This window comes from Marmota marmota, unplaced genomic scaffold (assembly GCF_001458135.2).
Source record: "Marmota marmota marmota unplaced genomic scaffold, marMar, whole genome shotgun sequence".
Lineage (NCBI taxonomy): Eukaryota > Metazoa > Chordata > Mammalia > Rodentia > Sciuridae > Marmota > Marmota marmota.
In genome coordinates, this window is record NW_025999900.1 from 38,255,156 (window position 1) to 38,317,878 (window position 62,723).

General features: G+C 36.7%; 1 protein-coding gene across 2 annotated transcripts; it reads right to left on the reverse strand.

Moving 5' to 3' along the window:
- Positions 1-9,987: 9,987 nt before the first annotated feature.
- On the reverse strand, positions 9,988-33,009 carry Med6 (mediator complex subunit 6). Of its 2 annotated transcripts, none has more exons than XM_015493471.2 (8): positions 32,882-33,009; positions 26,157-26,316; positions 24,782-24,873; positions 22,832-22,914; positions 22,134-22,242; positions 19,235-19,350; positions 11,127-11,154; positions 9,988-10,398 (listed from the first exon to the last, which is right to left on the reverse strand). In XM_015493471.2, the coding sequence occupies exons 1-8, from the start codon at positions 32,901-32,903 to the stop codon at positions 10,268-10,270; spliced, it is 741 nt and encodes a 246-aa protein (XP_015348957.1). In that variant the 5' UTR covers positions 32,904-33,009; the 3' UTR covers positions 9,988-10,267. The 2 variants fall into 2 exon arrangements, with proteins under 2 accessions (XP_015348957.1, XP_048654844.1); XM_048798887.1 differs by lacking the exon at positions 32,882-33,009 and adding an exon at positions 32,833-32,857.
- Between the last annotated feature and the right edge of the window lie 29,714 nt (positions 33,010-62,723).

Below are 62,723 nucleotides of genomic sequence, written 5' to 3' on the forward strand. Positions count from 1 at the left end.
CTTTTTTTTTTTTTTTTTTGAACATGTCTACCCAAAATATACAAAGAACTTTTGGCGCTCTAAAAGAAAAAAGATGAAGCAACTGAAAAAAAAAAAATATGTGCAGAAGACTTGAACACCTGTCACAAAAATGGATATCCTAATGGCTATTACATAAATCATATAAAAAGATTCTCAACATCAATAATTACCAGAAAATATAAATTGCAACCTCAATAAGAAACCACAAATCACCCATGGAGATTACTAAATTTTCTCTGACAGTATAGTCAACATTGCTGTGGTTATATGTAACTCTTATACTTTTGCTAGTTGAAGCATAAACTAGTATAAAACTTTGAAAAACATTTTGATATCATCAGCTAAAGTTTAATAAATGTATGCTTATGGTCCTACAATTTCAATTAAAAAATAAAATGAGCACATGTAAAATACATTTGTTTCCTACAGATATTGTTATGGTTTGGATGTGAGGTGTCCCCCAAAAGCTCATGTGTGAGACAATGCAAGGTTTAGAGGAGAAATGAGTGGGTTATGAGAGTCTTGACCCAATCGTGAATTAATCCTCCCATGGGATTAACTAAGTGAAGGTAGGCAGTGTGTGGCTAGAAGAGGTGGATCCCTTTTGGATATAGATTTTGTATCTGGCCAGTGAAGTCTTTCTCTGCTTCTGATCATCATGTGAGCTGCTTCCCTCTGCCACACTCTTCTGTCATGAAGTTCTGCCTCACCTGGAGGCCCAGGGAATGGAGACGTCTGAAACCTTGAGTCCCCAAATAAATTTTTTCTCCTCTAAAGTTGATTTTGTCAGGTCTTTTAGTCACAGCAGTGAAAAAGTTGACTTAAACAACTCCATACCATAACATAACAAAGTACAACGAACTGGGTGATTGCCTTAAAAACAACAAGTTTGTCATCTCAAAGTTTTGGAGGCAGGAAGTTCAAACTTAAGGTGTCAGTGGGCCAGGCTTCTTCTGAAACCTGTAGGAGAATCCTTCTTTGCTTTTTTAGCTTTTGGTGATTTGCAAGCAATCTTAGGCATTTCTTGGCTAGTAGATGTATAATTCCAATATTCCATCTACTCATGGCAACCTCCTTTTGGCTCTTCACAAGGCGTTCTTTTCATAAAGGCAACAGTAATATCAGATTAGGAGCCTACCATAACTCTAGCATTACCTCTTCTTAACATGTAAGATTTGCAACAATCATACTTCCAAATAAAGCCATATTCTGAGATACTGGGAGTTAGGAATTTTACATCATCATGGAGTATACAATTCAGTCCATAACATACACCAAAAAGTATATACAATTTTCATGAGTTAAGAATATTCTTGTATGTCATGTTAGAAGTTCATAAAAGAGACTATTCATAAAAGCAATTTTAGTAACAGCCATAGCTAAACAGTTCAAATATAAATCATCATCAGATTCTAAAAGTTATATTTAAGCAATGGATTATTTCACAGATATTAAACAACTACAATATGGAACAATTCTGTTGAACTTCACAAGCATACTGTTGAACCAAAGCCATACATGAAATGCACATGCTGATTCCATTTACATTAAATACAAAATAGACAATCAAAACATTTACTTGCATTGCATGGTTACAAAGGAAAACTGTAAAACCAAATGGTTCCCAAAAAGGTGTCCTCTTATGGAAGGACAAGTATTGTGATTAGAAAGGAACATAAAGGAGATCTAGGGTGCTGGCAATGTTCAATTTCTGTACCCACATAACTCACCATAAGTACAGTGAATTTTACTCCATTATTTTGGGCATTTTTCACATTTCTGTATCTGCTATTTTACTATAGTGTGTTTGAAAGGAGTTTTGCTAGAAAAAGTTGGAAAAACACTTAAATCAAGACAAACAGGAAGAGATAAAGACAGCGGAATCACATTTTTGGCAGCTCCGTGGCATGAAACTAAGAAAGCAGACAGGCAGCTTCTCTGCAAGGTGTGTGAACAAAAAACGGGGCAGTATTTTTCTGGAACCTAAAACTGGACACTCAAAGCAGACTGGGGATACAGGAGCTTGGATATAAAAACTTAAGGAAAAAATCCCCAACAGCATAGCTGCTGCCACAACCGGGCTGGAAGCTCCAGCCAGAGAAGTCCCGCCATGAGCACAGAAGAGATATAAGGTAATTAAAGGAAACCATATTTTGGGGACATCCGAAGCATGTCTGGGTATACAGCATTTAGAGACAAGGACACTGCCCAACAAACCTGAAGGACTCACTGCATGATATCTATGTGTGGGGGAAAAAGCCATCATCTCTCCAAGCAGCGTGCAGAGGACAAAGGAATCATTTTGCAGCTGCAGTGAGGAGGGCTGATTCCTGAAGAAGCTGATTCCTGGCAAACCTGAGTTTGGCACCAAATACAGGCCCAGTAAACACATGCTGCACAACACAGAGTGTGCTTGATTAACCAGAAGAAAATCAAACCTGGAGAGAAGTTTACAGAGGGGACAACTGGTCCTGGAAACCCACCCAGCTCTACCCTTCCCCCTCCAATCTAATAGCTAGTGGGACTGGCTGGAAGAAACACATTTAGCCAGGAACTCAGAAGGGCAGGGACAGGACAAATTGTTTGGAGACTGAACCAGAGACCAGGAAACATGGAGTCTGCAGGTAACACAGGGGACTAAGAATTGGCTACCCTACCACACAAATGGAACCCAGGGGAGATCCCTCAGGTAAAGTCTTCCAACTTGGACCAGCAAGTACTGGGCACTGGTGGTAGACTGATTTAAAATCTCCAGACCAATTAGCAATCAGCAAAGAGCCTGGAACCCGACTAAACCTAAACTCCACCTCTAGGAACTCTACCTACAGGATTACCACTCTCACTCTAAAAATACAGAAAGTGGAGCATCACACTCCAGAAGACCCCACCTAAAACTGTTGAGAAGCTGAGGATATTTTGATCTCCAATGGAAAGAATTCTTTAACTTTCATCAAGATTTTTTTTTCTTTTTTCCTAGTTCTTTTTCACTGTTTAATTGTGACCTTAATGGTACATGGACATTTATACAGTTTCCTATTTTTTTTCTTCTCATCTCTAGCATTTTTGAAGCCAGTTATTTTACATAGATGAGCTTTTTCTGAACTAGCAAGTTTGATTAGTATATTTTAGTTTTGTTTGTATTCTCTTATTTTTAACTTTTAACATTATATATATATAGATTAATATATATATATAGATTAATATATATATACACATTTCTGCTATTTCCCTTGATTCTTTTTGTCTGTTAACAGCCAATTTCTTTTGTTCTCTTTCACTCTTCCTTTAAATCTTTTTTTACTTCTGTCTTCTCTCCTCCTCCCTCATAATCATCACATATTATATCCCTTCTGTTTTCTTCCTGTCTACTAATATAAACCCTTTTGCAAACTTGCTGTTTTTATTAAAAGGCAATAACTAATCATATAATTTGTTTATTGTAAGAATTAATATTGAAGACATCATAGTAAGAATTATTTGGTTTAATACTGTAAATTGTTTGCATTGGTTGTTTTTATTATATGTCACCCCCTAACATTGAGGTACTAAAAACCTTCAGGGAGATTGTAAGTACACAGGGTAGAAACTCTACTGCCTCAGATCCATACTGTTAGATGGGTAGACACACAACTAATATGAAAAAGCAAGGGAACAAGTCACCCCCAAGCACACCAAGATACTCCAATAACATAATTCATCAACACCAAAGTGAAAGAAATGTCAGGAGTTTAGAATGTAAATACACTGATCTGCAAAGTAAAGGATGATGTAAAAGAGCAAATAAAGCTGGCAAAAGATCACTTCAGTAAAGAGATACAGTCTCTGGGAAAAAAAAAAAGAAAAGAAATCCTTGAAATGAAGGAAAGATGATGTTAAGATAGGAAAGGCAGCAGAACACATCAGACACTAGTATGGCAATATGTAAAACAGCGGATGTGTAACCAATGTGATTCTACAATCTGTATACGGGGTAAAAATGGGAGTTCATAACCCACTTGAATCAAATGTATGAAATATGATATGTCAAGAACTATGTAATGTTTTGAACAACCAATAATAAAAATTTAAAAATAAATAAATAAATAAAAAGAAACCATGAACAGAACTTCCCAGAATTATGGGATAATATACAAAGACCAAATTTAAGATTTATCAGGATAGATGAAGGCACAGAAGGAACGCACAATCTTTTTTTTTCTTCTTCTTCTTTTTAAATTTTTAGTTGTAGATGGACATAATACCTTTATCTATTTATTTTTTTTAATGTGGTGCGGAGGATCGAACTCAGGGCCTCACACACACTAGGCGAGCACTCTACCACCGAGCCACAACCCCAGCCAGGAATGCACAATCTTTTCAATGAAATAATATCAGAAAATTTCCCAGATCTAAAGAATAAAATGGAAAATAATATACAAGAGGCTTACAGAACCCCAGATGTGCAAAATTACAACAGACCTACATCAAGGCACATTATAATGAAAATGCCTTACACAAAGAATAAGCATAGAATTTTAAAGGCTATAAGAGAAAAATATCAGATTACATATGGGGGAAACCAATATGAATCTCAGCTAATTTCTCAACCCAGACCCTCAAAGCTGGAGGGTCCTAGAATAACATGAAAGAAAATGGACGCCAACCAAGAATCCTATATCCAGCAAAATTAAGCTTCAGATTTGAAGATGAAATAAAAACCTTCCATGATAAACAAAAGAATTTGCACCCAGAAAGCCTGCATTTGAGAATATTCTCAACAAAATATGCCAAAAAAAAAGTGAAAACCAGTGAAGGAGGAACTACACTAAAAGAAGAACTACACTAAACGAAGGAGAAATTAATTCAAATTAAAACTAGAAATGAGCCAAAATGACCATGAACACAAATCATATCTCAATAATAACCTTGAATATAATAGCCTAAACTCATCAATCAAAAGACGTAGACTGACAGATTGGATTAAAAAACAAGACCCAACAATATGCTGTCTCCAAGAGATTCACCTCATAGACAAAGACACCCACAGACTGAAGGTTAAATGATGGGACAAAAACCATATCATTCATATGGATCACATAAACAAGCAGGCGTTCTCATCTTCATATTAGATAAAGTAGACTTCAAGCCAAAGTTAATCAGAAGGAACAAAGAAGGACATTTCATATTACTTAAGAGAATTATACATCAACAAAACATAACAATCATAAATATGTATGCCCCAAACCATAGAGCATGTATGTACATCAAACAAACCCTTCTCAGGTTCAAGAATGAAATAGACTACAACACAATAATACTGGGTAATTTTAACATGCCTCTATCACCACTGGATAGATAGATCCTCCAAGCAAAAACTAAATAAGCCATAGAAGTAAAAAAAAAATTCAATTGACAATAACAGACTTAACAGATATATATATAGAATATTTCATCCATGAGTAACTGAATACTTTCTTCTCAGCAGCATACAGATCCTTCTCTAATATAGACCATGTTATATAAGGTATCACATACATTGGCATACAACTACAATATTACCTTAATATTTTCAGTATCAGTAGGGTTATTTTGAGAGTTCCCTTTCCATTAATTTTTTTTGTCCTTGTTTTTTTCTTGATTAGACATCTTTGATTTTTATCAAATTTTAGCTGTATATTCTGTATTAGCTATATTATCTTCCCTATTTCTTGTTTCTGCTCCCACTTATTTTTAATTCATATCACATAATTTGAAAATAATTTATTAATTCTAGCTTCTTTCTGTAAAAGTACTTTAAGTTATAAATGTTCACCTAAGTACTCTTTCATTCCAAAGATCCCAATATTTTAAGCTTTTATTATAACTTAGTACAAAGCACTTTTTATTTATTTTTATTGTGCCTTCTTCCTTGACCTCTGAGATATTTATAAGTGTGCCATTTAATTTTGAAATTGTTGATGTGTGGGGATGAGGTTTTATAAATCTTAAGGTGATTGATTTCTAATGTAATAAATTATGAAGGAAACAGTCTGCATGATTTCAAATTAAAAAAAAGTAATGGAAAAAAAGAAAGAATGACAAATAAGGAGTTAATATCTTTATGTTAAAAGTTCACACCTAAGTAGAAAATAAACAAAATGAAAGTTTATATAACATGCTGCCTTTCATGTAAGGGAAATAAGAAAATATCTACTCATTTGTGCAAATAGAAATACAGTAGACACTTGTTAGGTTGTCAGCTATGAGTCACAGTAATGAAATCCATGATAAAAGCTACTTGTGATATAAAAAGGAATTAATTTTGAGGCTGGGCGTGGTGGCACATGCCTGTAATCCCAGTGGCTCGGTAGGCAGAGGCAGGAAAATCGCAGTTCAAAGCCAGCCTCAGCAAAAGTGAGGCACTAAGCAACTCAGTGAGACCCTGTCTCTGATACAAGTCCAAGATTGGGAAGTCCCAATGGTTTGGGTTTCTGTCGAGGGGGACATATCATAGTGGGATCACGTTTCAAAATGGGTACTCACGCCTCAAGCCAGGTAACAGAGAGAAAGAAGAGACCAGCATCCCACAATCTCTTTCAAGGGTAAGCCAATGACTTAAGGACCTTCTACTATACTTCACCTGTTAAGGGCCCACAGTACTTCCCAATACAGTTACCTTGAGGACCAAGCCTTTACGTATGGCCCTTTGGAGAACATACTTTCAAACCACAGCAGTTACCTTGAGACTGTAAGTGGGAATGAGTTGGAAAAGATAGAAGATGTAAAGAAAAGGGTATATATATAAAATCTGTTTTGGACAGTTCTGACATTTAAAACTACAGTAACATTTCACACATCCCAAAACAATACAACAAGACAAAAAAAAAAAAAAATCAGAATAAAGGGAGAAAAAAAATCTAAAATAAGATTCAAAACAAAAAACTGAACTGAACCATCTAATAAATGAAGACCACAACCAAACACTGACAAGGAAAAAGGAATCTAAGTAATTTTTTAACACAGAACAGAACCGTATCTTCAGAATAAAGGACAAAAAAAAACCCCACTAAGCCCATGTTTAACTCTCATTAATGGCTCTTTTTGCAGTGCAGACATATAAATTAGCAATTCTAAAATTACTGTGCAATTCTAGGATTAAGCAATTAAACATACTGTAGATAATGGTAGCCAGAATTCTTATCAATGTGGCAGAAGCTTACTAATATAAAAGAGAACAGAGTGAACCTCATGATTATGGATCAGAAGTACAGGCATCAGTGTGAAGTGATGATGGCTTTTAATCTAGACAGAAGAGACATGATGTGGATATACGTGTATATGTATATTCTCTTACACATGTGTGTATTTGTGTGTGTTTTTCCCCCCTTCCTGTCAGATGAGAGGGCCTAGAAGCAATGAAAACCCAATGGCAAAAAGCACACCTAGCTCACATTATGATTTCCAAATGCCATTCTCTAAAAGGAACAGGAACCCTCAAAGAAATGTCTGATTTCAAGGTTGGGATCAACCTGGAATATCTTACTATGATAAAAAGCAAAGAAAACAATCAATGAATGATAAGGTCATATCAAAAGGACACAGGAATTGACTTAAAGGGGCTCTTATTAGCCCAATCTGGGACAATTTGCGCATGAATATAAATAATGAATATAAAGTAATATATTCCGTTGAATAAATAAATATCCAGAAGTCCATAATGAAATTAATAAGTAGTGAAGAAATTAGAGCTCTTACTTATGGCAGAAAGACAATAAACGTAAATAAAAATGAAATAAGAAAATTATTTGGGCACCATAACAGTAACAAATGACACAGGCAAGAACTATCAGTGGAGGCTAATTAAAGGATAGAAGTTTGAAGAATAACAATTACAGAGCCTTAAAAAAAATTCCCCACAAGATACCTACAACTTACATAAGGAAGAATAATTTTAAAGTAACTTGATAGGCACTACTACCTTAACCGAGTGATCAACAATAAAATGATCAGAAATAGGACAAATTGACAGCATTTGCTCCCATAAGCATCTGAGGTAAATTTAATTATGAAGAATATATTACACAAACCCAGAGAAATATCCAACAAAATAATTGGCCTGAATTCTTAAATATCAAGGCCATGAAAAATAAGGAAGATAAAAGAACTATTCCAGATTAAAGGAAACTAACAACTAAAGAGACATGACAACTAAATCCAATGCACAATTCAGGATTCTGTTTTAGTATAAATGGCATTACTGGCACCACTGACAAGATGTGGTAAGATTGACAGACCACTTTTACTTTGACAACTATACTTGATAAACGTCTTTGATTTGACAAAATGCATACTAAAGTACTTAGGCATGACTAAGTACTTAGGAAAATGGCATGACTGCTACTGAATCTAAAAAAAAGTATGTGTATATAATACATATCACACACACTCAGAGTAGCAAGTGAAAACAAGAGTTAGAGCTAGGGAATGAAAGGAAAGGATAAAATATGGAAAATGTTATCATATGGGGATTTGGGGTACATGGTATATATAGGAATTCTTTGTACTATTCTCACAACTTCCCTGTACATCTAAAATTTTACCAAAATAAAAAGCTAAAAAAACAAAAACCTCACAGAAAACCAGACATTCATAAAAGTAGAAAACAAAGAAGAGAAATTTTTCCATAACTTTAGATAATAAAACAGTATTTGCTGATTATTGAGCACTAAAAATATAAGTAACAATTCTCAGTGGTAGGAGATTAACCTGATACTTTCATAGTTTGCTTCTTGATTACTCCAGACCTTTTGAGAAAAACAACTTGGTGAGGGCAGGTGACTGGAAATAGCTATTCACACGCTGGAAGCATGTTGGCTCTGACTCATCTGGCACCTTTCACTGATGGAGGAGGCTACCTCTTCAGAGGCTGCCCCATGGGGGCGGCCGCTGGAGGCAACAGAGTTGGACAAGTCATTTTACATATCTAGATCCCTCCCAGTAGACAGATGAAGAATGAGATATCCCTAAGATAATTAAGACAGAAAGCATAGACTCAACTCTTCACAAGAGCAAGGTGAGAATTTCAAGAAATTACAGACTTCATAGTACATTAAAAGTTGTACATTAAAGTGATTTGGAAAAAAAAAAAAAGTGATATGGCCAAGTAGGAGGGAGATTTGGCAATATAGATTTAGAGCAATAAAAATATAGAGTCGAGTGATATTTAGAGCATCCAATAATTTGATATTGAAATTTTTCCTAAAAATATAAATGTAAACATTAAGAAGGCATTATACGCAAATATAATCACTAAAGTATCCCAACAGAACACAAGAAAAGTGTAAGAAACCTGAGACACAATCACTAAGAGGAATTATTCAGTCACTAAAATAGATGTTGTGGAGCTGAGGTTGTGGCTCAATGGTAGCGTGCTTGCCTAGCATGCATGAGGCACTGGGTTCAATTCTCAGTACCACATACAAAAAAATAAATAAATAAATAAAGGCCCATTAACAACTAAAAAATAACTTTTTTAATATTGTTGTAGTTGGACACAATACCTTTGTTTCACTGATTTTTTTTTTTTTTATGTGGTGCTGAGGATTGAACCCAGGGCCTCACATGTGCTAGGTGACCGTGCTACCGCTGAGCCACAACCCCAGCCCAACTAAACAATAATTTTAAAAAATAGATGTTGTATAAAAACTAAGTAAACATAAGGAAATTCTTAGAACAGGCATAATAACATGATAAAGTAAATATATGAACAGAATAATTACAAACTGGTTTAAAAAGTTATCTATGTATAGAGAAAGGAGTCAAAATTCAGAAGACTCTTGTAGCAGCTATAGTATGATGATATCAATTAAATTTTTCCTTTCTTTTATCTCCCAAATTACTTTAATACTGAGGAATATGCAACTAATACAAGAAAATTTAACATTAATCCTTTATGTCCTCAAAAGTGCAGCTGAAAATTTTCACAAATAGCTAAGAAGGAAAAAGCCATGAACAAACAAATACCTTTATTTTGTCTTTAAAGGTGTATACTCCAGTACACATGAGAGTAAGCAGGCTGCTTAAGTCCAGATCATAAAAGGTTACAAAAGATACTTAGGAAATAGTCATATAGAAAGCAAGATGGGGATAACATCCTTTCTTAAACAAGTACATTCCACACCAATCAGAGAGCTGTGGACCAAGTATCTTAAAGCTCAAGAGCCTACCATAGTACTGAGGTATAATAATTGATAAGAGGAGTCTTGCAAGCTTCCCTTTTGTCCAATTCTCATTGAAGTCTCATCCGTTTCTCAGGGGGACCTTTTGTGGTCACTGTCTGTTGGACATTCTTTGTGGTTTCCTTCTCCTCTGATTTTACAGTTTCTGGTATAGGTTCTGCCTCTTTCTTTGTCTGATCCACTGGACATCAAATGCAGATTTTTTTTTTTTTTAGAGGAATGAAGATGAAAGAATGAGATAAATTTAGACAATGGTTAATATGAACACTCTTTCAAATTCACTTTATTAAAAAATATTTTCTTTAGTTGTAGATTAACACAATGTTTATTTTTCATTTATTTTGATGTGGTGCTGAGAATTGAACCCAGTACCTCACACATGCCAGACAAGCACTCTACCCCTGAGCCACAACCCCAGTCCTCAAATTCACTTTTAACTGCATATCTCAATTTCCACATTTACCTGTTTCCTCAGGCAGCTGTACTGAATAAGCTCCGGTTATAAACCTAATAACCTATTATTAACTCAAGGAAATGTACAAAACTAGAGAAGAATACATGGCATTTAAATCAGATATCATGTATGTATGAGATATAATTAAGATACATAATTATTCCATCAGTTCCACTGATAGTTTAATTCCTGTTTTCAGTGAAAAAACCACCTCAAATAACCTCAACTTCTTCATACCTCCTCAATATCTACTCCTTCCACTTAATTCATCTTTTAAATACTAGTACTGCTATCACAGATACAATATCTACTGGCAATTCAGCAGATCTTAAAGGTTAGGAGTGAAAAACCACAATGGGAGAGTCTAAGAAAAAATAACCATGGCACATCTCACATGCATTAAACACGTTGTTTGGTCTATTTCAAGTTTAGTAAGAGTATCAGATGACCCATACCTGGAACAGGCTTTTCTCCAGACTTTTGCTATAATTTAAAAAACAGGGAGGGGGAGAAAATAAAGAAGAAACAGAATAGTAAGGTTAGCAAGGTTTTCTTCTTGACTTTACAAATCTTATTAAAATGACACCTCCATCCAAATTTGCATTATAAATGATTTCATGAAGAAATATTGCTGTTCGTGTTCCATAAAAAATAAATCTGTCATTTTCTACTTCTCGAGAATACCCCATTCCAGCAAAGACAAATATAAAACTAAAACAGAATAAAACAACCATAAAAACCCCTGAACATCTAACAAAGCCCTCTGCTTCCACTTGCAGGTTACAATGCTTTACAATAGTAGTTAAGTAGAATCCAATGAGAAAAATAATGGAGACTTCAAGACTCCAGAGGCTTATTTGCTTGGAGGACATAAACTATAAGAAGAATAAAGTTTGGATGCAAGCATGGGAACTAAGGAGAGAAAAGAGGTATTTTCCTATGAGCGTAAGGCATGCAGCAAGTGATCCATTAAAAAATCAAAGTGCATAGCAAGGGCCTAAGCAACTCAGCAAGACCCTGTCTCTAAATAAAATATATAAAAGGGTTAGGGATGTGGCTTACAGATTAAGCACCCCTGGGCTCAATCCCCAGTACCAAAACAAAAACAAAAACAACTGAAGTGCAGGGAAAAGTGATGGGGACATCAGAGGTCAGGAACAAGAAATTCTTTAACTTGATTAGGCTCCATTGTCCAATCACACAAATTAAATGCTCTAAAATACCTTCTTCCTCTTCAAGGCTCACAGCTTACTACTCCCTCTAAGCCAGTGACACTTACATCCTATGTTTAAAAGCAAAATGTCAAAACAATAAAGTGCCAACACTACTTCCAATCTCCTTGCAAACTTACACCTTTCATTCACACATGCACATGCACATACACATTTAAAGTATCTCAAAAGAAAAAAATAATTTCTTCATTTCTAAAGTTAATACCTTCATCTGTTTTCCAGATTTCTTTCTGAATTTAGATATCCTCCTACCTATTCCCATGACTCATATTCTGGTGTCACATGCTCTAGATTCATGATGTCAACTACCAAAATGCCCACTCCAATGGAAAATACTGTGAACATCTACACTCGACAAGACCAAAAGCTGAGCTCTATATTTTTACTCACTATGCAGAAAAGGGTTACTATGGAAAGCCTGAAACTGCCATCCTGAGAAAACCCCGATTTGCAAGGTTGGCCCTTGGCTAGTATATCTAGGAACTTTAATTTTGGGAGGGTTCCCACCATCCTCTACCTGTTAACAGTAGCTGGCTGTGCCTACACTATTTGTATAATGTAATTTATGCTGAATATCTACTTTCCTTCAGAAACTGTGGAATTTTGGTATGTGCTATACAAAGGGAATGTCCATGCTGAACCCATCTCCTTCCCTACCACAAAACAACAAAAAAACCTCAGGTGCTGAGTCTCTAATGGATTTCCCAGGGCAGAAATATACATTTTGCTGCATTTTTATTGTTGAAAAAGGAGTACATTTTGCATAACCTCTCATGGGAAGGAAAAAGTACAAGGAAGCCTATACATGGAATCCTATACACTCTACCTATGTCTTTTTCCTTTGTGATCTGGCTGTATATCCTTACCATATCACAGGAATAAATATCAGCCATTGAATACAACTATATGACAAGTCCTGTGAATCATTCTAGCAAATCTCCAAAATAAGGGAGTGAGCAGAGGAATCCCACACACAGCCACATATCACCTATCTTGTGAATATATGAAGACTTAAACATTGCTCAAGTACTTTGGGGAAAAAATAATTTTTATCACTTTAAATGTATAGAAGGAAATGTTTAGAGTAACACTGAAAGGAGTGAAAAAAATTGAGATGGGAAAATTTTCATATAGCTACTCTGAAGCATCTGAACACTACAAGACATTGAAATAACATCATTACTCACCCAACTTACACTGACTAATGTTTTCTAGTGAATACTGCTGGACAAACTAGAAGAATATGTTGAGGTGAGCAAAAAAGATGGGAGTGCCTTTCTTATCAAATGTAATGAGGACTTGGGATAAACCTCAATGAAGTAAGATCCTATTGTGTTCTAGCAGACTCTCAAAAAAAATTACTGAAAATATATTCAGTACTATTCTAACTCCAGCAATAACAATAATTCAAATTCAGAAAAAGGAGACAGCAAAGAAGCAGTCCAGGCTTCAATATTCTCCTGTTCACCCCCTGATAAATCAATATCCCTGGGTACCAGAAACCCAGCTGTTAAAAACAATGGATAAGGAGAAGTTAAATTCTGAGCTACAAGTATTTTAGAAAAGACACTGTGTAGAGAATCAGATGTGACTGTGAGCTTGAAAACATAATGCTTACTGTCCTTGATGGAGCCTGCCTGCAAACGGAATGTTCTGTCAAGGTCTAGATAAGGTAATGGCAAGCATACTTGCACACAAGATGTTTGCTGTCTTTGATGGAGCCTGCCCGCAAAAGGGATGTTCCATCAGGTTTAGATAAGGTAACAGCAAAAATGCTTGAAAACGAGATGTTTGCTGTCCTTGGCAGGGCTTTCCCGAAAACGGGATGTTCTGTCAAGTGAGCTAGGAGGGTGCTAAGAAAATTTTTATCTATTCTTAACAAAGAGCAGAGCTCAGAATGCTCTGGCCCAAGAGTAGATTAAGCCATTAAGCAAGTCACTTCTGATTAGAAAGTTACTTCTGAATACTATGTTTAGCTAGCCTAAAGACCTGATTTATTGCTGTTGGAAGGCTGCCTTCTTTGTTCACAATACTATAAAAAGACTGCTGTATAAAATAAAGGAGCTTTTTTTTCTTCTGCTTCTTCTGCTTGTTTTTCTTTGCTCATGCTGACCTGCGAGTGAGTTATTTGAGGCAACACTGTGGGTAAACAGGAGTTCAAATGAGCTAAAAGTGGTCCTAGGATTATTTGCATCTCTAGATTTAAGCAAGAAAGTTTTTGGTAGTTCTAGAGATAGCCATCATTTTCCTATTTTTGTTACATATTCTTTTGGGGGGAGTTAGCCATTGACCCCTGCATAGTTAAAAGAAATGTGGGGTTCAAGAAAATGACAACATAGTGTGTATGCTGTCAAACCTTTTAAAAGAAAAATGTAATGTAAATAACTTACTGAAATAATATGAGGACTGGAGTTTGCTTGAAAATAACTGGGAAGAAGTGGAAAAAAATGAACCATGTTTGATAAATGTTGAAGCAAGGCAATAGGTACATGGGAATTTCTATCCCCCCCCCCCGCACCTTTTTTTATGGTACCAGGGATTGAAGCTAAGGCCTCATGCATGCTAGGCAAACACTCTACCACTGAGCAATATCCCCAGTTCCTTGCTTTTCATTATTCTATTTTTGTATATTTTTGAAATTTTCATGTTCTATAAGATTATGCTTTTTTTGTTTAAAGAGCTAAGTCTATGTCTAGCTCATCAGGACAGAATAGCATAAATGATTCAAGGCAGGACTCTCAGCCAGAAAAATAGAGTATTCACTCATCAGAGTACCTCAGAACCCAAACACAGAAGTTGCTGAATATTCTGAAGGTTATTCAATGTAAACAAAATCCTAACAACTATATTTCAACAAAAATCTACTGTTTTTCCTATATTCTGAATTCTGGTTAACAAGCAATACCTAGTCTAATTCTAGGCCTCAAACACCAGAATCATCTTTAATGCCAATCTTACCAAACCCACCCTCCAAATTTAAGTTATCCTAACTGAAATATCTCTTGAATCTGTCTCTTCTCTATCCCATGTCCACAGAATAAATTTAGACTTTCTTCAATCTAAATTCCCTGACTCCAAACTTCAGCCTCCTAAGCATCCCCTACATTGTTATTAGTTATCTTTCTATAATACAAAGTGAAGATGATCATCCTCTTATCCTTGGAGGAAATACTTGCCAAGAACCTCAGTGGGTGCCTGAAACTATAGTAGTACCAAACCTATATATACTATGTTTTCCCTACAAATACCTATGATAAAGTTTAACTTAATAAGAGATTAACAACAATAAGTAATAATAAAATAGAACAATTAAAACAATATATTATAATAAAAGTTACATGAATGTGGCTTCTTTCTAAAAATCTTACTGTACCATACTCACAATTCTTTGATGTGAGATGATGCCTATATTATATGAAGTGAGGTGAATGACATAAACAATTTAACATAGTATTAGACTACTATTGGCCTTCTCATGATATGTCTCCTTAAATCAGGTTAAATACTGCTGTAATCAAGTTCTTCATTAGCAAACAGCCTCTCCAATAATTTTTATATCTTTAATCCAAATTCCTAAATCTGTGTAAACATCCCTTACTTCCAGTAAATGGCTAAGTATCACTAATTTCAGGAGATCCTTTGCTGAAGTCTTCATATAGACTCAGTGCTTTCTTGTGCAACACAATGTTCATCAGAATGTGTTTAGTGTTCTAATGTTCCACTTACAAATTTAATGGCTTTTGCATCTTAATTAAGCACTTAAACACTGCTGTTTTAATTACAGTTGGAGTTTTGACAGCAAATCTAACATAAATTTCTCTTTTCCTTCCTCACATTATCACAGATAGAAGATCCATTATTACCATACATCTTAGCAATCACAGCATATAATTATCTTTAAGTTGAGAACTTTTATCTTTTCGCTTGAAGTAAGCACTTTACAGCTTACTTTAGTATATGCGAACTATCAGCATAACTATTCTTGTGCTTTGGAGACATTAAGTAAAATAAGGGTTACATTAACACAAGCACTGTGATGAAACAACTGATAACCAAGTCAGCTACTAAGTGACTAATGGGTAAGTAGCACACACAGTGTGTATCTACTGGACAAAGGAATGATCATTTACCAGGAGGGACACAGCAGAATGGCATAAGATTTCATCACACTACTCAGCACAGGATGCAATTTAAAACTTGCAAATTATTTATCTGTATAATTTTCCACTTAATATTTTCAGACCATGGTTGAAATAGCTGAAACTGCAGAAAGCAAAATCATATATACGGGGACTACTATATATTACTCTCCTGTAACTACTTTTAAAAATTCCATTAGGTATCTATTGCCGTAAGTAATAGGAATATTAGCTGGTCACTAAAAGTGACCTTGAAGATAGGGAAGAGAAATATTCTAATACACTAGTACTTTGGAGTATGCACTTAAAATGTATACATTAAAGGGCTTGGGATGTAACTGAGTTAGAGTGCATGTATACACAAGGCTCTGACTTTGATGTACAGAACTATCAATATGTATTTGTGTATATAAACGTATATATGTGTGTTTGCATATGTATACACACACACAATATTTAACACTGATTTGACTTATCTCCAATGATAATAGCTATTATTTTAATACTTCAAGTACCTCTGAATGCAGCTGGAAGCCTGCTATGTTTATGGAGGTGGTAATGAGTTATAGGTTTAAAATAGTGAATCCTGTTCTTCAGGAATAAACCCAAATTTCTTTGCATGGCATACAAAATCATTCTCAATTTGACCTTCATTTTTGATGTCTCATCTTCCATTATTATTCCCTTTCTTCCTCAAAGCATTTTTCAATTTCTCAGCACATGTTTACTAATACTCTTCACCTTTCTGTTTTTCTATTACTATTTTTTAGATCAGCATTACTCAAAAGAAATGAGTGAAACATCAGTGTTTACAGCAGCTCAATTCACAATAGCTAAACTATGAAACCAATCTAGGTGCCTTTCAACAGATGAATGGTTAAAGAAATTGTGGAATATATGCACAAAAGAATAGTATTCATTTTTAAAGAAGAATGAAATTATGGCATTTGCCAGTAAATGGATAGAACTGGAGAATATCATACTAAGCAAAACCACCCAAAGAACCAAAAGCTGAATATTTCTCTGTTATATAGATGTTAATTCACAGTAAGGGGGAGCAGGGGAAATAGAGGTATTTTGGAATAGATAGAGAGGAGTGAAGGGAGGGAAGGGGGCACAAGGGTAGGATTGATAGAATAAATTGGACATTATTACCCTATGTGCACATATGATTACATGACCTGTGTAACTTTACATCTGTAAACCAGATGAATGAGAAGTTATACTACATTTATGTATGATGTATCAAAATATATTCTAGTGTCATGTATAACTAATTAGATCAAAAGAAATGAGTTACAAATGCAAGTTATATCTGTAATTTTAAATTTCTTTTTAATATATATACTGTTTTAGCTGCAGATGGGCACAATACCTTTATTTTATTATTTGTGTGGTGCTGAGGATCGCCTAGTGCCTCATACATGCTAGGCAAGCATTCTACCATGGGGTCACAATCCCAGCCCAATTTTAAATTTCTTAGTCACATTTTTAAAAAGAAACAAGATTATTATATTTCATTTGATGAAATACATCTAAAAAATTTGTTTTGGTTTGTCTTTAAAATCTAGTACATTTTACATTTATATCACAATTCAATCTGGACTAGCTGTGTTTCCAATGCTCAATACATGTGCCCAGTGGCTACTGTACTGAACACTGAACATCCAGGTGTTCCTCCCTCAGTCTATTTGGCAAATACTCACTGAATAAATGGCCAACCACAACTAACCTCTTAAATCCTATAGTGGTTGCTCATCACCTGGCATACAGCTATAATTCATTCATTTACTTACTCAACAAACATTGTTCCATTTTCAAATATAATTCACCAGATTTTTCTAAACAGGCTTTCTTGTCCTATATTCCAATTTGCATCCTCTGCTCCCTTCACTACCACATAACCATTCCAATAACACATGTTTCTCACTATAAAAGGTCTGCAAAAGAGGAAGGGGAGATCTACTCTAAAGTCATCCCATAGTATGAAACACTTCATTTAATTTAAAACTACCTTTGAAAATCCTTTAAATAGCTTCAAGGAACAACAGTATACACTATCGTAGATATACACAATCCTATAAAGTTCCATAGGAACAAAGACTAACCATGAAAATGACATATTCATATAATCCATCTCTTAACCACTTCATTTTAAAAGTTCATTTAGTGGGACGGCAGATGGGTTTACCATTGTAACCACAATAGTAATATATATACCACACTGTGGAATTCATATAACTTAAATACCAATATGGTGTAACTTAATTAGTATTCCCACTTACCCCTTTACTAGACCAAACCCTCTATCACAAACGTTCTATTAGTTTTGGGGGAATATCAAGGATTGAACTCAGGGGCACTCAACCACTGAGCCACATCCCCAGCCCTATTTTGTATTTCAGTTAGAGACAGGATCTCACTGAGTTGCTTAGCACCTGGCTTTATTTTTTTTTTTTAATATTTTTTTAGTTGGTGGTGAACCTTTAATTTATTTATTTCTATATGGTGCTGAGAATCGAACCAAGGGCCTCACACATGCTAGGCAAGCACTCTGTCACTGAGCCACAACCCTAGCCCTAACACTTTTTTGTTTGTTTGTTTGTTTTCAGTTGTAGATGGACACAATACCTTTATTTATTTATCTTTATATTGTGCTGAGGATCGAACCCAGGGCCTCACACATGCTAGGCAAGCGCTATACCACTGAGCCACAACTCCAGTCCTGCACTTTGCTTTTTCTGAGGATGGCTTTGAACTCAAAATCCTCCTGTCTCAGCCTCCCAAGCTGCTGGGATTACAAGTGTGCACCACCATGCCCCACCTATTATTTTTTGTTACAAAAGAATTCCATCATTTAAGGAGCTTAATATCTACTATAACAGGCTAGAAAGTCAGCTTGTAGAGTGAAAAGAATATGAGTTTTATATTCTAATTTTGTCACTTTTTCAATTAGAGTATTATCTACATGCCAGCCTCATAGTTTGCAAGATTTAGTAAGGAACACAACTCCTTTTATTCATTTCTTCCATTTAGTCTTCTGATACCTTCCCTTTGATTCAGAGGTAATTTTTTAACTACTCAGGAAAACCAGTCATTTTAGGTCATACTTGAAACAGTTGTCAATTTAAAATAAACATGTATGTCACCAAAAAAAATGTCAAATTAAAATTAGCCACACATAGTCATTACCTGCACAAACTTGGGTGGAAATTTCTGTCTAAGATCTACAAGTAAAGCATCCACACGCTGTCTCTGAAAAATAGAGCTTGGTTCTTCTTTCCTTTTGGCTTTAGGCTTGACTTTATCTATTAAAATATGAAATCCAAATCAAAACATTGCCTAATCAGTTTGTTGTGTCATCTTACAAATCTTGACCCACTTAGAAATATTTGAACTTCATTGTTGTGGTGGGGGAGGGGTATTAGAGATTAAACCCAGGACTGCTTCACCCATCCCCAACCCTTTTTATTTTTTATTCTGAGACAGAGGCTCAATAGGTTGCTTAGGCCCTTGCTAAATTGCTGAGATTGCCCTGAAACTTGTGATCCTCCTGCCTCAGCCTCCTGAGTGACTGGGATTATAGGCATCCACCACCACACAAGGCTCAAACATCATTATTTTCAATGGCTGCTATACCAACACAATTCCCCATATATGCTAAACACAGCACATAATAATGAATTTTTCTTCTTTTTTGGCAAAAATACTGAGGATATTGAACCCAGGTGTGTTCTTCCTCTGAGCTGCATTCCCAGTTGTTTTAGTCAGTATGTATGTATGTATATATGTATGTACTTATTTATTGCTGCTGTAACTAAAGGACCTGACCAGAAAAACTGTAGAGGAGGAACAGTTTATTTGAGGGCTCACAGTGTTAGAGGCCTTAGTCCATAGAAGGCCGGTTCCATTCCTGGGGGCTTGATAAAATGCAGAACATCATGGTGGAAGAGTGTGGCAGGGGGAAGCAACTCACATGATGATCAGAAAGCAGAGAAAGAGTTCTCCACTTGCCAGATACAAATGTATATCCCAAAGCCACACCCCAATTCCCCCTTCTTCCAGCCTCACCCTACCACTCAATCCCTATCAATTTGATTGGGTTAAGACTCTCAAATCCAATCATTTCTCCTTGGAACCTTCTTGCACTGTCTTTTATGTAAGCTTTTGGGGGACACCTGATATCCAAACCATAATACCAGTCCTTTTAATTTTCCATTTTGAGACAGGGTCTTACAAAGATGGCAAGGCTTACCTTAAATTTGCTATCCTCCTGCCTCAGTATTCCAAGTAACTAGGATTACTGGAGTTCATCACCATGCCTAGCAAATGATGTTCAATTCTAAAACTTAAGAAGCTGACATACATATCTTTTAAAGATACGCAGTTTCAGTATATAAACATGGGTAGACTGTTTTAAGCTTTAATTACCTAAATTACAATCCAGATTATTGGTCTGAAATTGTTTTTGTATATTGTTAGCATATTGTGTGATCTTTTTCCAAAAAATCTTCTAGCAGCAAATGGAATAAGCATGTTTCACAAACTTAAGTTACCATGCTCAATTATAAAGACTGTGATCCACTGAACAAAACAAAAACAGATCACAAAAACAAGGAGAAAAAAAAAAAAGAACCTAAAAGAGAAATTGTAAAGTTATTCACATATGAGATTTGCACTGGTAGCAGGAAGGATATTGGGGAACTATCTCTTAATGAAGGATTCCAGATAAGTATTAGTCCAAACTTTCTTAAGGTAAGGTAAAATAGCCCATGGGACAACTAAGACAAACTTTCCAACATCAAATGTTGTTGCCTACAGCTACTATTAGGAATTAAAATAACTATATCTGAAAACCATTCCAAAGGTCTGAATTCTATATAATGGCTACCTTTCCCATAGTAATGTATTATGAGTTGTCATGCTCAGAGAAGGAAAAGCCAGATATAAAAACACATTTCTGGGAATAGGTTTTCCTGGTAAAATATGGTGGAAAAGTGTTATAGTTTGAATATGAGATGTCCCCAACAGCTCCTGGGTTAATGCAGGAATATTCCGAGATAAAATGATTAGATTATGAAAGCTATAACCTAACTGGTCCATCATAGTTTGAGTAGACTAACCTTGTGTTAACTGTAGGCTGATAGGACTTGACTTGAGGAGGTGGGTCACTGAGGGAGTACTCTAGAAAGGTTCATCTTCCTTGCAGCTCCTCTCCACTCTTTGCTTCTCTGCAGCCATGAGGTAAACAATTATCCTCCGCTACTGCCCTCCAGCCATAATATTCTGCCCCACATTGGGTCTGGAGTAATGAAGTCTGCTGACCATGGCCTAAATCTCTAAAACTGTGAGCTAAAAATAAAGTTTTCCTCCCGTAAGTTGTTCTTGTTGGGTATTTTGGTCACAGCAACACAAAGCTGACTAACACAAGAACAGTAATAGGTAAGCAACCATGGGAACTAGGGAACCTAATACTATGACAGATGATAACATAGAATCATCAGAAAACAGCCTGGTCATCTGGAAATAGAGATCTAAAGGCAACACCTCTATTACCCACTTTGAAGAGTGGAAGATAAAGGGTTCCAAATTCCAAGATGACTCAATAGTTAGGTAAGTAGGAAACATCTTTGCTTTTCTTCATCACTGTTTCTCCTCTTTATGCTCCAAATATTTCAAAACCTTGAATCACCTTCACAAAGATTATCAGCTATCTATCAGAATAAATTATGTTTCTATATGAAACTTTTTATTACCACATGTAGTATATGAATCACAACTGTAACAATGTCACTACCCTATAAGTAAAGCACACCTGAAAAACGTTAATAGTCATCATCCTAAAGAAAACAGCTTCTGTATTTCCAGAGACTCTGAAGGTTGAGGCTAGAGAATCACAAGTTCAAAACCAGCTTCAGCAATTTAGACCCTGTCTCAAGATAAAAATAAAAAGGGCTAGGGATGTAGCTCAGTTGTAGAACACCCCTGGGTTCAAACCTAGTACCACAAAAAAAAAAAAAAAAAAAAAAAAAAAAGTTTCATCCTTAGAGGCTCAAAAACCATTTTAGAAGGGCTTAGGTGTTCTACGTACCTTGCTCTTCATGATCTTTGAAGTGCCACCAATATCCTTTAGAAGGATGATATCGACAGTATGACATAGCTTCATCAAAAGCTGACTGGATGCCATGCACTGCAGTAAGCTTGTAATAAGAAAACAAATTCTAAATTTCTTACTAGGTCAACCAAATTTCCAAAAGTAAATAGTCACAAAATGTTACATATGCAAAGATAGCAACTGTGTACTTTTTAGAACTTAATTAAATTAGTATATAACTGGAGCTATACTGTATTGGTTCCAGGACTTCTCAGATACCAAATTCATATATACTCAAATTCTTTATATAAAATGAATTATAACCTACATACACATTCCTATATACTTTAACTCATTTTTAGAATACTTATCAAAATGTTATAATGTTATGTAAATAGTTATTATAATGTATTATTAGGGAAATAATGACAAGAAAATAATCTGTATGTGTTCAGCACAGGTGTATTTCTTTTTTTTTTTTAATGTATTTTCATTGTACAGTGGTTAAATCCATGGATGTGAAACTGTGAATACAGAAGGCCAACTGTGTGTATTAGTATTGATTTGGCCTAAAGTAAACAATGTTCAAGACATTCCAATAGTACTTTATACCACTTACACAAAAGAGCTCCTACTTGATTCTTAGAAACAGGGCAGCTAAACTGAAAGTTTTCTTTTGTGTTAAGAACACTTACCACTCTGGAGTTTATAACTGATCCCAAGTCTGGTGCCTGATAGATCACTCCAGCAATGATATAGTAATCAGCTAGTGGGATAACTAAAGCATAAGGGGAAAAAAAATGTTTATGAACCAGCTATGAGCACAAACTGCTAGATTTTCACAAAAAAGAACAACTAAAATTTGACATTTGCCATATTGCATCTTAAGCAAGGTTTGGCATTTCCTGTTTTTGTAAATAAAGTGGTACTGGAAAACAGACATAACCATTCATTACATATTACCTATGGCTGCTTTGGCAATAGTTGCAAATCTGGCTGGGCGTGGTGGCGCATACCTGTGATCCCAGTGGCTCAGGAGGCTGAAACAGGACTACCATGAGTTCAGAGCCAGCCTCAGCAACAGCGAGGCGCTAAGCAACTCAGTGAGAGCCTATCTCTAAATAAAATACAAAATAGGGATGGAGATGTGGCTCACTGGTTGAGTTCCCCTGAGTTCAGTCCCCAGTTCAAAAAAAAAAAAAGTTGAAAATCTGTCAGAGTCTAAGGCCTACAAAGCCTAAAGAAGTTACTCTTGGCCAGGTAGTATAGGCCTATAATCATAGCAACTCAAGCGACAGAGGCAGAAAGATTTTAAGTTTAAGGCCAGCCTTGACAACTCAGACTCTGTCTCAAAATAAAAAAGGCCAAGGATGTAATTTCAGTGGTAAAGCGCTCTTGGGTTCAATCCCCAGTACAAAATAAAAAATAATTTACTCTCTGGCTCTTCACAGAAAAAAATATGTCAACTCTTACACAACAGCAGTGCTTGTCAAATAAATACATCTGAATCACATTAAATCAGTTTAATGTGCATCTGGATCTCTTTAAAATGAGATGCTGATTTGGTAGGCATATTGCATTTCTAACAAGTTTCCAAGTACTGCTGATGCTCTGGTCATTCAACCTAACTTTTGGGAGTAAAACCTTTAAAGCAAAAGATTACCCCAGGGCTGAGTCCTAAGGAATATGATAGCTGCTATTTAGCCAGATGCCATTCTATGCAGCTTCTATATTCTGAATTCTTTCATATGGTCTTGACTTTCTTCCAAGGTTCTCTGATTCTCTGTAACGCCTGCATTTTGAAACTAAATTGGATTCTGGAACCACAACCTCTTTAGCAAGTCATTCTCTGAAATCAATACTAAGAGTTATTTCTAAATGTCTTGATGAGGGTATCTAATTGGGAGTTATAGCTGAGACAGCACTACCTGGCCTCTTATTCGATTAGTGTTTGGAGAGTGGTCCTTGGGCATGTTGCAAAAGCCCCAGCATGGCTTTTTAAACATTTCCTAAAAGAGAGTTATGCCTGCTTTACCAGCCTACTCAGAAAAAATGTACAGTGAGTATGCAGGCACCTGATTTCCTTCTGGGAGTCTGGAATTCTGTAGAGGATGCCTATTTGATGAATCCTCAAAAAAATATTCTGGGTCCAGAGTCTCAAATGGGTTTCTCTGAGCAGACACAAACATGTGACTACATCTCACTGGTGAATGGAGAGCACACTTAGTGTGGTTCCTCACAAGAGGGAAAGCACAGAAAATTTGCACACAGATTCATATAGACTCTCCCTTATCTTTTTTCATTACTAATCTGGTTGTGCATTCTTATTTATGTTTATATATATATATATATATATATATATATATATATATATATATATATATACACATATACACACACATACACACACACATATATATTCATATATAATATGAATATATATTCATATTCTTATGTTATGACTGTGTAGTCATAACAAATCTTAGCCATGAGTACAATCACAAGCTGAGTCTGATGGGTCTACCTAGCAACATACTGAAAATTATGTGATCCTGGGGACTCAGCAAACAGAACTCAATCCAAAAAATAAGAAATAAATAATGGTATTTTTAAAGAAAATAATGCCTGAAGTTTACATATCTTACCTTGAGCAGGGGACTGCCGCTGTTGCTTCCGAATGATGAAAAGAATGGGCTCCTGAGCATGTAAAAGGATATACTCGACTCCAACCATCTGACTAAAACAGAGAGAAACCCAGAGATCTCTGAATGCCTACAATTTTGTAGAACAATCTAAAAGTGCAGCAACATTTTAAATAGGATTAAAACTGCCTATGTTTGATGTTAAAACCTGGCAGTCAAATAGAACTGGCTGCTTTTCCAGAGAGGTGATATAAAGTTAGATTGTTTTGTTTTGTTTTGTTTTTGGTACCAGGGATTGAACGCAAGGGTGCTTAACCTCTGAGCCACATCCCTAGTCCTTTCTAATTTTTTGAGACAGGGTCTCACTGAGTTGCTTAGGGCCTTGCTAAGTTGCTGAAGCTGGCTTTGAAATTGCAATCTTCCTGCCTCAGCCCTGATCCCAAGACCGACTACAGGCATGTGCCACTACACCTGGCAAGATTTATTTTTAAGCAACAAAATATTTCTACAAAAAATCACCATAAGGGACTGGGGTTGTGGCTCAGTGGTAGAGTGCTTGAGGCACTGAGTTTGATCCTCAGCACCACATAAACGTAAAATAAAGATACTGTGTCCACTTAAAAAAAACTAAAAATAAATATTTTTTTAAAAATCAGCATGAATTTAAATCTGAGTAATTCAGGCAGAAAAGTGAGCTGAAAGTATCTTTTTCAAAAAGGCATTCAAAATACTATGGTGCTTCCTAATCAAGAACTATAAATATATATAAAAAATAAACATGAAGACCCAACTGTACATTTTATCCAAAACACCAAAGATCTTATCCTCACCCCAACACATTTTTTTGACCTGCAACAAAAAGCCATTCAAAATGCCATAGAAATTAATTTCCTAAAACCTACCCCCACCGTATTTTGGGGACAAATGCAGAATTATTATATATAGTTTTAGAAATGTTTTAATAGCAATAAATTCTTGATTATTTTGCATCCTAAGTCTAAAGAATCTTGCTTGTGTTTAACTAAAATTATATTTTCTTTATTTGTCATACAGAGAAAAACCTATTACAAACCAGAAAACATTAAATTAGATTTAAAGGGGACAATAATCACAATTGTATGAGAAGAAGCTGCATTGCTAAAAACACTCAGAGCAACATTTAAACTTGTTATTATTTTAAGTAAACATTATGTTATTTAGAAGAGTTATAAGTTACAAGAGACTTCTAATAATTTCCTTGAATGTCATATTTATAACAAACGCACACAAAATTTCAGTTTCTTTACCAAATCTTGTACTTCATGATCCACAACTTAAAAGAATGTGTACTACAAAAATCTCTAGTCCGCAAAGATGTTACCTTCTTAAAATAACTTACTTCAGGTGTTCTAATGTTAGCCTCTGCATTTTGACCACTTCATTATTACATGTCCTGTCATAAAAAGGATTACTTCTTTCTGAAAAGTAATCCAGGACACTACCACTGTTCAAAATGGGGATCCAAGAGCTGTCAACCCAAGAGATTCCCAGGAGATTATCTACAGGGGGGAAAAAATAATAATAAAGAATTAGAAAAGCAGAAGAATCTAATCCGAGACATCCTTATGCATCTAATATAGCAGGCACCATGAATAAAAGAATAACATGAATACTAATCTATGTACTAAACAGAAGAGAGAACTATGCAAGAAAACAATGACAACACAAAATAAAGTGTTAGAATATCTAAGTATTAGAATTAGGGTATGAATAATTTGAAAGCACCAAGGAAGGATAAGAATACCTAGGGAATACCTAGATTTTTCATTGAGGGGAGGTGGGTTTTAGCTCTTTTATATTAAAGAACAGAGAATCACATGGAGGAAAAGGTACAAGCAAAGAACACAGGAAGGTATGAAAATATATGCATATGTTTAATATATTTTTACTTTACATAGTATATACATGAATACGTAAAATATGTTTAAAGAGTAATTTGATTAAGTGAGGGAATATTAAGATTAGAGATCCAGAAAGTTCTTTTTAAAAATTGGAAATCCTGGGGCTGGGGTTGTAGCTCAGTGATAGAGTGCTTGCCTAGAATGTGTGAGGCCCTGTATTTGTTCCTCAACACTACATAAAAATAAATAAAAAGTTATTGTGACCATCTACAACTAAAATATATATTTTTTTAAAAAGAGAGAGAGAGAGAATTTTTTAATATTTATTTTTTAGTTTTCGGCGGACATAACATCTTTGTTTCTATGTGGTGCTAAGGATTGAACCCGGGCCGCACGCATGCCAGGCGAGCGTGCTACCGCTTGAGCCACATCCCCAGCCCCTATATATATATTTTAATTGGAAATCCTGCCAGGCATGGTGGCATATCCCTGTAATCCCAGTTACTCGGAATGTTGAGGTAAGAGGATCACAAGTTTTGAGGCCTAGGTAACCTAGATCCTGTCTCAAAGTGAAAAACGAAAAAAAAAAAAAAAAAAAAAAAAGGGCTGGGCATGCAGCTCAGTGGTAAAGCACCCCCAGGTTCAACCTCCAATACCCTCCCCTCCAAAAGGTAAATTTTGAGTTTTTATTTTTTGGCATATAATTCAAAAATTTCAAACACATTCACAGCCAACAGTTTGAGATCTCTCAATAGGAACAAATAAGTTTAGGAGCTATTATTATAGACAAGATGATAATGTGTCAAAATTAGGGGGCAAATGATTAGGTAAAATTCCCTTCTTATAATCACATCGTTTCATATTTCAGAGTAGAATTAATTAAATTTTAAAAAGACATAGTAAATAGACACCTTGAATGAATGACTTTTTATTGTCTACTGACTATGATAAATAGGCCTAAATCGTGAATATCAAAATACCTATATAACCTGGGTATGGTGGCACACACCTGTAATCCCAGCGCTTGGAGGCTGAGGCAGGAGGATCCCAAGTTCAAAGTCAGCCTCAGCAACTTAGCGAGGCCCTAAGCAACTCGGTGAGACCCTATCTCAAAATAAAATATAAAAAGGGCTGGAGATGTGGCTCAGTGGTTAAGTACCCATGGGTTCAATCCCTGGTACAAAAAAAAAAAAAAATCTATATAATACTAGTTGAAAAACTTCAGCATCCCCTATATTGCAATTGCTTCTGGTATCTTTAAAGAAGTCAGAAGAAATTCAAGGTGACAAGCAATGCTGAGCAAAATAAATCAAATGAAAAAAAGTTCAAATATTTATTTTAAGTAAAAATGTAAACTATGCTTTGTGTGATCTAAAACATAGGTGGAGACAAACAGATGAAGTATGCTGATGACCAAATAATTAGTATGTTCATCATCAATATATCATGCCATAACTAAATATACAACAGAACAAGAAATAACATTTTCTGAAAATGATGTTTTTTCTAATGCAAGGCAATTTAGGATAATCATTAGCTTTAAATTCAATGGTTCAATTATTAAGTTTATTTATAACAAAATTACTTACACATTTCTTTTAATTTCCAAGGAAAATTGTCTCTTTTTCTCCCTAAAAATGTTTCTTGTGTCTTTACTTTTCTAAGCATTGCCACTGTCTTCTCTACCAGGCTCTCATCATTTTAAATCCTTACCTATTAATTCTCACTAATTATTGGTAGGTAGGATCTATAATTATACATACTAGACTATATATGTAAAACACTTAGCACACTGTAATAGCCCAATAAATTTCAAATATGTTGATGGTGGTGGCAGCTTTTTCTCTGTCCTTAACAGCAATTTTTGCACGTTTTTGTTATTAATACCTATAATTCGGAAATACAAATGTGCTTCCATTAAACTCTTTGAGTTTTTACTCATCAGCAACTTTCACAGGACCTGATTCACAGTAATGAGCAAATGCTTATTAGTTCACGACTGAGGGCCAAGGACAAGTATGATGTGCTTTAGTAATCATACATCTTTTTCAACTCATTAACACAGACTCCAATATTCAAGAATGTTTATCTTCAAAATGGTTGATATTAAGAATATGGGCTACAGCTAGAAAACCACATAATTATCTATTTCTACTTGGAAAGTATCTGTGACTACAGCCTTATAAAGACTGCAACCACTTCTTACTACCTTCATTGTTACACTCTACTTTAAAACTACCTCCTAATTGCCACATATTGCAGAAGTGGCCTACTAACAGATTTCTCTAATTCTACTCTTGACCTCCTTCAATGCTTTCAGCAGCCAAAGTGATTTTTTTTAGGAGAAAGAAAAAAAAAGAAGAAGTCGTTAGAACAGGTCATCCCTCTAGTGAAACCCTTCCATGACTCTCCATTTCACTCAGAGGAAAAGCCAAAGACCTTACCCCAGTCTGACACCCCTCTAATCCAATCTCCTTCCCACATCATCTCTATTTCACCCCTAGCTATACCAACCTTCTTGCTGTTCCTCTAATACACGATACACTTCTATCTTAGAGCCTTTACTATGACCCTAACAAATCTAAATAAAAAGTAAAACATCACAAAAGCCAAACATCTGAATATAGTCATATGGAATAAATGTTTCTCTCATCAGCAAAACAGCCTTTTGACATAGCTCAAGTACAGCATTCTAACAAACTGAAAGTAACCAAAGTAGGCATTTGAAATGATCACTTACAATGAAAGACAAACAGGTAAAAAACATGATCCAGAAATGCTGACGATCACTAAAGAACTATCAGTAAGTCTTCTAGACCTCAATTTGATTAACATAGAAAAAGGCGCCTCTCAGCCTCACAAACATTTCAAAAATCAAGTATAAACCAAAAAAAAAAAAAAAAGTCTTCCTGCTACCCAAGATCAAGGAAGCAATTAAGAGGTCACATCTCCATATGTTTACTCACTAATAGAACAAATATTTGAATGCCTCTACTGTTCAGCTGTGAAAAAGAAACAACCCTGCCCTCAATAACTAGTGGGTGTTCAATGGAAGGTATTACAAACCCAAAAATAAAATTTACCACAGAAACACTTCCCATCCAGACACACATGGGGTATGACCTAAAGAATAAAGTGGTCCAACAAAAACGTACATGAGAGAAAAGACAGTCATTTTAACAAATGGTGCTGGGAAATCTGGTTATCCATATGTAGAAGAATAAGACTAAACCCTTATCTCTCACCGAGCACAAAAATCAACCCAAAATGGATCAAAGACCTAGGAAGTAGACCAGAAACCATGCCGCTTCTAGAAGAAAACACAGGGTCAATAACTCAGCATACAGGAACAGGCAACAACTTTCCCATAGGAAAAATAATGCTAAGAGTTAATAAGCGGGATGGCATCAAATTAAAACACTTTCACAGCAAAAGAAACAATTATGAATGTTAATAGAGAACCTACAGAATGGGAAAGTCTTTTCTAGCTACTTTTCTGATAGAGGATTAACATCTAGAATATATAAAGACCTCAACACCAAAAAAAAAAAAAAAATTACTAAATGGGCAAATAAAAATTTCTCAAAAGAAATATAAATGGCCAACAAATATATGAGAAAATGTTCAATCTCATTAGCAATTCGGGAAATGTAAATCAAAATTACATTGAGATTTAACTTCACACCAGTCGGAAGGGCAGTCATCAAGAATACAAATAATAAATGCTGGAGAGTATGTGGAGGAAAAGGGACACATTTATACTGCTGGTGGGACTGTAAATTAGTACAACCACTATAAAAATCAGTACGGAGATTCCTGAAAACACTAGACAGGGAACCACCAAATGACCCAGCTATACCACTCCTGGATATTTATTCTAAAGAGTTAAAGTCATTCTACTATAGTGCTACACGCATACCCATGTTATAGCAGCACAATTCATAATAGCTATAAACTCTAGAACCATGCTATATGTCCGTCGATAGATAAATGCATAAAGAAAACGTGGTTTGTATACACAGTGGAGTTTTATTCAGCCATAAATGGTGAAGGCGATCCCCCACTCACTGTCTTGACAGGGTCACAGTGAGAAAAAGAGCTAGCAAAGTGGCTCTCCCACTGTCTTGTCAGGGTCACAGTGAGGATGAATGCTGACAAAGCCGCGCTGGTTGGTGGGAAACCAAAACCATGAGACCCTTTTTTTTTTTTTTTTTTAATGTAACTGGGACTTTTCATTTTCATGCTTATGTTCCTGACAGGAGGCATGAGCATGTTAAATGCCAAACAAATTAAATTTCAGATGGCTGAAAAATAACAGGTAGTTCATGCCTTGGAGGCTGTTCTACTACCCCTCAGCATATCAAGGACAAAGTAGAAGGCTGTTCTTCTATCTCAGTACATTGAGGACAAATCTGATAATGGACAACAATCATCCTCTGAAAGGTCATGAGAATTTTAGGCATCACATTGATTATATCAACTAGAACCCAAGCCCATATTTCCGGCCTCTTAGAAAACCTAATCATTATGCTTATTTTACAAAGCTCACCACATGTAGTCTCATTTTTGATTAAGGAAAGTTATATTATACACTTAGGAAAGTTAAAACATATAAAGATATATTCTTCTCTTTTTATAAACCTTTTTTTACTTTACATAAGGATTTATGATGAGCACAGTTAATATTGGTGGAAAGTGGATTGATGTTTAGAACTTACTTTCTATTGAGAAAGATTATAAAGATATGAGAACTAGTGCACCTTGACTGAGAAACAAAGAAACTCTTTGAGAAAGCAGCTCAACCAGTTTTATGAGAATAAATTTAGGAATTAAAATAGCTTTATAAGACACAGTTTCAGAATAATGATAGAAATATTATTTTATTTAGATTCTTAAGTTTAGAAATTCTTAAGTTTTTAGTTGTATGGGTTTCTGATATGTTTTAAAAATGATTTATAAACTTTAGGATGTTTTAAGTATAAGATTTAAGGGGACTTCTTTAGATGGGAATTTTAGATAAAGTACAAGTGTACTTTAAACTTAAAGGTTAATGATTGGTTAGGAGACTTAGAGTCTGGTTGCGTAGTTTGGCATTAGTTAATAAGAAAATAGCATATCTTGGGGAAAATAGTAAATCTTGGGAAAATCTGAAAAACGTAAATTAGTGACGTATTTTATTAATGATTCTGTAGTTTTAATAATTAAATAACTAAAGATCATATCCTGGAAAAATGTAAATTAATGTTACATTTTTCTTGTACTCCCAATCATGGTTAAGGAAATGTCATGTCTTGGCAAAGTTTTAAATTATATAATCAATGACGTATTCTGAATCTATAATGATGAGAAAAATTGTAATAAAAGATGACCCAGAGAAAGCTGCATTAGAGCTCTCTCTCTAGAGATTGCTCCAATGGAACGACTCCTGTCTCATCTTTTCGCCGACGCCACTCACCCTTCAGGACTCCCTGGACCCCACTAGGACAGGACCCCGGCACATAAAGAAAAATAAAATTATGTCATCTGCAGGAAAATAGATGGAACTAAATATCATCATGTTAAGCCAAATAAGGTGAAGGGGTCGTATGTTCTCTCTCATATGTGGAAGCAAAAGAGGAAAAAGGAAAAGAGGGGAGAGAATCTCATGAAAATCGGGAGATCAGTAGAACAGAGGAAGTTAACAAGAGAGTAAGAGGCGGGGAGGCAGGAGGAAGTGTCGAGGAGTCATATTAGCCAAATTATATTGTTATAATCTGTGCATAACGAATATGTAACAACAAATCCCACCATTATGTACAATTATAATGCACCGATAAAAAGAACTGGGGGGAAAATAAGGTGACCTCAGGACAAGCCCCCAAGATATCACTCATATCAAGTCGGCTGATTATACCATTCCCCTCTGCCCAGAGGCCACCTCTTCGCCCCGATATAACAGCCCCAGTATTGCTGCAGAGATAGAAGTGTAGAACAGTACAGCAGTTCTGAAGGCTCAAAGCCTACGGTTGCTTCAAATTCCTCCCCTTCAACGCTTTTAAGAGACTCGTCAAGAACTGAGGGAAAACTCTTGTTATCTTTTCGCCAGATTAGAGCCTTGGGTCGTCCATAAAAATGATCCAAAAGAACCTGAGGGACCTGACCAAGGAATCTAAACTTTCCCCGCGAGCTACAAACCCCCAAATCAGTCCACAATCAGGGAAAAAAGTATAACGGGATAAATCACCTCGGATATCCACCGCCGCCATACTTGCAAAAGCACTCTAACGCTCCTTCCGGCGCAGAGTAAGCGTAAGAACTATTACGACAAAATGTGAGGGTTGAATATTTTACGGATGGTGAGGAGGGACATAAGACTAGGAGCGCGAAGCCGAGAAGAGAGGGCAAAGCAGCGACTAGGCCAGGAGATAGGCGGGGTTGGAAGGTGGGAGCCGGGCTGGGAGGAAGGGGGCGTGGCTCAGTGGTGGTAGCCGCGAGCAGAGAGCAAGGGGCGGTAGAAGGTTAGGTAGGAGCCGGCGGTCGGAGGGGACCAGGAACTGAGGGGCGGGGCTGGGAGCCGGGAGCAGGCCGGGTAAAGGGCGCCTAAAGGCTGGCAGGCAGCTGCAGCAGCGACTAACTGGAAGGTGAGGGCAAGGCCAAAGGAAGGAGACCAAGAAGGGGGGACTGACTACTGGAAAAATAATTGGGAGACTTTCATGGAAAAGGAGGTTGAAGCGGGGCCAGCCCCAGGTTCATCAGCGAGAAATTCGAAAATTTACTCTTGATCTCCCATGACTGTCAAAAAGACAAATTCTGATGCTGCAGAGTTAGAAGTGGGAGCCACTCTAGTTTCAAAAGCTCCTGACATATATCCAATGAGCTATTAGATTTAAGAGCTACTGGACGTTCTCTTTTTAACCATGCTCCAAATATGGAGCTGGTACTGGATTTAGGATTTGAGAGTCGTCGGCTTTTATGTGACTAAACCCCCTAAACCAATCTGAGACCAAAACCACAGGGCCGGAAGTCAACCATTAAGATTAAGAAGGAATACCCAGAGCAATGGTACAATGCCTGTGTTTCAAGTTTCCTGAAACAGGTCGCAAGATTTCAGACAGGGAAATATTCTGTGGTATGAGGAAAGCCTCCGAAAAGACTCAAGCTCCAGTGTGGCTCTGTGAAAGCAAAATGATGGAGATGCAAAAGGCACAGAGACTGAGAAGAGGATCCCAAAATCTGAAGGAGGGATCTGGGATGAGTGCCTATATCTTCAAAACAGGGATTGTGAAAGATCCTTCATAACCCAAGGAGAGGCCCATGAATTTAATTGGGATTTTCTACCTAATAGACGGGGAATTCAATTTTTTAAAAATATTTTTTTTTATTTCTCGAAACACATTTATTCAGAAACTATGCAGAGCCTTAATTTTCTACCAACTCACATTATAAACTCAAGATTCATTATGTTCTTGCTGTTACTGCTAAAATACTTTAAGTTTCAGTCAGTGAAAGACACTATATCTACAATATATTTTGCGTCGAATATCTACATATATCAAATATAACATGCATAGGTTATGGAAACAATGCTATATAAATGAATGTCTCAATTTTATACAGACACAATGAGAGACATGTGGGACATATGCTAACATTTTTATCTAAAATATTCATCGTATACCACATTTTGGTTTTAGATTTGCACGTTACAGGGAAACAAAATAAAAGCGACAAATCTGGAATGAAAAAAAAAGGGAGGGTGGATTCCATTCTCCATGAACCGAAGAGAAAAAATTTTTTTAAAAATGTGGTATAATATTATTTGTTCATTCTAATTAAATTTAATAGTAAAATATACAAAACATAATCACAGACAAAAATACATAATTACTTGTTTTCTGAACTACAAAAGGAAACATTGCTTTGCAATACAAACCTATGTGGAAAGAACATCCTCAGTAAAAATAAACCCTTACCAGAGATTACCTGTGGGCAGAAAGAAAAAGTAATAGAACTGGGCAGAAGTACACTAGTGGTCCCAGTTTTATCTTCAGTGTTTCCTTGGTTGATCTCAGTGATGCTTACATGGCTATACTATCATCTTTGCTTTTCATATTACTGAAAATTTAATCAACTTTAAGTAAAATTACAAAATGTATTTTATTTAAGAAAAAGTACAAACATGAGCATATTTAATATGTATGTCAAATATTATTATAATATTTTACATAATACATATCATGATCATTTATGTTCACTCCAAACCTTTGAACACTTCTTACTCATTTATCTTTCATCCTTTTAAATTTGTATCAAAATATTTTTTTTAACTAGAAGAAAATAGAAATAAATCTTAATCTAATTTTGGGTTAATGAAAGCTTTTTTAAAATTTTTTTTAATCCTAATTTGTTATATGTGACAGAAGAATGCTTTACAATTCACATTACACATATAGAACACATTTTTTCATATCTCTAATTGTATATAAAGTATATTCACACCAACCGTGTCTTCATACATATGCTTAGGGAAATGATGTCCATTTTATTCCTCCATCTTTTTTACACCCCTTGCCCCCTTCATTCCCCTCCCTCCCCTTTGCCCTATCTAGAGTTCACCTAATCTTCACATGCTTCCCCTCCCAACCCCATTATGAATCAGCCTCCTTATATCAGAGAAAACATTCAGCATTTGGTTTGGAGGGATTGGCTAACTTCATTTAGCATTATATTCTCCAACTCCATCCATTAACTGCAAATGCCATGATTTTATTCTCTTTTAATGATGAGTAATGTTCCATTGTGTGTTAATACCAAAGTTTTCCTATCCATTTATCTACTGACAGGCATCTAGTTTGGTTCCACAGTTTAGCTATTGTGAATTGTGCGGCAGTAAACAATGATGTCCCTGTAGTATGCTGTTTTTAAGTCCTTTGGATATAGACCAAGGAGTGGTATAGCTGGGTCAAATGGTGATGCCATTCCAAATTTTCCAAGGAATCTCCATACTGCTTTCCAGATTGGCTACACCATTCTGCAGTCCCATCCGCAATGTGTGAATGTGCCTTTTCCCTCACATCCTCACCAACATTTATTGTTTGTATTCTTAAGAGCTGCCATTCTTACTGAAGTGAGATGAAATCTTAGAGTAGTTTTGACTTGCATTTCTCTAATGGCTAGAGATGTCGAACATTTTTTTCATATATATGTTAATTGATTGTAATATCACCTTCTGAGAAGTGTCTGTTCAGTTCCTTGGCCCATTTATTGATTGAGTTATTTGTTTTTTTGGTATTTAGCTTTTTGAGTTCTTTATATACCCTAGAAATTAGTGCTCTTTCTGATGTGCAAGTGGTAAAAATTTGCTCCCAAGATGTAGGCTCTCTAGTCACCTCACTGATTGTTTCTTTTGCTGAGAAGAAACTTTTCAGTTTGAATCCATCCTGTTTATTAATTCTTGCCTTTTAATTCTTGCACTATAGGAGTCTTATTAAGGAAATAGGGACCTAATCCGACATGATGGAGATTGGGGCCTACTTTTTCTTCTATTAGACACAGGGTCTCTGGTTTAATTCCTAGGTCCTGGATCCACTTTGAACTGAGTTTTGTACATGGTGAGAGATAGGGGTTTAATTTCATTTTGTTGCATACAGATTTCCAGTTCTCCCAGCACCATTTGTTGAAGGGCCTATCTTTTCTCCAATGTATGTTTTTGGCACCTGCTGGGAGCCATTAGCCAAGTAGGTATGACAATTTCCTTGCCAGCGTACCCCATGTTGCTTAGTGGAAGGACTCGTGGAAATAGGACATTTTGCAGTGACATTGCATATCTTAGGTCCTGGTTCTTGGTACTTCCTGGTGGAAAACATTGTTAGTCTTTGTCTTTGCCATCATACTCATTGGCATGTAGGTGACCTTGCTCAAGGACCAGGGCGGATTAGGGTGTTCCCGGTTTAGGATAATTGGGTTTAGGGCGTTCCAGGTTTAAGATTATTCCTGCTGGGAATAGGGCGTATCCTGCTGCCTGAGTTCCCCTTGAGTTCTCACGGGATTCAGACAGTATTTTTTGGGAGATAGAAGCCCAGTGGAGGTGGATTTGGGCAGAGAACGTGGATTTCCCCAGAACGTGATTGTAGATGGCTGGTGTGAGTTCGGGAATAAAGAGTTGCTGTTTGAATCTACAAGCTGTGTGGTGGCTCGTGATTGTGTGCCCAGCCAGACTGCAGCATTTGTGCCCAGCCAGACTGTGGCAGGCACCTTTGTCTAATATAAGATAACTGTAATTATGTGGGTTTGTCTCTGTGACCTCTATTCTGTACCATTGGTCTACCAGTCTATGTTGCTGCAATACCATGCTGTTTTTGTTACTATTCCTCTGTAATATAGTTAAAGTCTGGTATACTGATGCCACCTGCTTGATTCTTCTTGCTAAGGATTGCTTTGGCTATTCCATGTCTTTTATTTTTCCAGATGAATTTCATGATGGCTTTTTCTATTTCTATGAGGAATGTCATTGGAATTTTAATTGGACTTGCATTAAATATGTATAGTGCTTTTGGTAGTATGGTCATTTTGATAATATTAATTCTGCCTATCCGAGAACAAAGGAGATCTTTCTATCTTCTAAGGTCTTCTTTAACGTCTTTCTTTAGTGTTCTGTAGTTTTTATTGTAGAAGTCTTTCACCTCTTTCATTAGATTGATTTCCAAGCATTTTTTTTTTGAGGCTGTTGTAAATGGGGGGTAGTTTTCCTTGTTTCCCTGTCAGAGGATTTGTCACTGATATACAGAAATGCCTTTAATTTATGGGAGTTGATTTTGTATCTTGCTACTTTGCTGATTTCATTTATTAGTTCTAGAAGTTTTCTGATGGAATTTTTTGGGTCTTCTAGGTATAGATTCATATCATTGGCAAATAGTGGTAATTTGAGTTCCTCTTTTCCTATCTGTATCCCTTTAATTTCTCTCGTCTTTCTAATTGCTCTGGCCAGTGTTTCAAGAACTATGTTAAATAGAAGTGGTGAAAGAGGTAATCCCTGTTTTGTTCCAGTTTTAAGAAAGGAATGCTTTCAGTTTTTCTCTGTTTAGAATGATGTAAGCCTGGGGCTTAGCATGGATAGCTTTTACAATGTTGCGATATGTTCTTGTCTTCCCTAGTTTTTCTAGTGTTTTGTACATGAAGGGTGCTGTATTTTATCGAATGCTTTTTCTTCGTCTATTGAGATGATCATATGGTTCTTATCTTTAAGTCTATTGATGTGATGAATTACATTTATTGATTTCCTTACGTTGAACTAACCTTGCATCCCTGGGATGAACCCCAGTTGATCATGGTGCACTATCTTTTTTATATGTTTTGGTATTTGATTTGCAAGAATTTTATTGAGAATTTTTGCATCTATGTTCATTAGAGATATTCATCTGATGATTTATTTCTTTGATGTGTCTTTGCTTGGTTTTGGAATCAGGGTGACATTGGCCTCATAGAATGAGTTTGGAAGTGCTCCCTCATTTTCTATTTCCTGAAATAAATTGAAGAGTATTGGTATTATTTCTTCTTTAGAGGTCTTTTAGAACTTGGCACTCAGCTGTGTATTCATCTGGTCCTGTGCTTTTCTTGGTTGGTCAGCTTTTGATGGTGTCTTCTATTCTGTCACTTGAAATTGATGTGTTTAAATTGTGTATGTCATCCTGATTCAATTTGGGCAAATCATATGACTCTAGAAATTTGTCAATGCCTTTGATATTTTCTATTTTATTGGAGTACAAGTTTTCAGAATAATTTCTAATTATCTTCTGTATTTCTGTAGTGTATGTCGTGATGTTTCCTTTTTCATCATGGATGTTAGTAATTTGAGTTTTCTCTCTCCTTCCCTTTGTTAGCATAGCTAAGGGTCTGTCAATTTTATTTATTTATTCAAAGAACCAACTTTTTGTTCTGTCAATTTTTTAAATTATTTCAATTTCATTGATTTCAGTTTTAATTTTAATTATTTCCTGTCTTCTGCTGCTTTTGTTGTTAATTATTCTTCTTTTTCTAGGGCTTTGAGATGTAATGTTAAGTCATTTATTTGTTGGCTTTTTCTTCTTTTAAGGAAGGAACTCCATGCAATGAACTTTCCTCTTAGAACTGCCTTCATAATGTTCTGGAGATTTTAATACATTTTATCTGTGTTCTCATTCACCTCTAAGAATCTTTTAATCTCTTTGATGTCTTTTGCAACCCATTGTTCATTCAGTAGAATATTATTTAGTTTCTGGGTGTTGGAGTAGCTTTTATTTTTTATTTTATCATTGATTTCTAATTTCATTCCCTTACAATCTGGTAGAATCCAGGGTAATATCTCTACTTTTTGTATTTGCTAAGAGTAGATTTGTGACATAATATATGGTCTATTATAGAGAAGGATCCATGTGCTGCTGAGAAGAAAGTATATTAGTTCATTGAAGGATGAAATATTCTGTATATGTCAGTTAAGTCTAAGTTGTTGATTGTATTATTGAGATCCATAGTTTCTTTGTTCAGCTTTTGTTTGGACAATCTATCCAGTGGTGAAAGAGATGTGTTAAAGTCACCCAGAATTGTTGTGTTGTGGTCTATTTGATTCTTGAACCTGAGAAGAGTATGTTTGGTGAACGTAGATGCTCCGTTGTTTGGGGCATAGAAGTTTATTATTGTTATGTCTTGTTGATGAATTGTTCCCTTAAGCAGTATGAAATATCTTTCTTTATCATTTTTGATTAACTTTGGCTTGAAGTCTACTTTGATATGAGGATGGAAACCCCTGCTTTCTTCTGCAGTCCATATGAGTGGTATAAGTTTTTCTCAATCTTTCACCTTCATATTGTTTGGTCTTTTTTTTAAATCAAATTTGCCAGCCTATGTATTTTGATTGGTGAGTTTAGGCCATTAACATTCAGGGTTATTATTGAGACAGATTTGTATTTCCACCCATTTTGTTTATTTTTATTATTTAACTTGATTTGGTTTGTCCTTTGATTCATTTCATTTTTCCTTCAGTGTAAAACCCCCTTTGCTAATTTCATTGTTGTTTTTCAATTCCTCTTCATGGAATATTTTGCTGAGGATGTTCTGTAGTGCAGGCTTTTGAGTTGTAAAATCTTTTAACTTCTATTTATCATGGAAGGTTTTAATTTCATCATCAAATCTAAAGCTTAATTTTTCTGGATATAAGATTCTTGGTTGGCATCCATTTTCTTTAAGAGCTTGATATATGTTGTTCCAGGACCTTCTAGCTTTTAGGGTCTGGATTGAAAAATCTGAACATACTCTAATCAGTTTCTCACATATGTAATCTGATTCCTTTCTCTTGTGGCTTTTAATAGTCTCTCCTTATTCTGTATGTTAGGCATTTTCATTATAATGTGCCTGGGTGTGGTTCTGTTGTGATTTTGTACATTTGGTGTCCTGTAAGCTTCTTGAATTTGGTTTTCCAATTCATTCTTCATGTTTGGAAATTTTTCTGATATTATTTCACTGAATAGATTGCTCATTCCTTTTGTTTGGAAATCTATTCCTTCTTCTATCCCAATAACTCTTAAATTTGGTCTTTTTATACTGTCCCATATTTCTTGTATGTTTTGCTCATGGTTTCTTACCAGCTCATGGTTTCTTACCATTTTCATTGTGTGGTCTACATTATTTTCAAGATTATATATTGTGTCCTCATTGTCTGAGGTCCTGTCTTCCAAGCAGTCTAATTTGATGGTGATGTGTTCAATTGAACTTTTAATTGGGTTTATTGTTTCTTTCATTTCAAGGATTTCTTTTTTAAAAAAAAAAAAAACAACCTTATCTCCCTATTGAAGTAATTTTTTGCTTCGTGTATTTGTTTATGTAGCTCTTTGTCAATATGATCTTTTGCTGCCTGTATTTACTCTCTTATATCATCTTTTTTTGCAGAACGTTTTAATTCTGTACATCTTGAATTCCTTCTCTGTCATATCTTCGGCTATGCTGGCCATGGATTCTAATAATGTGATATCTTGATTTGTTTGGAGCATTTATTCCCTTGTCTTTCTTATTGCTTGTGTGTCTTCTTTTCTAGCACTGTGGATCCTAGGCATACCAATTTTACCCTATAGGCTTATTGTGCCCCTGTAGGAATCTAATACTTCTCCTTTGAGGTGAAGGACAATGTTATCAGATCCCAATATAAACAATATACACCCTAAAAGGACAAATGTTTGCTAATAAGATGTTTACAGTTTGTTCACAATGTACAGAAATGGTGAATTCAATTATTATCTCATGGTAGACAAAGAACCAGGGTTGAGGAGTAGGATGATATGCTGAGGAGGTAGGAGGTGAGGACATAGATTTGTTACACCTTAGAAAGTGTGAAAGAGAAATCTAAAGAGGAAGATTAGTAGCAGGAGAAAGGAGAGAAGTACTTTTGGGTAGACAAGTGAGTGGGAAGACAGTAGGGTACATAAAACAAACACATACATCAAGAAAAATTAAAATGTTAAAAATAGCAGAAATCGGTAGGAAAAAAGAAAAAGAAAAAAAAAATTTTAAAAAATAAAAAAGAATGTACAACACAACATAATATACTATTCAGTCATCCCAGATCTCAGAATCCTAATTCATGCAAAGTATTTAGTTTTACATATGTTGGGGATGTGAGGGTGGGAGAAATTAGAGGGAAAGGGAAAAAAAGAGAGAGAAAGAAATCTTCAAGGAAGACCCAGGGCTTGTTTTGGTTGGTTATCAGTATCTTTCCTGCTTCCCTTCTCATCCAATAGGTGGGGATATGTTGTTAGCTGGTTTCTCCACCCTCAGGATGATGAACGTAACCAGAGTGTTACTTTCCAGGTTAGCGGCTATTGGGGAGAGTGTGAGTTAGAAACTGGGTACCTGGAAGATGGCGATGAAGGTGATCCAAGATGGAGGCTCCTGCTTTCAGCAGTAGGTGTCAGGTCAGGTGGGGGGAACTTGGCGATGGTGTTGGACGATGAGTTCAGCAGCGAGCTCTGTGGTTTGCAGTGTCGACTGACTTCAGAGCCTATGTGAAGTTCCTGGGCACCAACAGGCTACTGCCCATAGGGGACTATGTCTGCTATTGCAGAGTCCCAAGATGGCGGTGACCAGGGGATGCCCCATGTTGGTAGATGGGGGTCCACACCCAGGGGTGGCAGCAAGAGTTCTTACTTGCAGGAAGATACTGGATGTCCTTCCTGGGAGCGGTGTCTGTGGGAGCATTGTCTGTGATTTCTGCTCGAGTGAGTGGCCTATAGTTCACGGGTGCTACTGCCACCACCTCTGGTCTCACTTGGGTATCCAGTAGTCCTGCGTGGGTGAGTAGTTGGGATATCTACTCTGCCACTGAGGCCTGGAGCCCTGGATGGGCACGGTGTTTCCTGCATGGGGGGCAGGAATATTGCTGGCAGAGAAGCCATTCTCACAATTTGAACCCACGGTCACCAAGCGTCGCAGAATGTTGCCTCCCTCTAGCCCGCCATCTTGGAACCTCCTCAGTTTTTAAATATCTTAATGTAATAAAAGTATATTGCTTATATACTTCAATTTTTGTGGGGGAGAGGCATATCAGGGATTGAACTAAGGGGCACTCAACCACTGAGCCACATCCCCAACCCTATTTTGTATTTTATTTAGACACAGGGTCTCACTGAGTTGATTAGTGCCTCACTGTTTGTGAGGCTGGCTTTGAACTCATGATTCTTCTGCCTCAGCATCCTGAGCTGCTGGGATCACAGTCATGCACCACTGCGCCCAGCTTTTTTATATATATATATATATATATATATATATATATATATATATATGTTGTAATTGTACACAATAGCTTTATTTATTTTTATGTGGTGCTGAGGATTGAACTCAGGGCCTCACACGTGCTGTGTGAGTGCTCTGCCACTGAACCACAACCACAGCCCACCTCAATTTTTTACCTAGGGTTTTATACTTGAGATTGTATGTATAAAACAGTGCCTTAATGGAAGTATATATATTGAACATAGTTTTGACAGATGGAATTTTCCAGAAGGAAATATCAAGTTTTTTGTTTTGATTTGGTTTCCTTATATTTATATCAGGAGAGAAGGAGATTAGGAAGAAGTGTGACAGAATGTACATCTGTAGATAATAGAATAATCGGTTAACATGATAGCCAAGCCTGATTGCTCAACCATTATCTTGTAGGCCATAGGAGATATGTAATTGAGCTTCAGTTTAGAAATTATGGAGAGCAAGCTGTGCCCTGTTTTGAGTTACCCCATAATTTTCAGGCTGTGGCTAACTCTGAGTTACTCCATTTTGTAAAGCAGTAGTTTGCCACTTTGAGTCTGATTGCCAAGGTAAAATGATGCTACACCTTGTATATACAAGTAAGCAATCATATCTGCCCAGCACAACCATAGACACAATTTGAAAAATATTTTCTTTGTACCAACTTATTAAACTAAATCAGGAGCATGTGGACATGTGGGTGTCCACAATCATATCAGAAACTCTAGACATGAACCTCTCACCAAACACAATGCCTTCACCTAAGACCCATAAAAGGAAAAGCTCCCCTAAGACTGGACACAGAGCACCATGACCCCATCACTTGCTAACTCTTCTTAAGCCTTGCCCAGGAAACTCTCCCCCAATTCTCTGTCCGCTGGCTTCAGCTCGTCGTTGTTTCTCCCGCCTGGACCAATGACAAATGAGTAACCCACTCAAAGCAGACACTTTGAAACAGCTATCAGTCCAGACCTTCACCTGATAACTCTGGGGAACTAGTTCATTAAAACCCTTTTCTGGGCCTGGGGGTGTGGTTCAGTGGTATAGCGCTTGCCTAGCATGTGTGAGGCACTGGGTTCGATTCTCAGCACTGCATGTAAATAAATAAAGTCTATTGACAACTAAAAAAATATTTTAAAAAAGAAACCTTTATTTGCTTTCTGCCCGTGGGCGCCACTGAGAAAGCATCATTAAAGTCTCCCTTCCTACAGCTTCATGTCTGAATCAGACTCCCCTAATGATCCTGAACAGCTGCAGAAGCTATTCAGAGGACTGAGCTTTGAAACAACTGATGAGAGTCTGAGAAGCCATTTGGAGCAATGTGGAACACTCACGGGCTGTGTGGTAACAAGAGACCTAAACACCAAGTGCTCCAAGGCCTTTGGTTTGTCATTTGTGCCACTGTGAAGGAAGTGGATGCAGCCATGAATTCAAGACCACACAACGTGGTTGGAAGAGTTGTGGAACCAGAGAGAGCTGTCTCAAGAGAAGATTCTCAAAGACCTGGGGCCCATTTAACTGTGAAAAAAAATCTTTGTTGGTGGCATTAAAGAAGACACCGAAGAACATCACCACAAGATTGTTTTGAACAATATGAGAAAAGCAAAGTTATTGAAATCATGATTGACTGAGACAGTGGAAAGAAGAGGGGCTTTGCTTTTGTAACTTTTGACAACCATGACTCCATGGATAAGATTGTCATCAGAAATACCATACTGTGAATGGCTACAACAGTGAAGTGAGGAAAGCCCTGTCAAAGCAAGAAATGGCTAATGCTTCATTTAGCCAAAGAAGTCAAAGAAATTCTGGAAACTTTGATGTTGATCGTGGAGGTGGTTTTAGTGGAAATGACAATTTTGGTCGTGGAGAAAACGAGTGGTCATGGTGGCTTTGGTGGCAGCGTGGTAGTGATGGACATGATGGCAGCGGGAATGGCTATAATGGATTTAGTAAAAATGAAAGCAATTTTGGAGGTGGTGGAGGCTACAATGATTTGGGCAATTAAAATAGTCATCAAATTTTGGACCCATGAGTGGTGGAAACTTTGGAGACAGAAGCTCTGGACCTTATGGTGGTGGAGGCCAATAACTTGCCAAACTGTGAAACCAAGGTGACTGTGGCATTTCCAGCAGCAGCAATAGCTCTGGCAGTGGCAGAGGTCTTCATACTGCCAGGAAATGAAGCTTAGCAGGAGAGGAGAGCCAGAGAAGTGACAGGGAAGCTACAGGTTACAATAGATTTGTGAATTCAGCCAAGCACAGTAGTGGCAGGGCCAAACTGCTACAAAGAAGATATGGTTTAGACAAAACTCATGTGTATGGGCAAAAAAAAAAAAAAAAAAAAAAAACTCGAGGATGGTATTTGTGACTTATTGAATAACAGATTATTTTAGTTTCTGTTCTGTGAAAAGTGTGAAGCATTCCAACAAAGGGTTTTAATGTAGAGGATGACTTCTTCTTCTTCTTCTTCTTCTTCTTCTTCTTCTTCTTCTTCTTCTTCTTCTTCTTCTTCTTCTTCTTCCTCTTCCTCTTCCTCTTCCTCTTCTTCTTCTTTCTTCTTCTTCTTCCCCTCCTCCTCCCCCCCTCCTCCTCCTTCTCCTCCTCCTCCTTCTTCCCCATGCTGTTTATTGCTAAATGTAATGGTCTGATCATGATGCTGAATGTTTCTTAAAAAACAAAAACCTTATCTGACCACCTACAGTAACTCTTTGCATTCCTGTCTGCTCTCTGCCTTTGCTTTTGGCATAGCATCCTTTAACCAGTTGTTCTCCTTAACACTTTCTTAGTTTTTCTGTAACATTGTGTGAAGTATGACTTCAGTGTTTTTTGAACTTAAGATGGGATAAAAGAACTTGAGATTGCCAGGCTTATGACTATCAAGTGACCTACAAGTTCTAGGTGAATAGCAACTGATTAAAGTGGTATAGCTTGTGAATTTATCATTTAATAAATTCTGACATTGTGGAAAGACACAAATGTGATTGGTCTATGTTAATGGCATAGCTCGCTCATGACAGGAAGATTATTTGAGGAGGATGAATTAGAGGTGTTTATAAGACTCAAAATGGGTAGTCCATTTAGGAAGTTCTTACAAACTAAAGGATGTCTACACTAATTCATAGGGAGAGGAGAGAAAGGGTTTAAAATGTTTATGTGGTAGAAACAAAGAGACAACTAGTGACTAGTAGACAACAATTAATACAGCCAGATGAGAGAGAGGAATTAAAAATGAATCCCAAGAGCCGAGCGCAGTGGCGCACACCTGTGATCCCAGTGGCTCAGGAGGCTGAGGCAGGAAGATTGTGAGTTCAAAGCCAGCCTCATCAACTTAGGGAGGCCCTAAGCAACTCAGTGAGACCCTGTCTCTAATTTAAAAAAATACAAGAAGGGACTAGGGATGTGACTCAGTGGTTAAGCACCCCTGAGTTCAATCCTAGTACCAAAAAAATAAATAAATAAAAATAAAAGTTTATCTTTTTGTTATTAGCTTCTAATCATTGGCATTATTTTCAGAGATTATGTTCTATATGATACATATTCTTTGCTATTTATTTATATTTGCTGTATGCCTTATATGAATACATATGCTTAAGGAGTAAATACACTCTTTATGTGTCAGACACAGGATTTGGAAGCATCTGTATTTTCCTGGTCTATAGAATAGTACCCCACAACTGCTCTGTTACCTCCCTGGCTATTCTTATTCTATTTAGGATACTGGCTCCTTTTCCTCTCTTTTATTCACAAATTCAGCAATCCTAAATTCCATGCCTCATCTTTGCCATCTTCCTGCTTTTTACTCTCCAGATGGTCTCATTCACACAGTAGCTACAATGTCCATCTTAGGTTAATATACTTGCAAAGGAGCCTACTCCAGACCGCCCTTCTAAACTCTAGGGAGTTTATGCAAATGCCCATGGGATAGCCCCAGCCTACTATTCTCTTTTATTTTTTTTCAGTTTACTATTCTATGTCTCAGATTGAAGATTTTCACTCCTCCTTGTATTCTTGATCTTAAGTAAGAAACCTTTCCTCTCCCTCTTCCTTACTGACCACATTCTATCCAATGCCAAATCTTACCATCTTTCTCATGCACCTTTCTTGAATTAAGAGTCATCTTTGCATTTCCAAGGCTACTCTTTTAATCCTAACACCCATTCTGTCTTGCCTGACTAGAACATATTGCTAAAGGGTTTTGATTTGTTTTTTTTTCCCCTGGTACTGAGGGTTGAACCCAGAACCTTGTGCATGCTAGGCTAGCACTCTACCATGGAGCTACATCCTCAGCCCCCACCACAGACTTTTTTTTCTTTTTTTCATTTTATTTTGAGACAGGATTTCACTAAGTTTCCCAGGCTAGCCTATAACTGTATCTGGGATTACAGGTATACGCCACGATACCCAGTTTAGGATAATTTTTTTTAGATACTGTTTTCTTGCTCTAAAATGCTACTGACTTTACCTTTTGCTCATAGGGTGAATTGTAAGTGTAAGTCAGCTTTACCCCAAACTGAGACAGTTAGGGACCACCATGGAGACTGAAGACAAAAAAGAAGCAGCCTTAGCCCTTGGTCTGTCATCAGTTAAAAGAATTGTATGCAGAAAAACATCTGAGGCCTAACCTATCATTCCTTAAAATTGGCATGTATTTTTTCCTTTTCTTTCCATTTTCCATTCCACATTTTTCAACAATCTTATCACAAGGTTCAGGATGGCCATAAAGCCAGGTGCCCCATAAAAGTGAGAACACTGGAGCCATACTCCAAGAATAAACCAAATAACTACAGATCCATATCTTCCTCAAGGAAGAAATTCCTTGAAAAAAATACCACACTCATGACCAGTGGAAAATTACCAGACCCTATCCTACCTCAGCAACCCAATACAAACACTTGTTCCTTTCCTTGTTTGGGAAGCAGCCTGATCTCTATATATTGGTGCTATCTCCTTTCTCCTTGAGATAAACCCTCCTCCTCCTCCTCCTCAATTAAGCCTTTGCCTGTGTGTTCTTACTTTGAGGCTCTATTTCAATTTTTCTCTTCGTAATTTTATAGGCAATATTTTAAAAACATATTCTATTTCATTTCTATTGGAATCAGTCACAGGCTCCTGTCTCTGGCATCAAAACGACCACCCCGCACTCTGAACCCCTACAACATCAAGGGTCCCACAGCTTCCAGCCTGCATGAAATGTTTGTGTCTTCAGGCCTGTGGAAATGGTTCTACCTGGAAATTTTAAATGCTGTCCTCTCCCTTTCCTCACTCACAATCTCAGCCTAGTACACAGACAGTGAGTATGCATACACACACATACATGTACACACATTTACCTGGAAAATTCTACTCATATGTAAGGAAGATCAGGATGAGGGGAAAAACTTAAAAAGATTTATTACTTTGCAGATACTGACAATTCATAATTAATGTGATTTTAGTTGGAGAGGAATATGTGAGTAGGGAGAAGGTAGAAAATAGTTCATGTCTGTGGGCAGTCCTCATCATCCTCTCTCTTTTGACTTGTTAAGGAAATTTTCTTAAACCCCCACAACATTATAACATGCTAATTTCCACTTCTTCTCAGACACTTAATTGCCCAGGCATTTAGATGATTTTATCTCCCAATCCACATTCATATTACTTTCTCCTGGGATTAGTTGCCTGGTAACCCTGATCCTAGGCTTTCCTTTCTAGTAATTAAGGTATTTTTTTTTTTTATTCTCCAATCATTATCTCCAGCTGAGTTTTCCTGCAGTGTACACTTATTTATTTCTAAATCTAGGATAGGTAGACATAAAGAAATAATTCTATTTTGTTAGAGTAATATACAGAGTGTGTTTATATAAGACCATTAACTAAGTATTTATTGGTAGAAGAATATTTCTAGGTTTTTGTCCTGTTTCCTGCTAGATGAAAGTGACCTTTTCCTCGAGAATCTCTGTCTTTATGAGAATGACTTTATGTGAATCTGATGTACAATGTGAGCTGATTCTGGACTTTCTTGTGACTGTCAAAAGTAAAATTCAGTGTCATCTTACAGATCAGGATTTTAAAAAGATAAAAAAATTCAGTAACAGCCAAATAAAACTTGATAAAAAAATGTTTGAAATGACAGACTTTGTACAATTTCTTTTCTTATGCCATCAGTCTATATCTAAGTTATTCCCAAATTATGTGTAAATGAAGAACATTCATATAATTTTTGTTCGTATACTATACATACATAAAACGTAAAACCGTATCATATATGTGCTAGCTTTTTGGCATTTTTAAAAAGATGCTATTTATAAATGTGAAAATATCTTTCTGATTTATGGGCAGATCACTTAAAAAAAACCCAATTTGTTGTCTTTGTCTTCATTTATTTATTCACTCAGCTTTTTGTTTTGATTGGGAACAGAATGGCCATGTAAATCAGTATGGTAATGCAAAGTGAAAAATTATGTAATAGGTGTTATAGATTTAGAGAAGGCTAATCAACTGAAAAGTCCCAGTGAAAGAATGAAATTATGCTTTAAAATACAAATTTAACATGCTTAAATTTGTATTTTAGATGAATGAGACATATTTGTACGTGTGTGTACAAAGATTAAAAATTTATATTTTTGCTGTTAATGTATTGCCCCTCTTACAAGAAAACTGAAAACACAAGAGTTTGTCAAATCTCAAAAGCAAGATTAGAAATCACAGTGATATCTGTGATATTTTAATACAGAATGAAAATTTAATTAATTTATTATTATTATTATTATTATTATTATTTTGGTACTGGGGATTGAACCCAGGGGCGCTTAACCACTGAGCCACATCCCCAGCCCTTTTCTTAATATTTTACTTAGAGACAGGGGTCTCACTGAGTTGCTTAGGGTCTTGCTAAGTTGCTGAGGCTGGCTTTGAACTTGCAGTTCTCCTGCCTCAGCCTCTGAGCTGCTGGGATTACAGGCGGGTGTGCACCACTGCACCCAGCTCAGAATGAAAATAAATTCGACTTTGATGTGTGGTTGAAATTAAAATAAGTTAAAATTGAAATTAGTATGAATAAATCCAAAGTGGTATTAAAAATTGTCCTTGCATGTACACAGTCTATAAAGTTTTTTTTTCTCTATGTAGAAATAGAAAGCCTAAGTAGAGAGATTTTACAAAGTTAAAGTCTCTATCTGGGAATATTAGAATTGCTTATTATTAAAGGAAAGTACTCAAAATACCTGAGTGGATGCTAAGAATTCTTGAAATACAAAAACTTGACCTGGCCTAATAGTTCCTGATTGAGTAAGACTTAAGGGATCCCTGCCACATGGCACATCAGTATAGCTTGCCCAGGCATACCTCTTGACATAACAGCTGTAAGCAATATAAAGGAATTGACAAACTAGAATTGATGATGCCGTTATCTCAGTTATTAATTTCCCCTGAACTAATATAATACTAGGCATAAAACATCAGTTAAGTTAAAATAATAGCAAAGTTAAAATACAACTGGGTTGAAGACAATATCTGTAAAAATAAAAATTTAAGAGTTAACATTGACATATTAAATACTTAACGATATACCAAGCCCAGTCCTGGGCACCGTAGAAAACGGTTGCATTTGATCCTCCCAACAACCTGATGAGGTATTTATTGTTAAATCATCAACTTACATGCAAAGAAATAGAAGCTTAGGGAAATTAAACTAGTCATGATGACAAACGTGATCCAGGGGACCTTACTCTCCAGAACCTTTACTCTTTCCCATTTTGCTGTTCTTCCTTTAACATTGAACACAACCAAAGTCTGAACTTAGTATTGAAAGCTAAGTGTGATTTTCCTTGGAAAGGAAATGGGTACATTGCTTTGGATGGGGGAATAGCTGTGACAGTCATAAAAGTGGGAGGGATTTGATTCAGAGAAGATGAGTATATTGTGCCATGAGCATACATTGTGACAGTGCTGCAAGTTGATATTGAAGGAGCACATGGGCCCAGCTGGTTACAGATATTATTTGCTTAGAAATTCTGACTTTATCCAGAAGGCATTAGCTAGTCGATAGAGGCCTGCATGGGAGAATGAGAATTCACATGTCAATAAGAAGGGTGACGAGGAAGCAGTATATTAAGCAACAGTCTCCGACAATCCAGATAAAAGACAAAGTACAATTAAACTAAGGTGGGAACTATCAAAGTAAAGTAACCAAGATATAGTCCTTGGTCCTCCAAATAAAAGAAATTTGCTCTCCACTCACTCAGGCCCACAGGTGGGAACACTTCAGTTTGAACTTGTCTGTCGGGTATGGTGAGTGGTGGGAAAGCAGTGTGGAGATTCCTCAAAATACTCAAAGTGGACCCACAATACAACCCAGCTATCTCATTCCTTGGTATTTATCCAAAAGAACTAAAATCAGCATTCTACAGTGATGCAGGTATACCAACATTTATAGCACTATTCACAATAGCCAAATTATTAAAACTGCTAGGTGTCCCTCAATAGACAAACAGACAAAGAAAAATATATACACACAATTGAGTTTTACTCAGCCATAAAGAAGAATGATTATGTCGCTTGCTGATAAATGAATGGAACCAGAGAATATCATACTGAGTGAAATAAGCCACCTTCAGAAAGTCAAGGGTTGAATATTTTCTCTCAAAAATGTGGAAGCTGAAATCAAATAAGGAATTTAAAAATGGTCAGGGGGAGATCTCATGAAAATAGTAGGAAGAACTGTGGAATAGAAGAAGGGGATCAAGCGGGGAGGGAGAAGGGATAGGAAAGGGGAGGAAACACAGAATGAAACTGACCAAACTATGCTAGGTACATGTATGAATATATCACAGTGAATTCCACTTGCATGTGTAACTATAATGCCCCAATTACAAATATAAATTAATAGAAGAAAGACCAATGAAGTAGAAAAAGCAGACAAGGGAAGAGAGGAGAAGGGGCTATTTCTAAAGATTGAAATGGATATGACGTATTCATTTATGAATAAATCAAAATGAACCCTAAAATTATGCATAACTGTAATGCACTAATAAAATTTTAATTGAAAAAGAGGGGGTAACAGGTCAGCAAAAAAAAAATCTGCCTTGAATTTTTCACATATCACTATTTTCTGCTGTGGGATTTTTAAAATTAATTTAAATAAGAAATGTGACTTTAGAGGAAATGTGACTTTAGAGGAAAATGTGACTTTAGAGGAAAGAGTAATTGCAAAGTCATTAGGTTTCCTGAATGAAAAAGTATAATGTATTTTAAGAAAATAAGTGAACCACCATAGGGCCAGTGTATAATTTAAAGCTGTGAAGTGGGTCATTGCTTAGTGTCCCAAATCTAGTCTACATGTAGCACATTCATAATCACACTCCATCTGGCTAAAACTCATCATGTTATTCTGTATGCCAAGAAAAAATTATTTTAGAAAAGAAGGAAAGGAAAAAGGAGGGTTTTAAAAATATTTGACCTTCCTCAATCCTACGAGGATTCACTGCATCAACTTTCACCACAGGAGACCTAAGTATCAGCACATAGTGTTTAATTTGAGAGCACTGGAAAGTCTCCCCTTGTCTGGCTGGGATGCAGGTTATATCAGAAATCTCTTCAATGTGTCCCCCTAGTCTCCATTCTCATTACCTCTCACTTCGATTTTATAATAGACTGTCCCTGATAACTGTCCCTGGCTCTGGTTTACTTGCCCCACTGGAATAATAAACAATAAGAGGAAATAAAACGAGCTTCTTTGGAAGTCAGATGTGTCGAATTGGTAATTGAACCCATGGGAATGCACAAGATCTCCTAGATGCAGTGTAGCCTTTAAAAAAACAACAATCTTTTTTACTACTGACCTAGGGAGAGAGCACATATTGTTCTTTTATTCGATAAATAAGTATGATGAATACTATTATACAGTTACTATAGGATTAAAATATTCTACCTGGGAACTAATGGGGGTAATGGGGTAGAGATTTCAGTAATGACTTCATACAGGAGATCACATTTTAATGGACATGAAAGTGAAGAGGTATTTCCCAGATGTGATGGAGAAGAGACAGAAGAGAGAAGATGGGAGGAGAAAGAAAGAAAGGACAAAATATGTAGGCACAAAGCATCTTGACATATTCCAAGATGCAAGCATTTCCTGTGTCTGGAAATTAGGAGTAACAGAGAACGATAACGTGAAAGACTCATATGAGATATATAACATGAAACAAACTAAGCCCAGTAACTGGAGGCCTTGTATTCTTCCATGTAACTATTTTGGACTTTATCCTACAAGCAATGGGTTAAGCATTGGGAAGTTTTACCTAAAAGGTAATAAGACCTTTTTTTTGTCATAGGAAGCCCAATCTGGCAGTTTTATAAAGAATGGATCAAAGGGTACAAGTGAATACAGGCACAACTATCTATAGTCAAAGCAAAGAAAGAATTTGGACCTGAATTGGGAAAACAGCAATGAAATGAAGAGGAAAGAGTAGATGTGATGGTTATCAAGGAATTAGAATTTAAAGAACTCGGTGACTGAATGAACATGGGAGTGAGTGAGAAAGTCTAGGATGACTCCCAGTTATTTGGCTTGAGTGAAGGGCAAATCGTATTCACTGAAATAGAGAGCAAGGGAGAAGAGGGGAAGTTGTGAACCTATGAAGGTGAGATAACTATTGAACCTACAAACAGTGAGATCCAGAGGGTAGTTGGAATAAGAACAGATTTTAGGGAAAGCTGTGGACTAGAGTTATGCACCAGAAAAAAAAAGAAAAAAATCACCTTTCATCTCTGTAGTCCTGCCAATGACTTCACTCATGATCTTGTGATCTCTACATTTGTCCATTAAAATTACCTCCATAGTGATCTTTCCAGTTCATTCTTCACATTTTTCACATTCCAATCAAGGTGATAGTTCTAATATATACAAGAATATATATATATATATATATATATATATATATATATATCACATATATTCTAATATATATTATATAATATATACTCATACTCTCTCACTTTAAAACTCTAGTGGCTGCCTACAAGTCTGCAAAACAAAATCTCTACTTCTTGCTTTGGGGTGTTTGACAAAGAATAGGGTAGCCTCACTAAAAATGTCTGGTTTTTATTTGATGTCTTACAAGGATTTCACTCTATGATTATTCCAAGGAAATCTTGTTCCTACCCTACATGTCTGTGATCACACCATAGAAAGACATGGATCCTGTGCCTCCAGATTCTTAAAAACTTATTCTCTACTGCCACCGTAAGTCTCAGAAATGCCAGCTACATCTTTGGCCTCCAACCCCAACTGGAGATTCAGGGCCTGTGGCATCTAGATGTGAGCCACCCAGAATAGGTAGTTTTAAGAACTCTAAATGAAATGCAGATAGAGGAAATTCCTTGGCCTCTCACTCCTAGATCTTTTCCTTAGTCATTACTTCAAATCTTTATTACCTTAGTGATAATTTCAATAGCTAAAAATGACTCAAGTGAATAATGGCTAGCCAGAGTTCTAGGATATGAACCAGAGTTCAGACTGTCAACTGCTAGGCCAAACTGTACTTGCAAACATCTTTTTGTTAGGCAACACTTAGATTCTCTGAGAAGTTTTTTGTTGTGGTGGTGGCATTAGGTATTGAACCCAAGGGCTCTCTACCACTGAGCTCCATCCCAGCCCTGTTGACTTTTCATTTTTGAGACAGCATCTTGCCAAGTTGCCCAGGCTGGCCTCAAACTTGTGATCTTCCTGCCTTAGCTTTACTGGGATTACAGGTGTGTGCCACCATGCCCAGCTAGACAAGTTATGGGGTGAAGGTGGGAGTTCATAACCCACTTGAATCAAAGTGTGGAATATGATATGTCAAGAAATTTGTAATGTTTTGAACAACCCACAATAAAAAATTAAAAATAAAAAAAAAATAAAAAAAATCTTTATTCCTTTCCTACTGTTAAAATGTGAAAAATCAATCTGCTTTAGAGATGTGGGTAAACCTTATATTTTGATGATTGCAAATCAAGTAGAGCTATAGCAGTATTTTTCCTTAGATTGGGATTTGATTTTCAGTTCATCACCCCTGACTCAGTTCAATCATGTGGAGTAGGCTAGCGTTTCTCAATCATTAAGATGCATGCAAATCACCTGGAGAATTCTGTTAAAATTCAGATTCATATTCAGTAGTTGTATGGTAAGGTTCTAACAAACTCCCAGGTAATGCTAAAGCTGCTGGTCCGAGGAAGCATACCCTCAGTGGGAAAGAATTTGGGTAGATAGGATAGTAGTTAAGTGCTTCTTATGCCTCCAATGGTCTGGTTTTAGATCTGAGTTCAGTTACTTACTGGTTCTAAGTGGGTAAGTTCCCTGGGAAAATTCCTGTATTAACTGTACCTCTGCTTCCTCATTTATAAAATTGTTCTATTAATAGTTCTTAAATTATTACATGTAAGATTGAGTTATTGTATGTGACAGTTCTTAGAAGAATGCCTGACACTCAGTAAAACATTCAATAAATATTAACTATTATTATTTATTATTGATGTTACTGTGGTTATTCTCATGTTTAAAACTGTGATGAAGTCTGAACTCCTAGGGATGGCTTATAATGCCTTTCATGATCTGGCCTCTATTTTCCTCTCATCTCTTAGCATGATATGGCCTCTATTTTACACTCATCTCTAAGCACTCTGCTCTCTCCCTAGAAAGTACACTCTCATCCTGATCCCTCTGCCCATGGAGATCTTAATAATACCAGAGACAGGAACTTCTGACCCAATGACAATAGAAATGAAACTGGGAAAAGAATACAAACACATAGAGGGAAGAAGTAGAGGCTTTACTTTGAGGAGAAGAGGACAGCCCTGACTAAGAAAATATTCAGGCTGACCTCTGAAGAAAGGAAGGAGTTAGCCTTTTATCTAGAGCAGAGGTGGGCTATGCTTTGTTAATTTTCCACTGAAGATGTCCTAGCATCACCTTGCATCTGGTCTCTGTGGTTGACTTGAATAAGAATAGGAGAGTTGGAAAAGGCACGTTCCACACAGTGTTGAAAGGGGGAGGGAGGAGAGAAAGATTTGAGTGGGTTACAAGTTAAGAATTAAGGCCTGAGAGTTTATTTACCCTTTTGTCTTACTCCCTAGTGATTTTATTCTTCTTATTCTTTTTTTTTAATTTTAATTTTTAGTTGTAGATGGACACAATACCCTTTTTTAAAAAATTTCTTTATGTGGTGCTGAGGATCGAACCCAGTGCCCAATGTATGCAAGGCAAGCGCTCTACCACTGAGCCACACAACCCTAGCCCTCCTTCTTATTCTTAAGGGGTGAAAGGATAGACCAGTTCCCTGTCTTCTCATAGCTTCTTCCTACTGATGTATGGATGTTGATACTATCTGTCCTTGGAGGCTATAAAAATCTCTCACTGCCTGATCAGATGGGGACAAGTTTGGCACTGCAGGTTTTGGTCTGTGATGGTTCAGAAACTGTGGGTGAGCATCAGCTTGACTTTAAACTGATGAAGTTTGGAAGACATAAATCTTATAAGCATATTGAAGAAGCAGAGACCAAAGATCAAAAATAGAATAATGATGACTAATGGTTCTAAAAGTGGTAGAAGCCAGGCAAGATGAGGTGGCATTTGGCAGATACCTTCCATAGATCCTTTGTAGTTATATTTATGCAGCCATTCAGCTTCCTTGTATGTTTCCTTAATGACAACCTCTACATATCCTGTGTTTACCTAGGTACAACAGGTACAGTTTAGGAGCATGCAAACCCCTCCCTGCTTTATGGTAATGAGAAAGGTTAGCTTCCCCTATTTTTCATCCCAATAATGGCCAAGGAATTTAGTGTAAGCTGTAGATCAACCAGTGCATCTGCTGGCTTTTTTCCCCCCCTATTTTCTCAATGACTTCATAGTGTTACTTTTTGGTAAGTGAAGCTGCTCCAGAGAGCAAGAGATGGGACAGTCCCCTACGGTTCCTGAGGAATCTGTCCTATAGCACACTTACATCAGTGTGTACTGAGGACCCTGGTTTTGTTGGAGATTATTATCTGTGCAGGGATGGCATGTCCAGAAGTTACTCTACCTAATAGCACCATTGTTGCTATCTCTGGCAAATAGCTGAACTATCCTGGAGCCCCAGGGCTTATCTGTGGGAGAAATGACCTACTGGTCTTGGGATGGGTTCTGCTTTGGGGTTAGGACCCCTAAAGATAAACCTGGTTTTCTATATATGACTTTTTTTTCTCCATGTCTTTGGTTATACGGCATTTAAGACTAGGTAGGGAGCCCTTATGTCAGCCTCTTTTCAAATTGGTAAGGTCAGTCGAAGCCCTCTAAGAGATACTTTTAGAGCCTCATATTGGCTTCTTTTAGGTCTTTCCTCTACCAGCTGTCTCATCTTCAAGGACAAGACAGGATCTTACTGATCCTGTGACTTCCCTTGGAGGAGAGCTCCCTTTCCAATGACTCTCTTCTCTGAAAAACGTGCACTGGTTGGTTCCTGGTCTCTAGGGATCTCAAGATCCCCTGATTAGGAGGTCAGGTAACTCACTGGAGTTATAGGACACTTTTAGAGGGGCCCTGTCATCCCCTAATCACGGAAGTGGTGGTGGAAGGTGAGAATCAACACATTGACTGTATTCTTAGCCCTTTTATCCTTCTTGGGTTTGGTCTCCACGTTTTGGTTGTTGAGCACCCAGAAGGCTAGTTCCATCAGTCTTGAAGAGGGAGTAGTATGTTATAATTTTAACTTTTTCAAATTTCATCATTACCCCTTCCATTTAATAAGGGTCAATATCAGTACTGGGAGTCAATATCAGATTCTGTTGTAAAAGTGATGGCTAACTTCTCAAAATACTGTTCCAGTTGTTCTGTTAGAAGTTGTACTTTTTGCAAAATGTTAACAGGCAACAGTTACAAAGTTTTACTTGTAAAATACAAAATAAAACTAACAAGAGCAAAACAAATCCAGTTTGTACAATAGTTCTGAACCAAGAAACATAATTTTCACAATAATACTCATATTTATCAGACATTTGAAGAAAACCCAATTTGTTTGGAAAAAACCAAATCTAGTTGAAAACTGTGTCGATGATGACATTTTAGAGTTTTTTAAGTAAGTCTGATTGCAAATGTTTTAATGAAAAATCAAAGCTGTAGATAAAAAAGACTTAGAACATCCATGGTTAGAATTTTGAGGAGAGTTTACCAATTGACAAAACAATCTAGTTATTTCCATTGTAGATAGCATTTAACATAACAATTATGACTGATAGCAATATAGCAGGAATATGAAGCTTTCCTTATTATTATTTTTTTTCAGAAATACTTTGCTACCCCAGTGTAAACTATAATAACTTTGAGTCCAAAGTGGTGGCCCAAGCCTGTAATTCCAATGACTCAGGAGACTAAGGCAGGAGGATCAAAAGTTCAAGGTCAACCTGAGAAAATTAACAAGACCTTGTTCCAAAATAAAAAATTAAAAAGGGTGAGGGTGTGCCAGGCACAAAACTCAACTCAAAGTAGATCAAGGACCTAGAAATTAAACCAGAGATGCTGTGCCTAATAGAAGGGAAAAAGGGCCCAAATCTTCATCATGTCGGATTAGGCCCCAACTTCCTTAATAAGACTCCTATCATGCAGGAAATAAAATCAAGAATCAATAAATGGGATGGATTCAAACTAAAAAGCTTCTTCTCAGCAGAATAAACAATCAGTGAGGTGAATAGAGAGCCTACAGAATGGGAGCAAATTTTTACCACACGCGTATCAGATAGAGCACTAATCTCTAGGATATATAAAGAACTTAAAAATCTTAGTACCAAACTAAACCCAATAAATAAATGGGCCAAGGAACTGAACAGACACTTCTCAGAAGTCACAATTGATCAACAAATATATGAAAAAATGTTCGACATCTCTAGCAATTAGAGAAATGCAAATCAAAACTACTCTAAGATTTCATCTTGCTCCAATCAGAATGGCAGCTCTTAAGAATACAAACAACAGTAAGTGTTGGTGAGGATGTGAGGGAAAAGGCACACTCATACATTGCTGGTGGGACTGCAAAATGGTGCAGCCAATTTGGAAAGCAGTATAGAGATTCCTTGGAAAACTGGGAATGGAACCACCATTTGACCCAGCTATCCCACTCCTTGATCTACACCCCAAAGAGTTAAAAACAGCAGGGACACAGGGACACAGCCACATCAATGTTTAGAGCAGCACAATTCACAATAGCTAAATTGTGGAACCAACCTAGATGACCTTCAGTAGATGAATGGATAAAGATAATGTTATACACACACACACATACACACACTCACACACAAAGGAATATTACTCATCATTAAAAGAGAATAAAATCATGGCATTTGCAGGTAAATGGATGAAGTTGGAGCATATAATGCTAAGTGATTTAAGCCAATCCCCAAAACCAAATGCTGAATGTTTTGTCTGATATAAGAATGCTGATTCATAATGGGGATGTATGGGGAGGGCATGAGAGGAATAGATGAACTCTAGATAGGGCAAAGGGGAGGGAGCAAGGGGAAGGGAAGGGGTGTGGGTAGAAAGAGATGGATATCATTTCCCCATGTACATGTATAAAGACACGAGTGGTGTGACTCTACTTTGTGTACAACGAGAGACATGAAAAATTGTGCTCTATATGTGTAATATGAATTGAATCACATTCTGCTGTCCTATATAACAAATTAGAATACAAATTTTTTTTTTAAAAAGGGTGAGGATGTAGCTCAGTGGTAGAGTGCCCCTGGGTTCAATTCTCAGAACAAAAACAAAAACAAAAAACAAACAAATTAACCCCAAATCCCTGTAACTTTTGTGTATAACTTATCATTAATAAAGTTACTTTTATCTAATTACAAAATATTAAATGCCATAAATAAATCATCATTTAAATTCTTATTTTTTGTATTTTCTTGTCTTAAAAATAAATAAAATGATTTTAAAAATAAGGTAGATATGGTTCTCCAAGTACAATATTCTTGTTTACGATGTACTCCCTAGGTTACCAGTACCTAATCTTTTAATTATCAGAGTGGCTTGGAATGAACAGTGTTTGGGCATGTCTAATTTATCTTTGTTCAAAGATGAGGGTCATAATACAATTAGGAACACACAAACATAACCCTGAAAAAGGCTATCATTACTAACAATTTTTGTTTGGAGGACATAAGCTCAATTAAAACATTGTTTGTTTGTTTGTTTTCAATACTGGGATTGAACCAAATTCTTGTACATGCTAGGCAAGCACTTTACCACTGAGATATATCCCCAATCCTTTAAAAATATTTATTTTTAAATGTTTGAGAGAGGATCTTACTAAGTTACCCAGGCTGGCCTCAAACTTACAGTCTTCCAACCTCAGCTTCCTGAGCAGCTGGGATTACAAGTATGTACCACCGTGCTCAAAAGAAAAGTGTTTTCTTAAGCACTGCATTTTTAGAAAACCTGTACATTTAACAGACAAAGAAGCTAGTAATATTTAGTACCACTACTACCCAGTATAGTTTTATATATTAGCTTATTATTAACTCTAATCCTAACCCAAACACACACACACACACACACACACACACATACATACAAATGTTCTGACAAGAGTTCTGAAACAAAGAATATTAAAATTAACCTGTTTTTTTTTTAGCCATTATCAAGTCAATCATCATAAACACAAAACAAAAGCCAGACTAACAGATCTAAGAACATATGAACCAATTACATTAAATCAGAGTACACTTTCAGGTACAGAGGAAACAAGAGGGGAGCCAAAGTAAGAGAGGAAAAAGGAGGAAGGTGAGAAAAAAAGGAGTACACGGCAATTAGTTAGGGGACTTGCACCCCCTTCCATGTGGCAGGGAACTTAATTCCCTTAATTCCCTCTAACACGTCAGTAGTAGACTCAAACCCCTTCCAGTCAGCAGACTCACACCTCCCTCTACTTGGCAGGGGACTCAACGTCTGTCACAAACTCACCAACTACTTCAGGGGATCAGGCCTGCTTTCTTGTTGGCAGCTCTCAAGATGATCAACCTTGGTGAGAAACCCCATGAATCAACCAGGAGACAAGAACCCCTCCCAATACTATGGAGATTCCCTTCCACAACAGATATCAGACTCCCCAACTCAAATGGGAGCTAAAAGGTAGGAGAGAGAAAAGTAGAAAGAAGGAGGGGGGAGGGAAAATGAAGTATTGCTTGCAGGGTGGGAGACTGGAGGCTTACCTGTCAGTGACTTTGGAATTAAGAAGGTCCGAGAGGCCATACTTTTGGTGGCAGAGGTCATTGTTCAGGGATCCCAAGTCAAACAGGTCTTCCCCCTAAGCTTATTTCCAAGATCCCACTGGAGTTGATAAATGGGACCAGAGACAGGAACTTTTGACCCAATGACAATAGAAATGAAATTGGACCAGAATACAACAAACACACAATCAGGGCTTTAGTTGGGAAAAAAAAAAAAAGGGAGGTCTTCACCTCGAGAAGAAGAGGAACATCCCTGATGGATAGAAAATTCAGACTGGCCCCTGAAAAGAGGAAAGAGCAGCTGAGGTGAGTGAGGGTCTGGAATTTTTGCCCAGGTCCCATGTATGATAATATTTTAAAGGAACTTCTTTCATGTGGAAGATCCTTGGAGACATCTTGGCATCATCTTGCATTTGGTCTCTGTGATTAGCTTTAGAAGGGTTGGGAAAGGCACATTCCAAACAGTGTTGAAAGAGTTGGGGAGGGGAGGGGAGGGAAAAGTCTTAGCAGGTAACAGGTTATGTATTAAGACCCGGGAGTTTTTCTGCCTTTTGTCCCTATCTCATTTCTTCTCATTCAAGAAGGAATAACCTTCCTTCTCTTGAGCTAGTCAACTCTTAGATGTCCCTTGAAATTTAGTTGAGAAAACTCAAGTTAGCTGAGTTGGAATTCTTCCCATATCTTCCCCATTACCACTGTGAGTTTGGTTGCTCTCATACACGCTCCTATAGCATCCCAAGTACACCTCCGTGCTCAGTCCATATCACAGTGTATTTCAATGGTCACATTCTCTCTCTTCTTTAAGAAAAATTCCTGTGATAGTAAGCTTCCTGTCAATGTCCACTGTGGAATAAATTAATACATGATGAAATACAGTATTGGTGCTATTTCTGAAATATACTGGTTTGAATTTTTTGATGGACCGCTTCTTTTATGGGTCCTGTATTTCTGACCTTTAAGGATTGAGAAAGGCTATCGCCCCATCCCTCATTTCAGGGATGCCCACACAGCCACCACTGCCATGACCCTGCCAAGTACCTGAAAGCAATACAGTAGACACTGCAGAAGTTCTTCCATTCTCAGATTCAAGAATGTGACTAATGTTACATCAGCTAAGTGGCTAGCCCAGCCTGGCAGATTTAGACCTAAAATGAGCCAACTCAATTCAAATTTATGCTAGATACTTTCTGTGGACCATTTTTATTTAACTCTGCATGACTCATTTTTATGGCCTATGAGACCTCTTCTGATCTCACGTTTGTCCACCTCTCTAGCCAAGTCTCATTACTCTATGTTCCAGCCACATGGGCCTGTTTGTTTTCACTTCCTGAAAGATACAGCTACCTTCAGCAGAATCTTCATGCAAGCTAGTTTGTTGACCTTAATTGTATCCTTATCCCACACACTATACACACACACACACACACACACACACACACACACATACACATAGCCTCCAAGCTATCTCTGCCTCCTTTTCACCTTCGGAATGTTAGACCCTTGAGACTAGGACATTTTTTTTTTCACTGCCTTATTTCAAGCACCAAATATAGTGCTGGGGTGTAGCTCAGTGGTAAAGCACTTGCCTAGCATCAAAAAATGAAAAGTAGGGGCTGGGGTTGTAACTCAGTGGTAGAACGCTTGCTTCACACGCTTGAGGCACTGGGTTTGATCCTCAGAGCCACGTAAAAATAAACAGATAAAGTGAAGATATTGTGTCCATTTACAATTTAAAAAATTTAAAAAAAGAAAAGTAGACCTAACACCAAGAGTAGTGCCAGGGCACATGGTAAGAACTCAATGAATATATGTTGAATGTTGTTGAATTAACTCCTCCTAGGAGGTCTCTGCTTAACAGAAACCTCACAGAAAGGTCTCTGATGCTTGCCCCAACTAAAGGCAGCCTCCCTCCCCCTTCAATTCTCTATGAGTTCCCAGCTGTGTTTGTTTGTACTTCATGACACCTATCACCAATTTTATTAGTATCTATTGGAGAGAACACCGGAGAGAAAGTAAACAAAGGAGAATATATATATATATATATATAATATATATATATATATATATATATATATATATTATATATATATATATATA

Bases quoted from the DNA above. Each gene is read 5' to 3' on its own strand.
- Med6 (XM_015493471.2), bottom strand. From the start codon at position 32,903: ATGGCGGCGGTGGATATCCGAG. The intron at 19,351-22,133 runs GTACGTAGAACA...ATATTTTAATAG, and splicing joins CAAAGATCATGAAGAGCAAG to ATAAAGTCAAGCCTAAAGCC. The intron at 11,155-19,234 runs GTAATGACTATG...TTTAAATTATAG, and splicing joins TTCCACCCAAGTTTGTGCAG to CAAAAGTCTGGAGAAAAGCC.